The sequence below is a fragment of the Nerophis ophidion genome, linkage group LG21 (assembly GCF_033978795.1).
Source record: "Nerophis ophidion isolate RoL-2023_Sa linkage group LG21, RoL_Noph_v1.0, whole genome shotgun sequence".
Lineage (NCBI taxonomy): Eukaryota > Metazoa > Chordata > Actinopteri > Syngnathiformes > Syngnathidae > Nerophis > Nerophis ophidion.
This window is the reverse complement of record NC_084631.1, coordinates 43,391,137-43,461,533: the sequence shown is the minus strand read 5'-3', so window position 1 is coordinate 43,461,533 and position 70,397 is coordinate 43,391,137. Positions and strand designations below refer to the sequence as shown.

Genomic DNA, 70,397 nt, shown 5'->3' with positions numbered 1-70,397 from the left:
TGTTTCATCAAGACCCAGGATAGCCCAGTGGTTGAGACTGCTGACTCAGGTTGAAGAGTGTGGGGTTCGACTCCTGCCTGGGTCGATGTGTAATTTAAAAGATCAGCTGGAGGCTGCAAGTTGACAAATATTGTAACTGTGTCATTTCTCCCATGTAATGTTAAAATAATAATTTAATTTACTTTTTTTTTTATCCAATTACAATTAACCTATTTTATTTTATTTGTACCCAGGAGAGCTCATTGGTCAACGCTCTTTATTTATCCTATTCCCACCCACCTCAGGAGTTACACTCACTCGCACACACTCCTACACACACACACACACACGCACTCATTCTCACACACACACACACACAGGTAACCCCTGAGGTGTCATCATTGACTATTTGACAATTTATTTTGGATTATTATTAGCTTTAGTGTTGACTTAATTTTTCAACTATATGTTAGTCAAAGAAGTAGCACATAACATTAGTCTGTGTGGGGGAGAAGAAGCAGCCCACAATGTATGTCGTCTTGACGCCATACTGCCAAATTACTGACTCCATGTATGGGATTTGAACTCACTACTCCTGTATTAGGAGCCCACAGTGTTGACCATTGAGCTATCCTGGGTCCCAACAAAGATTGGTTTTCGCTCATATACAAATGTTATCAGTGAACTATGATCAAGGCAAAACAAAGAACAAGAACTTCCCAGATGTGGATTTGAACCCAGTAGTACTGCGTGTGAGGCAGCAGTGTTAACCATTGAGCTATCACAGGTCGCACGAAGTATTGTTTTTCACTCATATACAAATGTAATCAGTGAACTATGATCAAGGCAAAACAAAAAACTAACGCCTCCTAACAATGGATTTGCACCCAGTAGTTCTGCATGAGAGGCAGCAGTGTTAACCATTGAGCTATCCTGAGTCTTGTTGGAAGTGTAGTCTGGCTCCTTCATTAATGGAATCGTGACATCTGTCCCAGTAAACTACGATTGAGGTGGAGCTCAATTTTGAACTGAAGTTACATATCAAACCAATTGGGATTCAAACCCAGTACCCCCATATTTGAAGATCACAGTGTTGACCATTGAGGTATCCTGGGTTCCATCAAGACATGATTTTCACTAATATACAAATGCAATCATTTAACAATGATAGAGATGAAACAAAAAATAAGATCTTGTGGATTTGAACCCAGTAGTACCGTGTGAGAGGCAGCAGTCTTAACCATTGTGCATTTTGGGTTCTACCACTTCCTGATCTGGATCAATATACCAATGTTACATACCTGTTGTTGAGTAGTTGGTGTGTGCCATGTCTCTCAGGTGTGACATACCTGTTGTTGGTTTGTGCCATGTCTCTCAGGTGTGACATACCTGTTGTTGGTGTGTGCCATGTCTCTCAGGTGTGACATACCTGTTGTTGGTGTGTGCCATGTCTCTCAGGTGTGACATACCTGTTGTTGGTGTGCGCCATGTCTCTCAGGTGTGACATACCTGTTGTTGAGTAGTTGGTGTGTGCCATGTCTCTCAGGTGTGACATACCTAATGTTGGTGTGTGCCATGTCTCTCAGGTGTGACATACCTGTTGTTGGTGTGTGCCATGTCTCTCAGGTGTGACATACCTGTTGTTGTCATACCTGCCAGCTTGTCTGCAGCAATAAACAAGTCATCAATTGAGTCCACAACATGTTTGATGTTTATTCCTCTCATGTTGAAGTAGTTCCCATCTGCAGTTCGCCCACTGCACTCTATCGCCACCATGTGGTCATACCTGCAACAACTTTATAGTTCTTTGAAACTATCGCCACCATGTGGTCATACATGATATATGATGTGTGATACATGATGTGTGATACATGATGTGTGATATATGATGTGTGATACATGATGTGTGATACATGATGTGTGATACATGACGTGTGATACATGATGTGTGATATATGATGTGTGACACATGACGTGTGATACATGATGTGTGATACATGATGTGTGATACATGACGTGTGATACATGATGTGTGATATATGATGTGTGATACATGATGTGTGATACATGATGTGTGATACATGATGTGTGATATATGATGTGTGATACATGATGTGTGATACATGATGTGTGATACATGACGTGTGATACATGATGTGTGATATATGATGTGTGACACATGACGTGTGATACATGATGTGTGATACATGATGTGTGATACATGACGTGTGATACATGATGTGTGATACATGATGTGTGATACATGATGTGTGATATATGATGTGTGATACATGACGTGTGATACATGATGTGTGATACATTATGTGTGATACATGACGTGTGATACATGATGTGTGATATATGATGTGTGATACATGATGTGTGATACATGACGTGTGATACATGATGTGTGATACATGATGTGTGATATATGATGTGTGATACATGATGTGTGATACATGATGTGTGATATATGATGTGTGATACATGATGTGTGACACATGATGTGTGATACATGATGTGTGATACATGATGTGTGATACATGATGTGTGATACATGATGTGTGATATATGATGTGTGATACATGACGTGTGATACATGATGTGTGATACATGACGTGTGATACATGATGTGTGATACATGATGTGTGATACATGATGTGTGATACATGACGTGTGATACATGATGTGTGATACATGATGTTTGATACATGATGTTTGATACATGATGTGTGATACATGATGTGTGATACATGATGTGTGATACATGATGTGTGATACATGATGTGTGATACATGACGTGTGATACATGACGTGTGATACATGATGTGTGATACATGATGTGTGATACATGATGTGTGATACATGACGTGTGATACATGATGTGTGATACATGATGTTTGATACATGATGTTTGATAAATGACGTGTGATATATGATGTGTGATACATGACGTGTGATACATGATGTGTGATACATGATGTGTGATACATGATGTGTGATACATGATGTGTGATACATGATGTGTGATACATGATGTGTGATACATGATGTGTGACACATGATGTGTGATACATGATGTGTGATACATGATGTGTGACACATGATGTGTGATACATGATGTGTGATACATGATGTGTGATATATGATGTGTGATACATGACGTGTGATACATGATGTGTGATACATGATGTGTGATACATGATGTGTGACACATGATGTGTGATACATGATGTGTGATATATGATGTGTGATACATGATGTGTGATACATGATGTGTGATACATGATGTGTGATACATGATGTGTGATATATGATGTGTGATACATGATGTGTGATACATGATGTGTGATACATGATGTGTGATACATGATGTGTGATACATGACGTGTGATACATGATGTGTGATACATGATGTGTGATACATGATGTGTGATACATGACGTGTGAATTATGATGTGTGATACATGATGTGTGATACATGATGTTTGATACATGATGTGTCATACATGATGTGTGATACATGATTTGTGATACATGATGTGTCATACATGATGTGTGATACATGATGTGTGACACATGATGTGTGACACATGATGTGTGATACGTGATGTGTGATACATGATGTGTGATACATGATTTGTGATACATGATGTGTCATACATGATGTGTAATACATGATGTGTCATACATGATGTGTCATACATGATGTGTGATACATGATGTGTGATACATGATGTTTGATACATGATGTGTGATACATGATGTGTGATATATGATGTGTGATACATGACGTGTGATACATGATGTGTGATACGTGATGTGTGATACATGATGTTTGATACATGACGTGTGATACATGATGTGTGATACATGATGTGTGATACATGACGTGTGATACGTGATGTGTGATACGTGATGTGTGATACATGATGTTTGATACATGACGTGTGATACATGATGTGTGATACATGATTTGTGATATATGATGTGTGATATATGATGTGTGATACATGATGTGTGATACATGATGTTTGATACATGATGTGTGATACATGATGTGTGATACATGACGTGTGATACATGATGTCTGATACGTGATGTGTGATACATGATGTTTGATACATGATGTGTGATACATGATGTGTGATACATGATGTGTGATATATGATGTGTGATACATGATGTGTGATATATGATGTGTGATACATGATGTGTGATACATGATGTGTGATACATGATGTGTGATACATGACGTGTGATACATGATGTGTGATACATGATGTGTGATACATGATGTGTGATATATGATGTGTGATACATGATGTGTGATACATGATGTGTGATACATGATGTGTGATACATGACGTGTGATACATGATGTGTGATACATGATGTGTGATACATGATGTGTGATACATGATGTGTGACACATGATGTGTGATACATGATGTGTGATACGTGATGTGTGATACATGATGTTTGATACATTATGTGTGATACATGATGTGTGATACATGACGTGTGATACATGATGTGTGATACGTGATGTGTGATACATGATGTTTGATACATGATGTGTGATACATGATGTGTGATACATGATGTGTGATACATGATGTGTGATAAATGATGTGTGACATATGATGTGTAATGTATGATGTGTGATACATGATGTGTGATACATGATGTGTGATACATGATGTGTGATACATGATGTGTGATACATGATTCGTGATACATGATGTGTGATACATGATGTGTGACACATGATGTGTGATACATGATGTGTGATACATGATTCGTGATACATGATGTGTGATACATGATGTGTGATACATGATGTGTGATACATGATGTGTGATACATGATGTGTGACACATGATGTGTGACACATGATGTGTGATACGTGATGTGTGATACATGATGTGTGATACATGATTTGTGATACATGATGTGTCATACATGATGTGTAATACATGATGTGTCATACATGATGTGTTATACATGATGTTTGATACATGATGTGTGATACATGATGTGTGATATATGATGTGTGATACATGATGTGTGATACATGATGTGTGATACATGATGTGTGATACATGATGTGTGATACATGACGTGTGATACATGATGTGTGATACGTGATGTGTGATACATGATGTTTGATACATGACGTGTGATACATGATGTGTGATACATGATGTGTGATACATGACGTGTGATACGTGATGTGTGATACGTGATGTGTGATACATGATGTTTGATACATGACGTGTGATACATGATGTGTGATACATGATTTGTGATATATGATGTGTGATATATGATGTGTGATACATGATGTGTGATACATGATGTTTGATACATGATGTGTGATACATGATGTGTGATACATGACGTGTGATACATGATGTCTGATACGTGATGTGTGATACATGATGTTTGATACATGATGTGTGATACATGATGTGTGATACATGATGTCTGATATATGATGTGTGATACATGATGTGTGATATATGATGTGTGATACATGATGTGTGATACATGATGTGTGATACATGATGTGTGATACATGACGTGTGATACATGATGTGTGATACATGATGTGTGATACATGATGTGTGATATATGATGTGTGATACATGATGTGTGATACATGATGTGTGATACATGATGTGTGATACATGACGTGTGATACATGATGTGTGATACATGATGTGTGATACATGATGTGTGATACATGATGTGTGACACATGATGTGTGATACATGATGTGTGATACGTGATGTGTGATACATGATGTTTGATACATGATGTGTGATACATGATGTGTGATACATGACGTGTGATACATGATGTGTGATACGTGATGTGTGATACATGATGTTTGATACATGATGTGTGATACATGATGTGTGATACATGATGTGTGATACATGATGTGTGATAAATGATGTGTGATATATGATGTGTAATGTATGATGTGTGATACATGATGTGTGATACATGATGTGTGATACATGATGTGTGATACATAATGTGTGATACATGATGTGTGACACATGATGTGTGATACATGATGTGTGATACATGATTCGTGATACATGATGTGTGATACATGATCTGTGATACATGATGTGTGATACATGATGTGTGATACATGATGTGTGACACATGATGTGTGATACATGATGTGTGATACGTGATGTGTGATACATGATGTGTGACACATGATGTGTGATACATGATGTGTGATACGTGATGTGTGATACATGATGTTTGATACATGATGTGTGATACATGATGTGTGATACATGACGTGTGATACATGATGTGTGATACGTGATGTGTGATACATGATGTTTGATACATGATGTGTGATACATGATGTGTGATACATGATGTGTGATACATGATGTGTGATAAATGATGTGTGATATATGATGTGTAATGTATGATGTGTGATACATGATGTGTGATACATGATGTGTGATACATGATGTGTGATACATAATGTGTGATACATGATGTGTGACACATGATGTGTGATACATGATTCGTGATACATGATGTGTGATACATGATCTGTGATACATGATGTGTGATACATGATGTGTGATACATGATGTGTGACACATGATGTGTGATACATGATGTGTGATACGTGATGTGTGATACATGATGTGTGATACATGATTTGTGATAAATGATGTGTCATACATGATGTGTGATACATGATGTGTGACACATGACGTGTGATACATGATGTGTGATACATGATGTGTGATACATGATGTGTGATACATGATGTGTGATACATGATTTGTGATACATGATGTGTCATACATGATGTGTGATACATGATGTGTGACACATGATGTGTGATACATGATGTGTGATACGTGATGTGTGATACATGATGTGTGATACATGATTTGTGATACATGATGTGTCATACATGATGTGTGATACATGATGTGTGACACATGATGTGTGATACATGATGTGTGATACGTGATGTGTGATACATGATGTTTGATACATGATGTGTGATACATGATGTGTGATACATGATGTGTGATACATGACGTGTGATACATGATGTGTGATACGTGATGTGTGATACATGATGTTTGATACATGACGTGTGATACATGATGTGTGATACATGATGTGTGATACATGACGTGTGATACATGATGTGTGATACGTGATGTGTGATTCATGATGTTTGATACATGACGTGTGATACATGATGTGTGATACATGATGTGTGATATATGATGTGTGATACATGATGTGTGATACATGACGTGTGATACATGATGTCTGATACGTGATGTGTGATACATGATGTTTGATACATGACGTGTGATACATGATGTGTGATACATGATGTGTGATATATGATGTGTGATACATGATGTGTGATATATGATGTGTGATACATGATGTGTGATACATGATGTGTGATACATGATGTGTGATACATGACGTGTGATACATGATGTGTGATACATGATGTGTGATATATGATGTGTGATACATGATGTGTGATACATGATGTGTGATACATGATGTGTGATACATGATGTGTGATACATGATGTGTGATACATGATGTGTGATACATGATGTGTGATACATGATGTGTGACACATGATGTGTGATACATGATGTGTGACACATGATGTGTGATTCATGACGTGTGATATATGATGTGTGATACATGATGTTTGATACATGATGTGTAATACATGACGTGTGATACATGATGTGTGATAAATGATGTGTGATACATGATGTGTGATATATGATGTGTGATACATGATGTTTGATACATGATGTGTGATACATGATGTGTGATATATGATGTGTGACACATGATGTGTGATACATGATGTGTGATACATGATGTGTGACACATGATGTGTGATACATGATGTTTGATACATGATGTGTGATACATGATGTGTGATATATGATGTGTGACACATGATGTGTGATACATGATGTGTGATACATGATGTGTGACACATGATGTGTGATACATGATGTGTGATACATGATGTGTGATACATGATGTGTGACACATGATGTGTGATACATGATGTGTGATACATGACGTGTGATACATGATGTGTGATATATGATGTGTGATACATGACGTGTGATACATGACGTGTGATACATGATGTGTGATACATGACGTGTGATACATGATGTGTGATACATGATGTGTGATACATGATGTGTGATACATGACATGTGATACATGATGTGTGATACATGATGTTTGATACATGACGTGTGATACATGATGTGTGATACATGATGTGTGATACATGATGTGTGATACATGATGTGTGATACATGACGTGTGATACATGATGTGTGATACATGATGTGTGATACATGATGTGTGATACATGATGTGTGATACATGACGTGTGATACATGATGTGTGATACATGATGTGTGATACATGATGTGTGATACATGATGTGTGATACATGACGTGTGATACATGATGTGTGATACATGATGTGTGATACATGATGTGTGATACATGACGTGTGATACATGATGTGTGATACATGACGTGTGATACATGATGTGTGATACATGATGTGTGATACATGACGTGTGATACATGATGTGTGATACATGATGTGTGATACATGATGTGTGATACATGACGTGTGATACATGATGTGTGATACATGATGTGTGATACATGATGTGTGATACATGACGTGTGATACATGATGTGTGATACATGATGTTTGATACATGATGTTTGATAAATGACGTGTGATATATGATGTGTGATACATGACGTGTGATACATGATGTGTGATACATGATGTGTGATATATGATGTGTGACACATGATGTGTGATACATGATGTGTGATACATGATGTGTGATATATGATGTGTGATACATGACGTGTGATACATGATGTGTGATACATGATGTGTGATACATGATGTGTGACACATGATGTGTGATACATGATGTGTGATATATGATGTGTGATACATGATGTGTGATACATGTGTGATACATGATGTGTGATACATGATGTGTGATACATGATGTGTGATATATGATGTGTGATACATGATGTGTGATACATGATGTGTGATACATGACGTGTGATACATGATGTGTGATACATGATGTGTGATACATGATGTGTGATACATGACGTGTGAATTAATGTCTTTCATGTCCTTTGTCTTCTTTGATGTTTAACTCTTACACACATGTGAGAGGGATGTGTACTATGGCTATGAGTTGTTGTTGTTTTTCCCCTTGGCCTCAGTCTGGACCCCTTCTCCAGGGCCCAGGTTTAGACCATTTTTTTTTTAGTATATTTTATTTTATATTAATCTTCTATTTTTTTCACCCATTCCCAACCTCATTATACTTTACAGAGCCAGGAGTCCTCGATTACATGTATGTATGGAACACAATCTTATTGTCACAAGACCCAGGGTAGACTAGGGGTTGAGTCTGCTGACTTTGAATGAAAAGTACCGAGTTCAAACCTCACTCTGGTTGATAGTATTTTTTTTTTACCTCATCATACTTTACTAAGGCCGGGAGTCGTCGATTACATTTGTGTATGGACTAAAATCCTAACTTTACAAGACTGAAAGTAGCCCAGTGGTTAAGACTGTTGCATGAGAACAAACTGTACAGAGTCCAAACCCCACTCCGGTCAGCAGTATTTTTTCCACCTCATCTTACTCCAGTGAGTCAGGGGTCGTAGATAACATTTGTGTATGGAAAGAAATCCTCTCTTCACAGGACCAGGGATAGCCCAGTGTTTAAGACTGCTGACTCTGAATGACAGGTACTGGGTTCGAATCCCACTCATGTTGACAAATTATTGTTTAAGCTTGTCATACTTTACTGAGCCAGGAGTCCTCGATTACATTTGTGTATAGAACACAATCTTCTCGTCACAAGACCCAGGATAGACCAGGGGTTAAGACATCTGACTCGGAATGAAATGTACTGGGTTCAAGTACCACTCAGGCTGACTGTATTTTGTTCTACCTCATCAAACTTTACTAGGCCACAGTCCTCGATTACATTTGTGTATGAAAATAAATTGTCTCATCAAGACCCAGGATAGCCCAGTGGTTAAGACTGCTGACTCTGAATGACAGGTACTGGGTTCGAATCCCACTCATGTTGACAAAATTTTGTTTAAGCTTGTCATACTTTACTGAGCCAGGAGTCCTCGATTACATTTGTGTATAGAACACAATCTCCTCTCCACAAGACCCAGGATAGACCATGGGTTAAGACATCTGACTCGGAATGAAAAGTACTGGGTTCAAGTCCCACTCAGTTTGACTGCATTTTGTTGTACCTCATCAAACTTTACTGGGCCACAGTCCTCGATTACATTTGTGTATGAAAATAAATTGTCTCATCAAGACCCAGGATAGCCCAGTGGTTAAGACTGCTGACTCTGAATGACAGGTACTGGGTTCGAATCCCACTCATGTTAACAAAATTTAGTTTAAGCTTGTCATACTTTACTGAGCCAGGAGTCCTCGATTACATTTGTGTATAGAACACAATCTTCTCTTAAAAAGACCCAGGATAGACCAGGGGTTAAGACGTCTGACTCGGAATGAAAAGTACTGGGTTCAAATCCCACTCAGGTTGAGTGTATTTTGTTCTACCTCATCAAACTTTACTGGGCCACAGTCCTCGATTACATTTGTGTATGAAAAAAATTTGTCTCATCAAGACCCAGGATAGCCCAGTGGTTGAGACTGCTGACTCTGGGTGAAGAGTGTGGGGTTCGACTCCTGCCTGGGTCGATGTGTAATTTAAAAGATCAGCTGGAGGCTGCAAGTTGACAAATATTGTAACTGTGTCATTTCTCCCATGTAATGTTACAATAATAATTTAATTTACTTTTTTTTTTATCCAATTACAATTAACCTATTTTATTTTATTTGTACCCAGGAGAGTTCATTGGTCAACGCTCTTTATTTATCCTATTCCCACCCACCTCAGGAGTTACACTCACTCGCACACACTCCTACACACACACACACACGCACTCATTCTCACACGCACACACACACTCACAGGTAACCCCTGAGGTGTCATCATTGACTATTTGACATTTTATTTTGGATTATTATTAGCTTTAGTGTTGACTTAATTTTTCAACTATATGTTAGTCAAAGAAGTAGCACATAACATTAGTCTGTGTGGGGGAGAAGAAGCAGCCCACAATGTATGTCGTCTTGACGCCATACTGCCAAATTACTGACTCCATGTATGGGATTTGAACTCACTACTCCTGTATTAGGAGCCCACAGTGTTGACCATTGAGCTATCCTGGTTCCCAACAAAGTTTGGTTTTCGCTCATATACAAATGTTCTCAGTGAACTATGATCAAGGCAAAACAAAGAACAAGAACTTCCCGGATGTGGATTTGAACCCAGTAGTACTGCGTGTGAGGCAGCAGTGTTAACCATTGAGCTATCACAGGTCCCACTAAGTATTGTTTTTCACTCATATACAAATGTAATCAGTGAACTATGATCAAGGCAAAACAAAAAACTAACGCCTCCTAACAATGGATTTGCACCCAGTAGTTCTGCATGAGAGGCAGCAGTGTTAACCATTGAGCTATCCTGAGTCTTGTTGGAAGTGTAGTCTGGCTCCTTCATTAATGGAATCGTGACATCTGTCCCAGTAAACTACGATTGAGGTGGAGCTCAATTTTGAACTGAAGTTACATATCAAACCAATTGGGATTCAAACCCAGTACCCCCATATTTGAAGCTCACAGTGTTGACCATTGAGGTATCCTGGGTTCCATCAAGACATGATTTTCACTCATATACAAATGCAATCATTTAATAATGATAGAGATGAAACAAAAAATAAGATCTTGTGGATTTGAACCCAGTAGTACCGTGTGAGAGGCAGCAGCCTTAACCATTGAGCATTTTGGGTTCTACTACTTCCTGATCTGGATCAATATACCAATGTTACATACCTGTTGTTGAGTAGTTGGTGTGTGCCATGTCTCTCAGGTGTGACATACCTGTTGTTGGTGTGTGCCACGTCTCTCAGGTGTGACATACCTGTTGTTGGTTTGTGCCATGTCTCTCAGGTGTGACATACCTGTTGTTGGTGTGTGCCATGTCTCTCAGGTGTGACATACCTGTTGTTGGTTTGTGCCATGTCTCTCAGGTGTGACATACCTGTTGTTGGTGTGTGCCATGTCTCTCAGGTGTGACATACCTGTTGTTGGTGTGTGCCATGTCTCTCAGGTGTGACATACCTGTTGTTGGTGTGTGCCATGTCTCTCAGGTGTGACATACCTGTTGTTGGTGTGTGCCATGTCTCTCAGGTGTGACATACCTGTTGTTGGTGTGTGCCATGTCTCTCAGGTGTGACATACCTGTTGTTGGTGTGTGCCATGTCTCTCAGGTGTGACATACCTGTTGTTGGTGTGTGCCATGTCTCTCAGGTGTGACATACCTGTTGTTGGTGTGTGCCATGTCTCTCAGGTGTGACATACCTGTTGTTGTCATACCTGCCAGCTTGTCTGCAGCAATAAACAAGTCATCAATTGAGTCCACAACATGTTTGATGTTTATTCCTCTCATGTTGAAGTAGTTCCCATCTGCAGTTCGCCCACTGCACTCTATCGCCACCATGTGGTCATACCTGCAACAACTTCATAGTTCTTTGAAACTATCGCCACCATGTGGTCATACCTGCATCAATTTCATAGTTCTTTGAAACTATCGCCACCATGTGGTCATACCTGCAACAACTTCATAGTTCTTTGAAACTATCGCCACCATGTGGTCATACCTGCAACAACTTCATAGTTCTTTGAAACTATCGCCACCATGTGGTCATACCTGCAACAACTTCATAGTTCTTTGAAACTATCGCCACCATGTGGTCGTACCTGCAACAACTTCATAGTTCTTTGAAACTATCGCCACCATGTGGTCATACCTGCAACAACTTCATAGTTCTTTGAACCTAAAATCTATTGAGATATATATCGTATATATGGAGCGGAAAACACAACCCAAAATTCAAAGTTTCTTCAAGCGACGTAGCCGGCCTACTTCACCACAGTCTGTGGTCTATTGCCCCCCCCCCCCCCCCCCCCCAGGCAAAGATGAGATGGAGATGTGATGGTGACGACTAACACATTTTCTGGGGTGGAAATCACTGCATAGATAACATTTGTGTATGGAAAGAAATCTTTTCTTTACAAGACCAAGGATAGCTCAGTGGTTAAGACTGCGGACTCTGAATGAGAGGTACTGGTTTCGAATGCCAATCTAGTTGACATCATTTTGTTCAAACTCATCATACTTTACTGAGCCAGGAGTCCTCAATTACATTTGTGTATGGAACACAATCATAGCTTCACAAGACCCAGGACAGTCCAGTGGTTAAGACTTCTCACTTGGAATTAAGCGCACTGGGTTCAAATCCAGCTCTAATTGATTTTTTTTTTTTTTTTCCCCCAAGATGGCGCTGCTGTAGTGGCTGCTGTTGGCAGGAGCTCCGTGCTCTTGTGTCATCATTTTGTGTTTCCCTCTTGTTTTCATGTCTTATTATATTTTTTTGCCTTTTGGTCCGGGACCCTTTGGGACTGTGTGACAAGGGGTGGCACTTTCGTGACCTCTGTGGTGCTTTTTGTGGACTTCTGGATCTTCCTCCCGGGAGCCTTTTGACCATGGAGACCAGCTGCTGGGTGTCTGCCACACCGGAGTCGCTTTGGAGGGACTGGAGGAGATGCGGATGAAGGGACAGGTCTGCGGAGCAAGCTCTGAGCGCTGGGACGGAGAGGCTTGGCGGTGTCTTGGCTGGGTGAGCAGGTGTCGTACACCTCAGTCTCCTTGGACGTATCCTCGCTCATACATGCGGACTGGACACTGGCCGAGAGTTGGTTGGCGGCTTAGAGTGGAGTCAGTTCTCTTGGTTGCTTTGTTGGGTCTGCTCCTGTTTCTGGCCACGCTCCCTCCACCCCAGTGGACGATGGCGTGGAACAGCGCAGAGACCACCACAGTGTCTATGTTTCTTTTAGTTGTTATTCATAGCTGGATGTAGAAGTGTCTGCTTGTATCCGCTGCTTTAATGTCTTTCATGTCCTTTGTCTTCTTTGATGTTTACCTCTTACACACATGTGAGAGGGATGTGTACTATGGCTATGAGTTGTTGTTGTTTTTTCCCTTGGCCTCAGTCTGGACCCCTTCTCCAGGGCCCAGGTTTAGACCATTTTTATTTTAGTATATTTTATTTTATTTTATTTTAATCTTCTATTTTTTTCACCCATTCCCAACCTCATTATACTTTACAGAGCCAGGAGTCCTCGATTACATTTATGTATGGAACACAATCTTATTGTCACAAGACCCAGGGTAGACTAGGGGTTGAGTCTGCTGACTTTGAATGAAAAGTGCTGAGTTCAAACCTCACTCTGGTTGATAGTATTTTTTTTTTACCTCATCATACTTTACGAAGGCCGGGAGTCATCGATTACATTTGTGTATGGACTAAAATCCCACCTTTACAAGACTGAAAGTAGCCCAGTGGTTAAGACTGTTGCATGAGAACAAACTGTACACAGTTCAAACCCCACTCCGGTCAGCAGTATTTTTTCCACCTCATCTTACTCCAGTGAGTCAGGGGTCTTAGATAACATTTGTGTATGGAAAGAAATCCATTCTTCACAGGACCAGGGATAGCTCGGTGGTTAAGACTGCTGACTCTGAATGACAGGTACTGGGTTCGAATCCCACTCATGTTGACAAAATTTAGTTTAAGCTTGTCATACTTTACTGAGCCAGGAGTCCTCGATTACATTTGTGTATAGAACACAATCTACACTTCACAAGACCCAGGATAGACCAGGGGTTAAGACATCTGACTCGGAATGAAAAGTACTGGGTTCAAGTCACACTCAGGTTGACTGTATTTTGTTCTACCTCATCAAACTTTACTGGGCCATCAGTCCTCGATTACATTTGTGTATGAAAAAAAATATAGCTCATCAAGACCCAGGATAGCTCAGTGGTTAAGACTGCTGACTCTGAATGACAGGTACTGGGTTCAAATCCCACTCATGTTGACAAAATTTTGTTTAAGCTTGTCATACTTTACTGAGCCAGGAGTCCTCGATTACATTTGTGTATAGAACACAATCTTCTCTTCACAAGACCCAGGATAGACCAGGGGTTAAGACATCTGACTCGGAATGAAAAGTACTGGGCTCAAGTCCCACTCAGGTTAACTGTATTTTGTTCTACCTCATCAAACTTTACTGGGCCATCAGTCCTCGATTACATTTGTGTATGAAAAAAAAAAATATCTCATCAAGACCCAGGATAGCCCAGTGGTTAAGACTGCTGACTCTGAATGACAGGTACTGGGTTCGAATCCCACTCATGTTGACAACATTTTGTTTAAGCTTGTCATACTTTACTGAGCCAGGAGTCATCGATTACATTTGTGTATAGAACACAATCTTCTCTTCACAAGACCCAGGATAGACCAGGGGTTAAGACATCTGACTTGGAATTAAAAGTACTGGGTTCAAATCTCACTCAGGTTGTGTGTCTTTTGTTCTACCTCATCAAACTTTACTGGGCCACAGTCCTCGATTACATTTGTGTATGAAAAAAAATTGTGTCATCAAGACCCAGGATAGCCCAGTGGTTAAGACTGTTGACTCAGGTTGAAGAGTGTGGGGTTCGACTCCTGCTTGGGTCGATGTGTAATTTACAAGATCAGCTGGAGGCTGCAAGTTGACAAATATTGTAACTGTGTCATTTCTCCCATGTAATGTTAAAATAATAATTTAATTTACTTTTTTTTTATCCAATTACAATTAACCTATTTTATTTTATTTGTACCCAGGAGAGCTCATTGGTCAACGCTCTTTATTTATCCTATTCCCACCCACCTCAGGAGTTACACTCACTCGCACACACTCCTACACACACACACACACACGCACTCATTCTCACACACACACACACACACACACACACACACACACACACACACAGGTAACCCCTGAGGTGTCATCATTGACTATTTGACATTTTATTTTGGATTATTATTAGCTTTAGTGTTGACTTAATTTTTCAACTATATGTTAGTCAAAGAAGTAGCACATAACATTACTCTGTGTGGGGGAGAAGAAGCAGCCCACAATGTATGTCGTCTTGACGCCATACTGCCAAATTACTGACTCCATGTATGGGATTTGAACTCACTACTCCTGTATTAGGAGCCCACAGTGTTGACCATTGAGCTATCCTGGGTCCCAACAAAGTTTGGTTCTCGCTCATATACAAATGTTATCAGTGAACTATGATCAAGGCAAAACAAAAAACTAACGCCTCCTAACAATGGATTTGAACCCAGTAGTTCTGCATGAGAGGCAGCAGTCTTAACCATTGAGCTATCCTGAGTCTTGTTGGAAATGTAGTCTGGCTCATTCATTAATGGAATCGTGACATCTGTCCCAGTAAACTACGATTGAGGTGGAGCTCAATTTTGAACTGAAGTTACATATCAAACCAATTGGGATTCAAACCCAGTACCCCCATATTTGAAGATCACAGTGTTGACCATTGAGGTATCCTGGGTTCCATCAAGACAGGATTTTCACTAATATACAAATGCAATCATTTAACAATGATAGAGATGAAACAAAAAACAAGATCTTGTGGATTTGAACCCAGTAGTACCGTGTGAGAGGCAGCAGCCTTAACCATTGAGCATTTTGGGTTATGTTGCTACATGATCTGGATCAATATACCAATGTTACATACCTGTTGTTGAGTAGTTGGTGTGTGCCATGTCTCTCAGGTGTGACATACCTGTTGTTGGTGTGTGCCATGTCTCTCAGGTGTGACATACCTGTTGTTGGTGTACCAAAAAGTTCTATCTTGGTTTCATCTGACCACATGCCATTCTCCCAATCCTCTGCTGTATCATCCATGTATCCATTTTGTTATAAACTCAACTCGTCGTATTTGGAGAATACTAAGTTGCATACCAAGAACACCATACCTACTGTGAAGCATGGGGGTGGAAACATCATGCTTTGGGGCTGTTTTTCTGCTAAGGGGACAGGACGATTGATCCGTGTTAAGGAAAGAATGAATGGGGCCATGTATCGTGAGATTTGGAGCCAAAACCTCCTTCCATCAGTGAGAGCTTTGAATGGTTGACCAAATACTTATTTTCTACCGTAATTTACAAATAAATTATTTAAAATTCCTACAATGTGAATTCCTGGATTTTTTTTTCACATTCCGTCTCTCACAGTTGAAGTGTACCTATGATGAAAATGACAGACCTCTGTCATCATTTGAAGTGGGAGAACTTGCTGACTAAATACTTTTTTGCCCCACTGTATGTATACATTTTACAGGACTCTCATCGTCTGCCTCAGAGACCCAAGTAGTTTTTAGTGTATTATGCAAATGAGCCATGTTAGTCATTGTAGGAGCCAGATCATGTGTGTATGTCACGTGGTGTTTGTGGATGTGTACACAAGGAACAGAAGCATGTGTCACGTGACATAGGTGGCCGTCACCATAAAGAAGGTTTTTTTACCTGTACTCAAGAGGGAGAGAGGAAAGAGTAGAGCTCGGTAGCCATCATTTCTGCTCGGTTGGTAGAGTGGCCGTGCCAGCAACCTGAGGGTTCCAGGTTCGATCCCCGCTTCTGCCAACCTAGTCACTGCTGTTGTGTCCTCGGGCAAGACACTTTACCCACCTGCTCCCAGTGCCACCCACACTGGTTTCAAAATGTAACTTAGATATCGGGCTACACAATGTAAAGCGCTTCGAGTCACAAGAGAAAAGCGCTATATAAATATAATTAACTTCACATTAAATCAAATAATTTACTGTATTGTGAATTGTGATTGAAAAGTATGCCAAGAATAAACGTGTGGAATGTTTATTAAAAATATGTATCATGGAATAAAAACAGTATTTTCCAATAGATGTCCTTTACTTGACATTCTGTCTTGTCAGTCTCCCGCTACGTGTCTTGAAGCCTGCAACAAAAAGTAAGTTTACCACACTTACAGTATAGTCTACAAAAGGTTTATGTGTATCAAAACACATGCAAACTTGTTAGCACACGCAAAGCTGATCTAAATATTTGTCGATTAATGAGCAAAATAAGGAGTGCAATCCATCCCATCCATCCATTTTCTATCGCTTATTCCCTCCATTTAACATATTTGTCTTAATGATGTATGCAGAATATATGTTGATTATCAGAATGCCCACAATACTGGGAGGAGAAAATGCAAATACAAATCACTCAACATGAACAGTGAGATTTATCAATGCTGAAAGTGTCCTGCAGGCAGTATCGTGCCTCTTAAAAAGTCTGAAATCTGCGTGCAAACTGGCATAGTTGCACACAGGGCTGTGAGAAAGGAGGCCATCACGCTGCAAAGACAACTGACATAGTTGCACACAGGGCTGTGAGAAAGGAGGCCATCACGCTGCAAAGACAACTGACATAGTTGCACACAGGGCTGTGAGAAAGGAGGCCATCACGCTGCAAAGACAACTGACATAGTTGCACACAGGGCTGTGAGAAAGGAGGCCATCACGCTGCAAAGACAACTGACATAGTTGCACACAGGGCTGTGAGAAAGGAGGCCATCACGCTGCAAAGACAACTGACATAGTTGCACACAGGGCTGTGAGAAAGGAGGCCATCACGCTGCAAAGACAACTGACATAGTTGCACACAGGGCTGTGAGAAAGGAGGCCATCACGCTGCAAAGACAACTGACATAGTTGCACACAGGGCTGTGAGAAAGGAGGCCATCACGCTGCAAAGACAACTGACATAGTTGCACACAGGGCTGTGAGAAAGGAGGCCATCACGCTGCAAAGACAACTGACATAGTTGCACACAGGGCTGTGAGAAAGGAGGCCATCACGTTGCAAAGACAACTGACATAGTTGCACACAGGGCTGTGAGAAAGGAGGCCATCACGCTGCAAATACAACTGACATAGTTGCACACAGGGCTGTGAGAAAGGAGGCCATCACGCTGCAAAGACAACTGACATAGTTGCACACAGGGCTGTGAGAAAGGAGGCCATCACGCTGCAAAGACAACTGACATAGTTGCACACAGGGCTGTGAGAAAGGAGGCCATCACGCTGCAAAGACAACTGACATAGTTGCACACAGGGCTGTGAGAAAGGAGGCCATCACGCTGCAAAGACAACTGACATAGTTGCACACAGGGCTGTGAGAAAGGAGGCCATCACGCTGCAAAGACAACTGACATAGTTGCACACAGGGCTGTGAGAAAGGAGGCCATCACGCTGCAAAGACAACTGACATAGTTGCACACAGGGCTGTGAGAAAGGAGGCCATCACGCTGCAAAGACAACTGACATAGTTGCACACAGGGCTGTGAGAAAGGAGGCCATCACGCTGCAAAGACAACTGACATAGTTGCACACAGGGCTGTGAGAAAGGAGGCCATCACGCTGCAAAGACAACTGACATAGTTGCACACAGGGCTGTGAGAAAGGAGGCCATCACGCTGCAAAGACAACTGACATAGTTGCACACAGGGCTGTGAGAAAGGAGGCCATCACGTTGCAAAGACAACTGACATAGTTGCACACAGGGCTGTGAGAAAGGAGGCCATCACGCTGCAAAGACAACTGACATAGTTGCACACAGGGCTGTGAGAAAGGAGGCCATCACGCTGCAAAGACAACTGACATAGTTGCACACAGGGCTGTGAGAAAGGAGGCCATCACGCTGCAAAGACAACTGACATAGTTGCACACAGGGCTGTGAGAAAGGAGGCCATCACGCTGCAAAGACAACTGACATAGTTGCACACAGGGCTGTGAGAAAGGAGGCCATCACGCTGCAAAGACAACTGACATAGTTGCACACAGGGCTGTGAGAAAGGAGGCCATCACGCTGCAAAGACAACTGACATAGTTGCACACAGGGCTGTGAGAAAGGAGGCCATCACGCTGCAAAGACAACTGACATAGTTGCACACAGGGCTGTGAGAAAGGAGGCCATCACGCTGCAAAGACAACTGACATAGTTGCACACAGGGCTGTGAGAAAGGAGGCCATCACGTTGCAAAGACAACTGACATAGTTGCACACAGGGCTGTGAGAAAGGAGGCCATCACGCTGCAAAGACAACTGACATAGTTGCACACAGGGCTGTGAGAAAGGAGGCCATCACGCTGCAAAGACAACTGACATAGTTGCACACAGGGCTGTGAGAAAGGAGGCCATCACGCTGCAAAGACAACTGACATAGTTGCACACAGGGCTGTGAGAAAGGAGGCCATCACGCTGCAAAGACAACTGACATAGTTGCACACAGGGCTGTGAGAAAGGAGGCCATCACGCTGCAAAGACAACTGACATAGTTGCACACAGGGCTGTGAGAAAGGAGGCCATCACGCTGCAAAGACAACTGACATAGTTGCACACAGGGCTGTGAGAAAGGAGGCCATCACGCTGCAAAGACAACTGACATAGTTGCACACAGGGCTGTGAGAAAGGAGGCCATCACGCTGCAAAGACAACTGACATAGTTGCACACAGGGCTGTGAGAAAGGAGGCCATCACGCTGCAAAGACAACTGACATAGTTGCACACAGGGCTGTGAGAAAGGAGGCCATCACGCTGCAAAGACAACTGAACAGAGAAGCCTTTGTTCTACGTGTGCATGTCATATTTGGACTGTTAGAAATAAAAAGAAGAAGATATATATTCAGCAATATCATTTTATAGCTGCTGGACAATTTAAAGGGCCGATTAAACCAAAGTCTATTAATTTATGTTGTTTTTTAATGGTATTCCTTTTTTGATTTAGAAAATATGCACCGTATTTTTCGGACTATAAGTAGCAGTTTTTTTTTCATAGTTTGGCCGGGGGTGCGACTTATATTCAGGAGCGACTTATGTGTGAAATTATTAACACATTACCGTAAAATATCAATATTATTTATCTCATTGACGTAAGAGACTAGACGTATAAGATTTCATGGGATTTATGGATTAGGAGTGAGAGATAGTTTGTTAAAGGTATATCATGTTCTATATGTTCTAGTTATTTGAATGACTCTTACCATAATATGTTAGCTTAACATAGCAGTTGCTTATTTATGCCTCATATAACCTACACTTATTCAGCCTGTTCTTCACTATTCTTGATTTATTTTATATTGCCTTTCAAATGTCTATTCTCGGTGTTGGCTTTTATCAAATAAATTTCCCCCCAAAAATGCGACTTATACTCCAGTGCGACTTGTATGTTTTTTTTTCCTTCTTTATTATGCATTTTCGGCAGGTGCGACTTATACTCCGAAAAATATGGTATTGAACAAATATATAAACGCAACACTTTTGTTTTGCTCCCATTTATCATGAATTGAACTTAAAGATCTGAAACTTTTACTATACAGAAAATATATATTCCTCTCAAAAATTACTTACTGGGTGACATGTCCGGTGAGTATGCTGGTCATGCAAGAACTGGGATGTTTTTAGCTTCCAGATCCTTGCAACATGAGTTAGTAAATGTTATTTATAAAGGTGATGGCCTCGGGTGATTAGTACAACAATGGGGCTCAGGGTCTCGTGACGGTATCTCTGCGCATGGAAAATGCCATCAATAAAATGCACGTGGTTTCGCTGTCAATAATAACATACCAAAACCTCTGTATTGTGCCAGACGCCATTGAGTGTGAGCATTTGCCCACTCAAGTTGGTTAAGAAGACAAACTGCAGTTAGGTCGAGACCCCGATGAGGACCACGAGCATGCAGATGAGCTTTCTTGAGACAGATTGATTGATTGATACTTTTATTAGTAGATTGCACAGTTCAGTACATATTCCGTACAATTGACCACTAATTGGTAACACCCCAATATGTTTTTCAACTTGTTTAAGTCGGGGTCCACGTTAATCAATTCATGGTAGTTTCTTACAGTTTGTGCAGAAATGCTATGGTTAAGCAAACCAATTGTTGTAGCAGCTGTCCGGGTGGCAGGTCTCAGCCAATCAATATGGTCTGCGGCTGTGAGGCCAGTTGGATGTATTGCCAAATTCTCTGAAACACCTTTGGAGGCGGCTTATACTAAACGGCCTGGGCTACTGGGTGTGAAGTTGGAGAAGATGCAGGTGGAGGCCCCCTTGGTGTCCTGGGTTGTAGATTACCTGACTGACAGACCACAGTATATGCGACTGCAGGACTGTGTGTCTGACAGGCTGGTCAGCAACACCGGGGCCCCGGAGGCTACAGTACTCTTCCCCCTTCCTCTACACCATTTACACCACCCATTTCCACTATCAGTCAGAGTCCTGCCACCTTCAGAAGTTTTCTGATGACTCTGCGATAGTGGGGTGTATTGAGGAAGGTGATGACGAGGAATACAGGACACTGGTGGAGGACTTTGTCACATGGTGTGGAAAGAACCACCTCCAGCTCAATGTTACGGAGACCAAGGAGCTGGTTGTGGACCTGGGAAGGAGGAGGAGTACTCTGGCGACCCCTCTTTCCATCAAGGGGGTGGATGTGGACATGGTAGAGGATTATAAATACCTCGGAGTACACATGGACAACAAGCTGAATGGGTCAAAACACGCTGAGGCCCTCTACAAGAAGGGACAGAGCCGAATCTATATTTCCTTTGGAGGCTAGGATCCTTCAACGTCTGTACAAAGATGTTGAAGATGTTCTACGAGTCGCTGGTGGCAGGCGCCCTCTTGTACGCCGTGGCCTGCTGGGGCAGTGGGCTGAGAGTGAGGGACACATACAGACTGGACAAGTTGGTAGAGAAGGCCAGTAACAAGATGGGAGTGGAGCTGGACTCTCTGGCGGTGGTGTCAGAGAGAAGTCTAGCAAAACTCCTAGCCATTATGGACAACACCTCCCACCCACTACACTCGGACCTTGCAGAGAGAATGAGCACCTTCAGTGGAAGGCTCAGACTCCCAAAATGCAACACGGAACGACACAGGAGGTCCTTCACACCGACAGCCATCAGACTGTATAATGCATATGTTCCTTGACTGCACTTAAATGTAGAATATATTTATATTATTCATATATATTATATTATTTATTATTATCATTGTTTATTGTGAGCGAACTGTGGTGCTGAATTTCCCCCAGGGATCAATAAAGTACTTTCTATTCTATTCTATTCTTAAGGCGGAGAAATAAACATTTAATTGACGGGCAACAGCTCTGGTGGACATTGCTGCAGTCAGCATGCCTACTGCACGCTCCCTCAAAACTTGCGACATCTGAAGCATTGTGTTGTGTGATAAAACTGCACATTTCACAGTGGCCTTTTATTTTGGACAGCTCAAGGCACACCTGTCAGGTGGGATGGATTATCTTGGCAAAGAAAAAATGCTCACTAACAAATGTATACAGATTTGTGAACAATATTTGAGAGGAACAGGTATTTTGTGTTTATAGTCAAAGTTTTCGATCTTTGAGTTCATTTAAATTGGGAACAAGAACAAAAGCGTTGCGTTTTTTTTTTTTGTATTTAGTATAACTCCTAAAAAAAATGTCTTGCAATATGCAGTTTGATCATTCCTGCTGCAAATAGTATACATACTGTGATTCTATATTGTAGAAAAGGTGTTAGATGATCGATATGTGCTATAATCTAATATAAGCCCCCCTCCAGTGTGGAGAGCATAATAACATGAATGTAGAGGGAAAGAAGTGTTTCCAAGGGCACATAATGCTTCTAGTACACAAAAATAGGGTGATCTGTGCCACTTTTGCTGCTATCAATTGCACAAAGTAGATCACATACAACACGTCCACCAACAGTACATGCAATTTTATAGTTTGCGCACACAGATAAGTGTGTGGGAATTGGATCCTCAAAGATCAGGCTCTTAATATTTTCAGAAAATGGGAGTATTATTAGAATCAGACCTGCAGCTGGCTCTGTATTGTTCTTTTTCCTCCTGCCTGACGTGGATTTCGGTTCTTGCTGAGGTGTGTTTGCTGATCTTCTTCTGGGTGTGGCTTCTTCTTGAGGTCCATTTTCTTCTTCCTTTGCTGCTTTTGTGGGCTTTTTGGCTGCTTTTTTCTTCACTGTGCTGTCAGAGTTGTGTTTCCTGGACACCTGAAGTACAGCCACAATGGGGTTAGATTTCTATGTGCTGGTGGTGATTACCTACTGAATATACCTTTTTCTTGCGGGGGTAATCATGGTCTGCATCTGTATCTTTTCTCTTTTTGGCCTTTGGAGACTTTGATTCTGGTGTGTGAGAAAAGATAAAGACACACTAAGCTTTCTCTTATGTGTAATGGTATCTCAACTATTTTTTCTGGCGTTTACCTTTAGGAGCCATAGGACCTGGATCGCCCTGAAATGACACCATTTTATATTAGTCAATACATGCTACAAATATAGTTGTTACGTATGAAAATGTGTTTGCATACTTTGAACCACATAGTCCTGCCATTGTGGTCGCGTACAGACTTCATTCCATCCACATAGTAACACTGCAACCAGGCCTCAAAACCTGAGTAGTCTTTCTTCTCTGGATCGTAACCTTTCCCACCTCCATAAACAAAAAGTCTAAATAAGAGGAGCACCTCTGTGTCGTTGTCTTCCCCCCACCCCGATCAACCTTGAAACATGGATTCTTACCTAAGTTCACCACCTCCAGCGGTACTGTGTGGCAAAGTCTGAGCAGGTCTGTATTCTCCTCTTCCATTTTGTCCTTTTTGGCTCCCTTAACATTTTTGGGCAAAATAAACTGTTAATAATCGAGGTAAAATACTTGTTTGTACTTATTTGACCTTTTTGCTATGGATCTCCTTTTTTACAGCTTTCTTGTCTTCACACGCATCCTCTGACTCGAGGCCTTCCAGCACAGTCCGGGCAGGCACAAAGGGTGGAATGTTCAACCTGGAAGACACACATGGGCATCTTTTCAAAAACAGAAGGTATTTTGTGTGGAAACAGTGCTACACTTTTATAGTAAACACATTTCCAAGTGAAATTAGGAATTGCTTGTTTATTCATCCAAGATGATTAGAATCTGGGGAATACAAAAACATTCTTCACTCTCCTTTTCAGATCACGGTGACCTGAGTATGTATCTTCATTCAATGGTCATTTCTTTTACAGCAGGCTCTTTGGTGAAGTGTAATATTATTGCTAGGAGTCTTGCAAAAGTACTTCACACAGTGGGCACGGCTGTAACAAAATAACACTGCAATGTACTGTCAACATGTACAAAACCCCAAACCAGTGAAGTAGCACGTTGTGTAAATGGTAAATAAAAACAGAATACAATGATTTGTAAATCCTTTTTAACTTATATTCAATTGAATAGACTGCAAAGACAAGATATTTGATGTTGGATCTGAGAAACTTTTTTTTTGCAAATATTAGCTCATTTTGGAATTTGATGCCTGCGACATGCTTAAAAAAAGCTGGCACGAGTGTCAAAAAAGACCGAAAAAGTTGAGGAATGCTCATCAAACACTTGTTTCCCATAGCAAAGCAAAATTGAAGATGAGATCTCATGTATGTCTTATATATATCTCCTAGACATAAAAGAGCACTAATGGAGACCAAAGTAGTTTTCTCCTTCTTCTCAAATGTATCTCCTGAGAAATAAGGCTCACAGTGAGCACTATGAGAGATCTCATAGTTGTCTAATAGTTATCTCTTTTCCCCATTTCAACTAAGACCAAAATGAGAGATGAATGAGCTGGTCTCCAATATGTCTCAATTATGACTCAGTGAGAGAAACACCTGGTTTTGTTTCTCACTACTCACTGTTTGAGTTCTCAGATGTCTCTTTTCTATTTCGGCAAAAAGACAATTGATGAGTATTGGTTTCAATATGTCTCAGTGAGAGATATACTTGGTTTTGTCTCTCACTGCTCACTATTTGAGTTGTTAGATATACCCGTTTTCTAAAAAAATGCATTTTAATGGGCTCAATTTAGTTATACCTCAATCATATTCCAGTTGATCTCATGCCAACATTGGGAGAAAATAATGAATTCAGACCATATGGATATATGGTCTGTAATCTAAATGGTTTATTTAAATAAAGTTGGACTTAATTTGTTGATTTCTTATCCACACGTCATGTACAGTAACTCAGTGACTACAATTGTGAGATTTAAAACTGAACCCAAACAATACTGATATGATCACAAGACACTTTGTAAGAGCTTTTAACATTTGTGAACTTTCTAGAGCAGTGGTTCTCAAACTCTTTTAACAAAGTACCACTTCAGAAGATATTTGGCTCTCCAACCACCATCATAAGGACTAATATTAAAATGCAGTAGCATAGTAGGCCTATGTATTCATTAAAAAAGACAGTGGCTTTATTAAACAAGTAAATGTAATATATTTGCCACTGAAATATTACACACAATGCAAAAACATCATCAACAATGATACTCCATATACAGTACATATTTACAGAATCCACGGCAACATCACATCAGTGTGTATTTTCAGAGCATTTATAACAATGATTAAAGATTTGATTTGTGGCTTCTTAGGCCAGTTCAGTTCTTCATTATTTCAAACTTTTCAAGTGTGTTGGGGAAATGAACTGCAATCACTATGCCAGGCATAGATGTGAAGTCAAAGAAAACAACTTTACCCAATATGTCATCCAAGAATACTACTGTACTGCAGAGGTTTCCAATAGGGGAATAACATGACTGCATGTCTCATATGTTACACTATCTTGCAGCAAAGAAAAACCTGCATGTTTATATTCACCAACGAGGGCCCATTTGGCACATGAATGTGCTGTGGTAAACAAGAAATCAATCTGTACATACTTTAAAAAAAGGATGAGAACCTTTCTTCTGACACACTGGTCCCACAAAGCAGGCATTTTATTTGTTTACTTTCTATTGGCCCAAAACAATTCTTGGAGGATTTATGTAATATAGTAGGCGATGATGCAGAGTGGGATAAAAAAAAGTTTTGGAACTTCTGCACACTGTTTAAGCAGTCTGTGTTCAGACTATCGGGATAAAGCAACTTGAACATTTTGAGCATATGGCTTAGGGCCTTACCTGTGACTTTAGGACAGTTTACATAACCCATGCTGATCAGAAGGCACTCTGCCATGGTTTCTGATGCATTGTCATGTATTGGTTTGTCTGTTGTGTCCTTGAAATTGGACTCTTCTGCACACTCCTCACTCAAACCATCTTCAAATCCTTCATTAAACGTATATCCGTCATTGTACATCCAATCCCCTATATCAGGGAGAGCTTCCTCAAATGATTGAAATGGATCATACTCAGCATCGACATGTCATTCAGTTGTTAGGCCATCAGGAGGATGTATGAGGGCTGATCTGGAAAATGGTTTTCCATTCTCTTCAATGGTCAGAAGTAGAAATATTTTCATGTGCTGAAATTAAAATAGAATACAAATCACTAAAGGTTTTTTGATAACATTTTGTCACAAGGCAAAACGTATAACATCTCAGCATATCGCTCACATTCTTACACTCCAAAGTTTGTCACATTTGAGCAGGATTTGCTTTGTGACAAAATTCACAGCAAAACATTATTCAGCCACAGAAGACGGTGGGTGTACCTGGCAGGTGGGGACAGGCTTGATGTTCCAGAGTGGTACATCCTGCACGGTCACCTGAAGGTTGGATGTGTTCCATTTGAAGAGCAGTGTTTTGGGCTCCTTCAGGGGGCACCGCCTCATGCAGTGTTACCCTGCTGCTACCCCCTGACACAAAGAAGAGGAACCAAAAAACTCTAAAGATTCAAATCATTGAAAAAAAAAACAGACAAAAACATGCAAAACAAGAAGGAAGTTGACATAAATTGAACACATTATACAAATCCAGCTAATGGAATGCATTTCCTTTTTCCCCACATCTTGAGCGCATTGTAGTTCATGTTTACGTATCTTCTGTGTTTGTGGTAACACATCATCCACAGTGTTAAATGTAACTCATCACAATACAACACACACTATAAAAAGAAAGTTGTGGATGCTAATGCCAATCATTAGTAAATACACAACAGCAAACCAAACCTATGAGAAAGGATCTTGACGAGGGATGCAACATTATTCTAAATATAACCTTATTTTGATTTCAAAATTGTCACAATAATGCCGTGATGTGTGACGCTATCAAACGAGAACACCAGTCGCTGTGTTTTTTTCTGACAATATTAAGTGGGCTCATCTGAGAAGTAAACTGGTTCTCCCATGAAAACCCGCCGTGTGGGAAAACAACGTTCAAACGGGACATTATAGAAGGGCGAAAAAGTGGAAGTGTGCAGGAGTGATGGGAACGTTTGTGCTTAGGTTAGCCGAGGAATTGTTGCTGTGAAATATTTCTGTGCCTATAACTGTCGTGTTAGTTGAACCTTAAACAAAGTCTGCATACTGCAAGGTAAAGCATGCCACGTTCATCCAGACCATTTCCAAATCGACCCAGAGCCCTTGCAGCTCACCAGAGGAAATGTGGACATGCACAAAATAAGACATTTGCTGACACTACACACCACAATGTCTACAATAAGTTAGGGAATAGGAGTAATATATTAGAATGAGTTATATGTTAGAACCGTTATTTGGAAAATATCGTTCATGTGAAACCAAGATGTCAGCAAGGGAAAAGATGCATTTGTGAGGTATTTACATGATTAAAAGTCAAATTATTAGTTAACTCTTAAGAATCAGTATTCTACAAACTAATACAATTTGGACTGCAAAGGGCAGTTTCTTAGGAAGTTCAAAGTTTAAAAACACTCAACTAAACAGCAGTGATGTAACAATATCAAAATGTCATATCACCGTTACTGTGACCAAAATGATCACTGTTTGCATTATAATGGCAGTATTGTTGAATGTGCTAAAAAGGTCATCAAACCCACAATAATACCAAGTTGTATTGAAAAAAAAACATACCGGACACACAGTATAGTTTCTTGGCAAAAGAAACATTATTGTTCTACATTAGTTACACTGGATGTTTACTGTTTATGTCAGTTTAAAGACACTTATTTGAAAATGTTGGTTTTTGTGTGTTACTTGAAATTCTGCACCATTCCTTTGCACCTAAAATACCTGTTTTTAATGATAAATATGATTACAACATATGAAAATGATGTTTGTGTTCAATTACAGTAAGTGTGTTTATCCTAAACATTCCTCCCACGTCATTTAACACACTTTGACATGTTTGTAACAATATCTTCTTACCCTGGCTTTAACACTATGACGGTATCATACCGTGAAATGTTGATATTGTTACATCCTTAGTCATGACCTGATGTTACCTACCAGCTTTAACTTGGAGGTGAAAGGTTCCAAAAACATGAATTACACATGCTGAGATAACTCCTATTTGAAGTTTCATTCTTCATATGTGCTAATGTAATCAGGGTCAAAGAAAGCAATATTTTCATGTTTGTTCCTGACAAACTGTGGACAGCTTTTTATCTGTAAATCTCAATCAGAACTAATTGACTTCAAGAAAGAACAGGCATATACATATAACTTACTTGGACATTGCTGGTCATTCTCCACATTCACATAGGTGCATGCTGCAGGACGGGATGACTGCAGGAAGAAAAAGAAAGTATCACATATTATATCTGCTGCCAGTTTAATGCACCACCACTATACCAGTCTACTCAGCAACTTTACAGTCCTTCTTGATCTTTTATTTGATTCCACTTCTTTACCAGTTCTTCTTCATCGTTTTCCAGCTTTTCCTTTTGTCATTTCGACACTCCAATACTATATAAATCAATCAATCAATCAATGTTTATTTATATAGCCCCAAATCACAAATGTCTCAAAGGACTGTACAAATCATTACGACTACAACATCCTCGGAAGAACCCACAAAAGGGCAAGGAAAACTCACACCCAGTGGGCAGGGAGAATTCACATCCAGTGGGACGCTAGTGACAATGCTGACTATGAGAAACCTTGGAGAGGACCTCAGATGTGGGCAACCCCCCCCCCTCTAGGGGACCGAAAGCAATGGATGTGGAGCGGGTCTAACATGATACTGTGAAAGTTCAATCCATAGTGGCTCCAACACAGCCGCGAGAGTTCAGTTCAAGCGGATCCAAGACAGCAGCGAGAGTCCCGTCCACAGGAAACCATCTCAAGCGGAGGCGGAAACCATCTCAAGCGGAGGCGGATCAGCAGCGTAGAGATGTCCCCAACCAATACAGGCGAGCGGTCCATCCTGGGTCCCGACGAGCGGTCCATCCTGGGTCTCGACTCTGGACAGCCAGTACTTCATCCATGGTCATCGGACCGGACCCCCTCCACAAGGGAGGGGGGGACATAGGAGAAAGAAAAGAAGCGGCAGATCAACTGGTCTAAAAAGGAGGTCTATTTAAAGGCTAGAGTATACAGATGAGTTTTAAGGTGAGACTTAAATGCTTCTACTGAGGTGGCATCTCCAACTGTTACCGGAAGGGCATTCCAGAGTACTGGAGCCCGAACGGAAAACGCTCTATAGCCCGCAGACTTTTTTTGGGCTCTAGGAATCACTAATAAGCCGGAGTCTTTTGAACGCAGATTTCTTGCCGGGACATATGGTACAATACAATCGGCAAGATAGGATGGAGCTAGACCGTGTAGTATTTTATACGTAAGTAGTAAAACCTTAAAGTCACATCTTAAGTGCACAGGAAGCCAGTGCAGGTGAGCCAGTATAGGTATATATGTATGTATATATGTATATAAAGGTATATACAGTATAGGTATATATGTATGTATATATGTATATAAAGGTATATACAGTATATATGTATGTATATACGTATATAAAGGTATATACAGTATATATGTATGTATATATGTATATAAAGGTATATACAGTATATATGTATGTATATATGTATATAAAGGTATATACAGTATATATGTATGTATATATGTATATAAAGGTATATACAGTATATATGTATGTATATATGTATATAAAGGTATATACAGTATATATGTATGTATATATGTATATAAAGGTATATACAGTATATATGTATGTATATATGCATATAAAGGTATATACAGTATATATGTATGTATATATGTATATAAAGGTATATACAGTATATATGTATGTATATATGTATATAAAGGTATATACAGTACAGGCGTAATGTGATCAAACTTTCTTGTTCTTGTCAAAAGTCTAGCAGCCGCATTTTGTACCAACTGTAATCTTTTAATGCTAGACATGGGGAGACCCCAAAATAATACGTTACAGTAATCGAGACGAGACGTAACAAACGCATGGATAATGATCTCGGCGTCTTTAGTGGACAAAATGGAGCGAATTTGAGCGATATTACGGAGATGAAAGAAGGCCGTTTTAGTAACGCTTTTAATGTGTGCCTCAAAGGAGAGAGTTGGGTGGAAGATAAATACAGACAAAGGTTGCTGGAATATAGGTGGAACTTCTTGTAAATGTAAAACTCTATATTATGTGTTCAGTAATGTATATTGTTCCACTTCAAATGTTCTCTGAACATTTATTTCTCTCATTGTTATTTCACTTCTTGTTATTATACTTACCTCGGTGGAGGTAACTATCACAACTTCTAGCAAGGTGCTTGCGGCATTTATAGCTCTATTTCCGTAACTAGGTGACGTTCCAGTAGTTTAAAACAAATAACTGGTGTGTGTTAAAGTCATATAAATACCAAAAGAGAAACAATAAATGGTATTACTTACTTTCAGTTGTTATTCCTTCGATGCTGAATATTATTTCTTCCCATCGAAATCATTACATCCGCCCACTTAATGCGCATGCGTGTTTTTCAGGAAAAGCCAATCTGATTGGACAGATTCATGGAGTGCCGTGCCAAATCTCGCGATCTCAGGATTTACATCAAGTTCATTTTCTCCTTATATGTCCATCTGAAAATAGCCCTTTTTGGCTAGGACATCATTTTCAAATGATTTGAAAATGTATGCTTTCTATCAGACGGCGGCGGACATGACGCGTTATTTGCCATCAGTTAACGTCAGAAGAAGAAGAAGCGGGGAAACAGTAGGTGGCGTAACATTTGAAGGTTGTCAGTGCGCCTACCTTCAACTAAAACAAGGAAGAAGAAGAAAGCCAACACTTAGTTTTTTTTTTTAAAGGTTTATTTATAAATGTCAACAATTACAAACAGTAAGACAAACAACAATATACAACATTATAAAACATTATGAAAACAGTACAAAACAGCGGCAGGGGGTTGTAAGCTCAAAATAATAAAAAAAAAAAGAATACAAACATATATATATAAATAATAAACAAAATGCAAAGCCGTAGGCTTATTCAGATTCATCAAACAACTTAAATGTGGAACACAGCATCATCGTTTTCACAGCTTTTTTGTTGTTAGAGGTAGAGAGCGTTTTAATGTAAAGTTCCAGATCTTTTTTAAAGGCACAAAAGATAGGACGGGTATTAAGAAACTTACATTTATGAATATAAAACTTAGCCAATAAAATAATGAGCTTGCAAAGGTAGGATTCCTTTTCAATTTTTTGTTCATACAGTGTAAAACCAAAAATCACATCTTTAAAGTAAAGCACAAATTTGTCATAAATATTGTCCAGGATGAAGCGACAGATGCCTGCCATAGTGATGGAGTGTTTTCACAAGTATAAAACAAGTGGTTAACAGTCTCTGGGTGCATGTTACAAAAGGTGCAGGTGACATCAATGTCCTTTTTGTATCTAACCATCACAGTCTTTACAGGGTAATAGCGATGGATGATTTTAAATGATATCTCTTTGACTTTGTTGCTAAGTAAATACCTGTTAGGAAGGGACCACGTTTTGGTCCAACAGATGTCATTTACAACATTATTCCATAAGGAAATGACATAGGAGACAGACACACAATCATTTTGGAATAAGCTGCGGATTTTTCTGTTATTTTTTTGATCAAAGCAAAGTTTCCCCACGGGAGTGTCAAGTGGATCATTCACAATGTTTACAGCAGAAAGAGGAGGTGTGTAAGCCATGTACAACATAATAACACCTGTTGGAATGCACAACATAATAACACCTGTTGGAATGTACAACATAATAACACCTGTTGGAATGCACAACATAATAACACCTGTTGGAATGTACAACATAATAACACCTGTTGGAATGCACAACATAATAACACCTGTTGGAATGTACAACATAATAACACCTGTTGGAATGCACAACATAATAACACCTGTTGGAATGTACAACATAACAACACCTGTTGGAATGTACAACATAATAACACCTGTTGGAATGTACAACATAATAACACCTGTTGGAATGCACAACATAATAACACCTGTTGGAATGTACAACATAATAACACCTGTTGGAATGTACAACATAATAACACCTGTTGGAATGTACAACATAATAACACCTGTTGGTCAGCTTGGTCAGCTGTGCTGATTGATTTAGTTTCAGTTAAGGTATCCATAAACTTAAGTTGAAAAACTTATTGGGGTGTTACCATTTAGTGGTCAATTGTACAGAATATGTACTGAACTGTGCAATCTACTAATAAAAGTTTCAATCAATCAATCAATAGTGCGTAATCAGAGCGCATGTGTAAAAAAAAAAAAAATTCCCAGTCCACAACTATCCTCATTCACAACACGTTCTCTTAGATTTCCATGTTATGATACATGTTCACATTATTTATTGACTGTATCTAAAAAGTATTTAAAAAAATATGGAATTATTTAAATGAAGATATGAAATAATCCTAAATGAAATTCAATGACTTGGTTTATATTATTGGATACACTCGGTCATAAAATCAGTGTCAGTTGAGTTGGTCCATAGATTTCCTGTAGGGAATTTTAATGTCCAGCAGATGTCAGTATTTAGTGACACAGGATCAATACAGTCTATAATCACGGTTTCAATCGTAGTCCATGTTAACTACCAAACCGTAACTTAAAAGGGTTGGTTGAACAAGTATAAGGACTAGCAGGTCATTGCTAATGTTGCTAATAGGCACAGTACTCATGGACTAAGTTTTGGGGAAATTCCTAATGAAATCAATGGGACATCTTTCAAAGTTCCACTTATTCCATCTGATTCCAACTGTTCCAATTTCAGGAGTTGTGTGCTTGATTTCAACAATGCTAAAATAATTCCGAGATTTCAGTTCATCATCAGCATTGGAGCAATCACACGCAATTCCTTCAGGAATTGCCTCATCTAGTTTTTAATGTTTAATAAAAAATAAAATAACGACAAAAAAAGATACAACATTTCGAAGTTTTAACCTACTCAAACCATTCCACCTTCGACTCATTGCACCATTCTGGAAATTGAAACTTCCCCTTTTCCTTGTCAAAAAAAGTTGAGGATTTTCCAGAATTCCTGCTTTTCCGAAGCCCTATTTCCAGCCTTTTTCTGGCGACTACACCTTCCACATTTTTCAACGCGTTTTAACTGTTCCACCGTCAAAGCTTTCTTCTGCATAGGAAGTTGAAGAATTCTCTGTTTTCCCGAAATTCCGTATTACCATTTGTCATTTCAACATGTTATTACTTCAACAATTCTCCACCGATTGAAAAATTGTCCAAGACATCAATAAATTTAGATTAGATACTACTTTATTTATTCCTTCAGGAGAGTAAATGCCTTGGCAGAAGACACCTCCTGCCAAAGATGCCTATACCGCAGGATTTTTAATTTTTCAAATGATCATCAAATGTTGCCGTTGACATCAGTGATGCTGTTTGGAACAGAAATGATATATTTAGTAAGTAGAAAGAAAATACAAGGAGCCCGGGCAACAGCAGCGAAGGTCTGCCCGGCCGCCGGGCAGCCCATGCATGCTGTGCCCTCCGGGCAACAGCAGCGAAGGTCTGCCCGGCCGCCGGGCAGCCCATGCATGCTGTGCCCTCCGGGCAACAGCAGCGAAGGTCTGCCCGGCCGCAGACTGGCTGCGTAGTCCTTATAGCTGTTCTACCAACCTTTTTAAGTAACGGTTGGTAAGTTAACATGGGTGCCAATTGCCTCGTACCTTAGTAGCTGTTTAGCCAACCCTTTTAAGTTACGGTTTTACGGTACTTACATCAGAATTATCAACCATTAGGCCAGGGGAGTCCAAACTTTTTCCACTGAGGGCCGCACAGGGAAAAATAGAAGTATGCGGGGGCCATTTTGATATTTGTCATTTTCAAACCATAACAAAATACCGTATTTCCTGGAATTGCCGCCGGGGCGATAATTCATTTAAAGCCTCTTCTCACTCCTGCGCTTACCAAAGGCATACGGTAAAAGTAAGCATGCGCTAATTATTTTAAAACCTCTTTCACTCCGGCACTTACCAAAGGCATGCAGTAAAAATATGACTGTGATGTAAGCTTGGACCTTAAATCCTACTGAATAGCTGTTCATCTTCTTCCCTTTATGCGATTTCAAATGACCGTTATTGAAATCAGCCTCCTCCATTTTGAAAATGATGACAGGGGAAGTGTCACCAGTTTGACCAGGCGGTAATACTAAGCATGCACTAATTATTTTGCGAAGGCAGTAATTCAAGGCAGGCGCATACTATATGTCCTGCGGCAATTCAAGGAAATACGGTATATAGATTTTTAAAAATTATTTTACCTTTATGGGTCCCGGGGACCATAAAGGGTCTCAGTTAATAACATGTTAAAAATAAGTCAAAGTTTTATATTTTATTTAATGCTTACAGTAAATCTTTATATCAACATTAAAAAAAAAAAAAGGTTTTATGGCATTTCTGTCAAAAACGTCTTTGTTTTTTTAATAGTAAAACAGAAATATGCAGTATTTAGTCATTAGAGCCCTAAAAGATCAATAATTCAGGACACCATTGATTTGAATTCTTTATTATTTTGGAGTCATCACAGTGAAAAGATAAATAAAATACCAGTAAATATATTTGGGATCAAAAAGGTGCCCCACTCAGAAAGTGATACATTTTTATTAGGTTTTTTTTTTATATAACTTAAGTTACGAGATCAACTTCAGATATATCTGTTGATTTTACATTTGAACTATTATTTTGTTTGTTTTATGCTCTTTTGTCAAAGAAAACTTGGTTTTTATATGGCAACTGCACAATATATGCAATATTAACCACATAAAACATTTTAAAGTGAATATTTTGAACTAATTGTAGCTTTGAAAATAATTAATTATAACATGGCTTTTTTTTTTGTCATTATTTTTTGTTTAGAGCAATAGCAAAAAATACTTTAAATTGTATTTATTTACTAGCAAGCTGGTCTCGCTTTGATCGACATTTTTAATTCTAAGAGAGACAAAACTCAAATAGAATTAAAAAATCCAAGAAAATATTTTAAAGATTTGGTCTTCACTTGTTTATAAATTCATTTATTTTTTTACTTTGCTTTTAAATAAATTCATTTATTTTTTTTACTTTGCTTCTTATAACTTGCTGAAAGACGATTTTAGAGAAAAAATACAACCTTAAAAATAATTTTAGGATTTTTAAACACATATACCTTTTAAATTCTTTCCTGAAAATTGAAATCAATGTTCAAATAAATGTATTATTTTTTATTGTAAATAATAATAAATACATTTTAATTTAATTCCCCATTTTAGCTTCTGTTTTTTACAAGGAAAAATATTTGTGAAATATTTCTTCAAACTTATTATGATTGAAATTCCCCAAAAATTATTCTGGCAAATCTAGAAAATCTGTAGAATCCAATTTAAATCTTATTTCAAAGTCTTGAATTTCTTTTTTAAAAATGTTGTTCTGGAAAATCTAGAAGAAATAATGATTTGTCTTTGTTAGAAATATAGCTTGACAGGGAAGGTTTTTTCCCATTTAAATTCATTAAAAGCAGATGTTGTATTCTTACAAGAAACACATCTCTGTAAAGACAACCAACACAAACTTCAAACAAGCTGGATATCTCAGGTTTATCACGCACCCTTTACTTCACAAGCTAGAGGTGGAGCTATTTTATTTCATAAAAATGTGCCTTTCATACTTACATCAAAAATAATTGACCCTAATGGAAGATTTATTTTATTGAATGGTCATATTACATCCTAGCCAGTAACTTTTTGGAATATCTATGGACCAAACACTGATGACTCCAACTTTTATCATGGAGTCTTTGGTCTACTTCCTGATGATAGCTCCTCTCATATCTACATTGGTGGTGATTTTAACTGCCTTTTGGACCCCACTTTAGATAGATTGTCAACTAAATCTCATGTCATTGCTAACTCAACTAAAACTATTAATAATCTTATGAGATCAAGAAATATCATAGACATATGGAGAGTAAAACACCCTAATAAAAGGGAGTATTCATTTTACTCCGCTGTACACAATTCCTACACGAGAATTGATTACTTTTTAGTGGAAGCCTCTGCCCTCTCCAATGTCAGTAATCCTGAGTACCATAGTAGAATCATCTCAGATCACAGTCCTGGGAGTTTGCAGATTCAAATTGATCTCCTTAAAATCAAACAAAAATGGAGATTTAATCCACAACTATTATTATCTGAAGATTTTAAAGAGTATATAAACAAGATTATCCAAGATTTTATTGAGGTGAATGATAACGGAGAGGTCTCAGACTCCACATTGTGGGAAGCTCTTAAAGCTACTGTGAGAGGATATATCATTTCATTTGAAATCTCAAAACAAAGAGAAACAAGAAAAAGGCAGAGAGAATTAGAAAAAGAAATGGAAAAAATTCATATAAATTCTCTTTTGCAGTCTGATTACAATAAGATGCTGGAACTGAAAAATGAATACAACTCTCTTCTTCTTCATGGGGAAGTATCTAAACTCCTGCTGAAAAATAAACAAAAACATTTTGAAATATCCGATAAACCACAAAAACTTCTATCTAGACAGCTCAAAGGAGATCAAGCCAAAGCTGCTATTCACAAAATATGCTCAAAAACAGGTGAAACATGTACAGATCTAAAGGATATCAATAATGTCTTCAAAGACTTTTATTCAGAATTATATCAATCTAATTCAGCTATATCGGTTAATGATTTCAATGATTTTTTTACCACATTAAACTTACCTCAACTGAGTCCAAATCATCAGAATTCTTTAGACAACACTATTTCAACTGAAGAACTGCAAAAAGCACTGAAATCTTTCTCCTTGAATAAAAGCCCTGGTCCAGATGGATTTGGTGCGGAGTTTTATCAAGCTTTCAGTGAAATACTATCCCCTATAATACTTAGAATGTTAAATGATTCTTTTGTGAACAACAAACTTCCAAGTTCTTTGTATGAAGCCCATATATGTATAATACCAAAAAAGGGAAAAAATCCACTTGATCCAGCCAATTATAGACCTATCTCCCTGCTCAATTTAGACCATAAGATTCTAACTAAGGTACTCGCAACCACATAACAGAAATGATTCATCCAGATCAGGTGGGTTTCATCCCGGACAGACCTTCTTTTGGCAATGTACGGAGATTACTGAACGTATTGTACTCTGACTGCACAGGAAACAAAAAGGCTGCCGTCCTGACTCTGGATGCTCATAAAGCTTTTGATTCAATTGAGTGGGCTTATCTTTTTCATGTTCCCAAATTATTTGGATTGGGAGAACATTTCATAAAATGGGTTCAAATCATTTATTCTGCACCAAAATCATATGTCATAACTAATAATGTAATATCGGATAGTTTTGAATTACACCGCGGAGTGAGACAGGGTGACTGCCTTTCGCCCTTACTCTTCAATTTGGCCCTCGAACCACTGGCTATTGGTTTAAGAATGAAGTCTAATATTAAAGGATTTTCAGTGGGCTCATCAGAGAGTCTCATCTCACTTTATGCAGATGATGTACTTGTTACACTTACTGAGCCAGAAGTTGCACTACCACTTCTTTTAGAATATGTAGACTCTTTTGGTAGAATATCTGGTTATAAAATAAACTGGTCCAAAAGTGAGCTTATGTTCCTAGGAGATCATGTTGAGATCAGTCAAAATCCAGTTAAAGTCGCAGAAAATTACATATCCTATCTTGGCTTAAAAATATCTCAAAATGATGAATCATTACTAAAGTTGAACTTTATTGAAGCCTTTGAGAGACTGAAAGTGTGTATTGAGTATTGGAAGACCCTACCTCTCTCTATGTTAGGCAAGGTGAATGCTATCAAAATGATCACCTTGCCAAAATGTATTTATATTTTTCAAAATTGACCAATTGTAATTCCTGTAGATTTTTTCCAAAAACTTGCATCTTTAGTTCTAGATTTTGTGTGGGGATGTAAAAAACGCAGAATATCCAAAAAGGACTTATTTAGATCTACAGAGGAAGGGGGACTGGATCTTCCAATGTTCAAAAATTATTATTGGGCATCAAATCTGAACGCATTGACCTATTGGAAGATGGGGTCCCCAAATAATGAATCTCTTATATGCATGTTCTCCCCGTGAATGCGTGGGTTCCCTCCGGGTACTCCGGCTTCCTCCCACTTCCAAAGACATGCACCTGGGGATAGGTTGATTGGCAACACTAAATTGACCCTAGTGTGTGAATGTGAGTGTGAATGTTGTCTGTCTATCTGTGTTGGCCCTGCGATGAGGTGGCGACTTGTCCAGGGTGTACCCTGCCTTCCGCCCGATTGTAGCTGAGATAGGCGCCAGCGCCCCCCGCGACCCCGAAAGGGAATAAGCGGTAGAAAATGGATGGATAATTCTGCTCCCTTATGGCTGAAATTGGAACTGCAGTCATTAGTGAAACCTTATACATCATTGCTATCGCTACTTTTTACTAAACCAGTCTCTTCAATTAAATCAATACGTCATAGTGTTGTAGTACGAAATTCTATCAAAATTCTTTCTCAAATTAAAAAACAATTGAATATTTCCAATGTAACTATGTATTCACCAATATATCACAATCATGCATTTATTCCATCGATAACAGATACAACATTTTTTGACTGGTACTCAAATGGAATTAAATGCATCAAAGACATTTATGTCGAGGAAAGTCTTGTGTCATTTGAGCAATTGCGAATCAAATTTAATTTGTCCCAATTCAGTTGGTTTTGCTATTTGCAGGTAAAAACATTTATCAAAGAAAACATTTCAAAGTCTCAGCTGGTAAATGAAAAACATCCTCTTTTAGAAGTATTAAATTTACCACCCACAAGTAAAAAGTCTATCGCTAAATTTGTCAGCTGCTTCATTATGTCCATGACATCAGCAGACAGTGTTAAAAGAGCATGGGAACAGGAACTAAGAACAACAATACCCAATCAGCAATGGGAACAGACACTCTCTCAAATTCACAAGTGCTCAATTAACAGCAGACATAGGCTCATACAGTTTAAAGTGATTCATCCTTTTTACTATTCGAAGGTTTTATTACACACATTTTATCCTGATACATCTCCACTTTGTGATAAATGTAAATCTGCTGAAGGATCATTGTCTCACTCCTTTTGGGGATGTCCAATTATTCAATCATTTTGGTCCAGCATTTTCTTTTTTTACTCGGGGGTATATCAGAGACAAATTGTCCCTGATAGGGATATGATCTTATTTGGGTGGTCTTCAGAAACACAAAAGCTTCCAAAACATATTAGAAGTGTGTTGCTGCTTGGGACGGTTTTGGCCAAAAGACTCATTCTCAGAGACTGGAATAGTCTATCTGCACCCAACTTCAGGAACTGCTTAAATGAACTTGTGAATGTAATGACTCTTGAAAAAATAAGATTTATAAACTCTACAAATATGAACAAATGGGAATTAACCTGGAAACCTTTACTGACATATATTGAAGCATAACTTATAGACATTTAAAGAAAAACTAAACTGCCATCTTTTTGTAGTTGTATTCCTTTTTTATCTTTATTGTTATTATCTTTTGTACTGATTCAACACTACACTTGTTTTTCTTGTGTCACTTCTGATATGGTTTTGTCATGGTTTACTTGCTTTTTTGTTCAGTTTTTTTTGTATTGATCAAGCCCTGTAACTTTTCCTTTTTTTCCCCTCTAAGTGTGTACGGTGGACAGGCCCTCGGGAGGTGATCTTGTGAACACTTGCTGAGGATCCTTGATGCCGAGGTATGTTCATCCATTTTGCTGTGATCTGGATAGCCTGCTGATCGTGAGCCGCAGCAGGATGGATGGATATATGTATATATATATGTATGGATATATATATGTGTGTGTGTATGTGTATATATATATATATACAATATTTGGGTATATTTTCTAATAATGTCTGTAATGTAAACCTTGAGTTGTTAAAGTTCATGTGCACCTCTCTCCTCAAGTGTGTATGTGTGTGTGTGTATGAGTGGATGTGACTGTTTGTCATTTTAACTGTAAAATCAAATCAAATATATTTGCACAAAAAAAAAAGTAAGATGAAATGTTTCAAATAAGGGTGATATTTGCTTCTTTTCTGTCTGATAAGATCATTCTTCTCACTAAGCAGATTTGATGTTAGTGTTTCACTTGTTTTAAGGGTTTTGCTCCTAAATGATCTCAGTAAGATATTACAGCTTGTTGCTGAGATGTTATAGAATAGAATAAAATACAATAGAATGGACTTTATTGTCATTATATTTGCATAGAACGAGATTAAGGACTCCAACTTAAGGTGCGGTAGTGGAAACAAATATGGGCACGAGAGGTAATAAAGGAAAAACTATCAATTGAAATAAACAGACTACAATCCAATAAAAATAAGAAGCAATCCTGTACAATATACAAAACACTATAGAAATACAAAATACTGTACAATATACAGAACAAGACAAGAGTACCAAAGTAATAAATAATAATCAGTGTCGGACGTATTGCACTTGAAGGGAATAAGCGGTAGAAAATGGATGGATGGGTAGTATTGCACAGTAGGGTATTAGGGTAGGATATTGTATAGGGGTGAATTATTATTATTATTATTATTATTATTTTTATTATTATTATTATTAAGTTAGAGTTCAACATGGTGACAGCTCTGGGAAAGAAGCTGTCTCTGAGTCTGTTTGTTCTGGCTCTGATGCACCTGAAGCGCCTGCCCGATGGTAGCAGGTGGAACAGGTGGAAGCCGGGGTGTGTGCTGTCCTTGGTGATGCTTTTTGCTTTGTTGAGGTACCGGGAGTTATGTCAATCCTTCAAGGAGGGCAGGGGGCAGCCGATGATTTTTTGTGGAGACTTTATGACCCTCTGAATCGCCTGTTTGTCTGCTTCGGTGCAGCTGGCGTACCACACTCTTATGACCTATATTGAGTAAAACATGCTTGAAACTAGAATATCAACTGTTGCAAATCTGTGTCATCAGCACAAGTAGAAAACTGCTTTTTTAAAGTAAAAAATGTCTTACTTCAAGCATGAAAAAAAAAATCATGATGCCGAACGCATATCGTTACGTCAAGATAATGGCCTTAGCGTTTACTTCATGTAAGAATACTCTTCAACATATTGAGGAAAAAGGTCTCTTTTTTTCTACCAAGAAAAGTGCACTTGTTATTAGTGAGAATATACTTATTTTAAGGTATTTTTTGGTCCATAGAGGTTTGCTAATTTGACCTGTTTTGGAAAGTCTTGACAAGATAAACCTTCTTCTTTTATTGGCAGATAATATTGCTAAATACCCCTAATTTTAGTTTGTTTTTTTCTCGTTTTTGAACACTGACTTTTTGCAGTGCAGGATGTTTCCTACCAGTTTGAAGCCATGTCTGAAGGGTTCCGAGGTGGAATGTTCTGCGCTGGCCGATGGCGGCGTCGGGGGGGGGGGGGCACTGCACCGCATGCCCATGGTGACGAGGAAACAGCTGACGCAGGCAACAACGGCATAGACCAACATCTGAAGGATGACAGGTGAACATTTATTTTTACCTTGAGATCCTTTAATCAGCTATTCAGTAATTCTATATAACTCACCAAAAGTGGGAGTTGTGCCGTGCGAGCGATCTTTGGAGACGCCATGTTGGCGATGAGGATGCCCAGCGGGTTGGCTGTGGAGGAACAGCGGGCTAAAGATGATCACCTCCATGTCAAGTGTCTCCCATAAAATTGCTCATAGACACCTTGTAACTCACTTGGTCTGCCAGAGCATAAGACCATGTAGCAGGAAGGGATCAGTGTTGCCAACGTAACCACTTTCTTGCTATATTGCGTAATCAGACCTCTTTTTCCAAAAAGTGACTCATCCATTGGAAAGACTTTTGTAGACCATGAATGCATGTGACCAGCGAGTGCATCTGTGGGCCCCTCCCACATCTAAAATCACTCTAGGGATGTAACCATGAATGGTATTAATGATAACCGCGGTAAAACACCCCACAGTTAGTATTACCATTTTAAAGGGCGGTACAGCTTGGTTGGTAGAGCGGCCGTGCCAGCAACTTGAGGGTTCCAGGTTCGATCCCCGCTTGCGCCATCCTGGTCCAGTGGTTCTCAAATAATAGGACCTCTTTAAATACTTGACAGTTTGAAGCAGTTTTCAATAGAAGTAGTGAATTCAATAATTAATTAATGTTTTACAATATATATTTACATATGTAATAATATTGACCAATATTCTTGTAAATTTATAGTGAATTTAAAAGTACATTGGTTAATTGTGGAACTGTGACAACACTCATTCTAAACATGAATGTTTTGCATTTCATGTTTTTTTACAGCCATTTATGCAAAATAGTGGATTATTCCAAGGCAAACCACCGCCGCCAACAAATACACTATATTGCCAAAAGTATCTGGCCACCTGCCTTGACTCACATATGAACTTGAAGGGCCATATCATTCCTAACCCATAGCGTTCAATATGATGTGGGTCCACCTTTTGCAGCTATTACAGCTTCAACTTTTCTGGGAAGGCTGTCCACAAGGTTGCCGAGTGTCTTTATAGGAATTTTCCACCATTCTTCCAAAAGCGCATTGGGGAGGTCACACACTGATGTTGGTGGAGAAGGCCTGGCTCTCAGTCTCCATTCTAATTCATCCCAAAGGTGTTCTATTGGGTTCAGGTCAGGACTCTGTGCAGGCCAGTCAAGTTCAGCTGCATCAGACTCTGTCATCCATGCCTTTATGGCCCTTGCTTTGTGCAGTGGTGCACAATCATGTTAGGAGCGTGGAATTGTCCAAAAGGTTTTGGTATCCTGGAGTATTCAAAGTTCCTTTCACTGGAACTAAGGGGCCAAGCCCAACTCCTGAAAACCAACACCACACCGTCATTTCTCCGCTGACCCCTCTCTGTCAGTTTACATGGTCTACTAATTGGTGGCTGAGTTGATGTTGTTCCCAAACTCTTCCATTTTCTTATAATAAAGCCGACAGTTGACTTTGGAATATTTAGGAGCGAGGAAATTTCGCCACTGGATTTGTTGCAAAGGTGGCGTCCAATGACAGTTCCACGCTGGAAATCACTGAGAGCGGCCCATTCTTTCACAAATGTTTGTAAAAACAGTCTCCATGCCTAAGTGCTTGATTCTATACACCTGCGGCCGGGCCAAGTGATTAGGACACCTGATTCTCATCATTTGGATGGCTGGCCAAATACTTTTGGCAATATAGTGTAGATTGCAGTCCTGTGGGGGAAACACTTCCACATTTCTCACTCACCCATGGAGGCCATCATGTTGGCCGTGGCTCGCTGGTGATCGGGGAACCACAACGCCGCCATCTTGGTGGGCGTGAAGATGATGAGCGGCTGCGCCACCGCTGCCAGCGTCTGACCGAAAAACACCACCGTCGAAGCTTTCTTCTGCATAAGAAGTGGAAAAATTCTCTGTTTTCCCGAAATTCCGTATTACCATTTGTCATTTCAACATGTTATTACTTCAACAATTCTCCACCGATTGAGAAATTGTCCAAGACATCAATAAATTTAGATTAGATACTATATTTATTCCTCCAGGAGAGTAAATGCCTTGGCAGAAGACACCTCCTGATTAAATGTAAAACTACAAAGAGCAGACTGCCAAAGATGCCTATACCGCAGGATTTCTTATTTTTCAAATAATCATCAAATGTCGCCGTTGACATCAGTGATGCTATTCGGACCAGAAATTATATATTTAGTAAGTAGAGAGAATAAAGAAGGAGACCGGGCAACAGCTGCCCTGCCCTGCCCTGCCCTTTCCTGTAGGGAATTTTAATGTCCAGCAGATGTCAGTATTTAGTGACACAGGATCAATACAGTTTATAAATGTGTCAAAAGGCTGTGCAACGCCTCATCAACCCATCACTAACAATCACACAGGTCAGGTAATGTCAAGACTTTAATCTACACTGGACATAGGCAGTCTTCTTTACTGTCAAAGACTTCTCGACAAATCAATCAAACAGAGCCCCCAGTCAAATGACAAATTCAGTATTACTTTTCAACAGACATTTATTTAATCTTGTTGTTTGTGGTCTGGACATTTGACACAGGAATTTAACTTTTCCACACACCATCCTGAATCACGGTTTCAATCGTAGTCCATGTTAACTACCAAACCGTAACTTAAAAGGGTTGGTTGAACAAGTATAAGGACTCGCAGGTCATTGCTAATGTTGCTAATAGGCACAGTACTCATGGACTAAGTTTTGGGGAAATTCCTATTGAAATCAATGGGACATCCTTCAAAGTTCCACTTATTCCATCTTATTCCAACTGTTCCAACTTCAAAATTTTCAGACTCTTCAGGAATCGTGTGCTTGATTTCAACAATGCTAAAATAATTCCGGGATTCCAGTTCATCATCAGCATTGGGGCAATCACACGCAATTCCTTCAGGAATTGCCTCATCTAGTTTTTAATGTTTAATAAAAAATAAAAATAATGATAAAAAAAGATACAATACAACATTTCGAAGTTTTAACCTATTCAAACCATTCCACCTTCGACTCATTGCACCATTCTGGAAATTCAAACTCCCCCTTTTCCTTGTCAAAAAAAGTTGAGGATTTTCCAGAATTCCTGCTTTTCCGAAGCCCTATTTCCACCCTTTTTCTGGCGACTACTCCTTCCACATTTTTCAACGTGTTTTAACTGTTCCACCGTCGAAGCTTTTTTCTGCATAAGAAGTGGAAAAATTCTCTGTTTTCCCGAAATTCCGTATTACCATTTGTCATTTCAACATGTTATTACTTCAACAATTCTCCACCGATTGAAAAATTGTCCAAGACATCAATAAATTTAGATTAGATACTACTTTATTTATTCCTTCAGGAGAGTAAATGCCTTGGCAGAAGACACCTCCTGCCAAAGATGCCTATACCGCAGGATTTTTAATTTTTCAAATGTTGCCGTTGACATCAGTGATGCTGTTTGGAACAGAAATGATATATTTAGTAAGTAGAAAGAAAACACAAGGAGCCCGGGCAACAGCAGCGAAGGTCTGCCCATGCATGCTGTGCCCTCCGGGCAACAGCAGCGAAGGTCTGCCCGGCCGCCGGGCAGCCCATGCATGCTGTGCCCTCCGGGCAACAGCAGCGAAGGTCTGCCCGGCCGCAGACTGGCTGCGTAGTCCTTATAGCTGTTCTACCAACCTTTTTAAGTAACGGTTGGGTAGTTAACATGGGTGCCAATTGCCTCGTACCTTAGTAGCTGTTTAGCCAACCCTTTTAAGTTACGGTTTTAAGAAGTACCAAGTGTTGAAACCGTGGGTCAGAATGGTGTGTGTAAAAGCAAAATGCCTGTGTCAGTCTCCAAGCATTGGAGCGTTCGTATACAATTCCTTCAGGAATGGCCTCATTTACTTTTAAATGTTTAATAAAAAAGGAAAATAACTATAAATAAAGATACAACAATACAATGGTTCCACATTTTTTAACCTATTACACCATTTTGGAAAGTCCAGGATTTTCCAAAATTCTTGCTTCTACAAAGTCTTTGCAGCGATTACTCTTTTCAGTTTTCAACATGTTACAACTTTCAGAGTCCAAGGGTTTTGCTATTAACAGAACATTGACGGTCTACTTCACTGTTTGGGCAGCACATCAAAATCACCAGTCGATGGTAAAACCAATATCGAATGTCGCATTTTAATAGAGCATTCATCAAAAAGTTTGCTTTCACAATTTTACTATCAGGGAGACTGACAAGGGCATTTAGCTTTTCCACACACCATCTTGACTCACGGTTTCAACGATTGGTACTTGTTAAAACTGTAACTTAAAATGGTTTGCTGAACAGCTATCAAGGTTCGATGCAATAGGCGCCCATGTTAACTACCCAACCGTAACTTAAAAAGGTTGGTTGAGCAGGTATAACGACTATGCGGCCAGATTCTCAGGTGACTGGGCATTTCATTGCTACTGTTGCCCAGAGGGCACAGTATGCATGGGCTGCCTGTGCAATATCTCTATTCCTGGTTATTCTGAACGATAATTAGTGGGAGACCCGACAACACTGATGCATCGACATCTGCGTCGAGCTCAATGAACCAAACACTGTGTCGGTGTGCAGTAACAGCTAATCCTTTCGATAGCTCAGTTGATAAAGTGGAAAGCTGTATTAGCTTATGCTGAGTTCTTTAGGGCACTGGTTCAAATCCAGCTCGATGGATCACTCATTACGTTTTTACCATGAATTGATTAACGTGGAATCCGACCCCGACTTAATATAGTTGAAAAACTTATTCGGGTGTTACCATTTAGTGGTCAATTGTACAGAATATGTACTGAACTGTGCAATCTACTAATAAAAGTTTCAATCAATCAATCAATAGTGCGTAATCAGAGCGCATGTGTAAAAAAAAAAAAGAATTCCCAGTCCACAACTATCCTCATTCACAACACGTTCTCTTAGATTTCCATGTTATGATACATGTTCACATTATTTATTGACTGTATCTAAAAAGTATTTAAAAAAATATAGTATTATTTAAATGAAGATATGAAATAATCCTAAATGAATTTCAATGACTTGGTTTATATTATTGGATATACTAGGTCATAAAATCAGTGTCAGTTGAGTTGGTCCATAGATTTCCTGTAGGGAATTTTAATGTCTAGCAGATGTCAGTATTTAGTGACACAGGATCAATACAGTTTATAAATGTGTCAAAAGGCTGTGCAACGCCTCATCAACCCATCACTAACAATCACACAGGTCAGGTAATGTCAAGACTTTAATCTACACTGGACATAGGCAGTCTTCTTTACTGTCAAAGACTTTTTGACAAATCAATCAAACAGAACCCCCAGTCGAATGACAAATTCAGTATTACTTTTCAACAGACATTTATTTAATCTTGTTGTTTGTGGTCTGGACATTTGACACAGGAATTTAACTTTTCCACACACCATCCTGAATCACGGTTTCAATCGTAGTCCATGTTAACTACCAAACCGTAACTTAAAAGGGTTGGTTGAACAAGTATAAGGACTAGCAGGTCATTGCTAATATTGCTAATAGGCACAGTACCCATGGACTAAGTTTTGGGGAAATTCCTAATGAAATCAATGGGACATCCTTCAAAGTTCCACTTATTCCATCTGATTCCAACTGTTCCAATTTCAGGAGTTGTGTGCTTGATTTCAACAATGCTAAAATAATTCCGAGATTCCAGTTCATCATCAGCATTGGAGCAATCACACGCAATTCCATCAGGAATTGCCTCATCTAGTTTTTAATGTTTAATAAAAAATAAAATAACGACAAAAGATACAACATTTCGAAGTTTTAACCTATTCAAACCATTCCACCTTCGACTCATTGCACCATTCTGGAAATTCAAACTTCCCCTTTTCCTTGTCAAAAAAAGTTGAGGATTTTCCAGAATTCCTGCTTTTCCGAAGCCCTATTTCCACCCTTTTTCTGGCGACTACACCTTCCACATTTTTCAACGCGTTTTAACTTTTCCACCGTCGAAGCTTTCTTCTGCATAAGAAGTGGAAAAATTCTCTGTTTTCCCGAAATTCCGTATTACCATTTGTCATTTCAACATGTTATTACTTCAACAATTCTCCACCGATTGAAAAATTGTCCAAGACATCAATAAATTTAGATTAGATACTACTTTATTTATTCCTTCAGGAGAGTAAATGCCTTGGCAGAAGACACCTCCTGCCAAAGATGCCTATACCGCAGGATTTTTAATTTTTCAAATGATCATCAAATGTTGCCGTTGACATCATTTTTATGCACTGAAATTTTTTACACTGAATTTTTTTCAAGCTGAATTTTTTTACATTGAATTTTTTTACACAGAATTTTTTTTATGCTGAATTTTTATACCCTAAAACTTTATACACAACACTTTTATACGCCGAAATTGTTTTCACTGAATTTTTATGCACTGAAATTTTTTACACTCAATTTCTACACAGAATTTTTTTTGCACTGAATTTTTTTCACATTCGTTTTTTCACACTGATTTTTTTTTACGCTGAATTTTTATACACCAAATTTTTATACACAGAATTTTTTACGCTGAAATTTTTCACACCTAATTTTCTTTACGCTGAAATCATACACTAAATTTTTATATACTGATTTTTTTTTACATTAAATATTTATACACTGAATTTATTTACAAATACTTTTTTTACACTTAATTTTTATACATTGAATTTTTTTACACTGAATTTTTACACACTGACTTTTTATTCACTAAAATTTTTTACACTAAATTTTTATCAAGCTGAATTTTTTTACACTGAATTTTTTTTATGCTGAATTTTTACACCCTGAATTTTTATAACACAACACTTTTATACGCTGACATTTTTTTCACTGAATTTTTATGCACTGAAATTATTTACAGTCAATTTTTACACACAGAATTTTTTTTTGCACTGAATTTTTTTCACATTTATTTTTTTACACTGATTTTTTTTACGCTGAATTTTTATACACCAAAATTTTATACGCTGAAATTTTTACTATGAGTATTTATAGACAAAGCATTTTTTACGCTGAAATTTTTCACACCTAATTTTCTTTACGCAGAAATCATACACTAAATTTTTATATACTGATATTTTTTACATCAAATATTTATACACTGAATTTCTTTACAAATACTTTTTTTTTACATTGCATTTTTTTACCCTGATTTTTTACACACTGAATTTTTGTGCACTGACATTTTTACCACTGAATTGTTTTACGCTGAATTTTTTGCACTGATTTTTTTTTATGTTGAATATTTTTACACTGAATTTTTTTGACGCTACATTTTTATACTCTGAATTTTAATACACTGAATTTTTTTACACCAATTTTTTGTACTGAATTTTTTTACACTGAATTTTTATACATTGCATTTTTTTACACTGAATATATAATTCTTTGTTGATTGAGTACAAAAAAATGCAGATGATTGTGTGTGTGTTGATGTCATTACATCATGTGTCCACAGGGGGCAGTGTAGTGTTGGTCACACACGCACAGGTGTGGGGGATTACAGGTATTAGCTGGGAGTTCATGTGTTTGCTTTTGTGTTTGCTTTACAAGGGAAGAAAAAAGCTCCATCCCCCTGGAAAAGAAGGAAAGAAGGGAAGAATAATGTGGATTTATTGAGGAGAAAGAGAAGTAAATATTTGGTGGCGTTTAAGAAGTGTTTGTGTTCCACCTGCATGACAAGATGAGGACTTTTTTTAAGGCAGCACTTCCAACAAGAAGAAGATAAGGACATGTTTGAGGCAGCACTTCCAACAAGAAGAAGATGAGGACATGTTTGAGGCAGCACTTCCAACAAGAAGAAGATGAGGACATGTTTGAGGCAGCACTTCCAACAAGAAGAAGATGAGGACATGTTTGAGGCAGCACTTCCAACAAGAAGAAGATGAGGACATGTTTGAGGCAGCACTTCCAACAAGAAGAAGATGAGGACATGTTTGAGGCAGCACTTCCAACAAGAAGAAGATGAGGACTTTTTTTTAAGGCAGCACTTCCAACAAGAAGAAGATGAGGACATGTTTGAGGCAGCACTTCCAACAAGAAGAAGATGAGGACTTTTTTTAAGGCAGCACTTCCAACAAGAAGAAGATGAGGACATGTTTGAGGCAGCACTTCCAACAAGAAGAAGATGAGGACATGTTTGAGGCAGCACTTCCTACAAGAAGAAGATGAGGACTTTTTTTTAAGGCAGCACTTCCAACAAGAAGAAGATGAGGACATGTTTGAGGCAGCACTTCCAACAAGAAGAAGATGAGGACATGTTTGAGGCAGCACTTCCAACAAGAAGAAGATGAGGACATGTTTGAGGCAGCACTTCCAACAAGAAGAAGATGAGGACATGTTTGAGGCAGCACTTCCAACAAGAAGAAGATGAGGACATGTTTGAGGCAGCACTTCCAACAAGAAGAAGATGAGGACATATTTGAGGCAGCACTTCCAACAAGAAGAAGATGAGGACTTTTTTTTAAGGCAGCACTTCCAACAAGAAGAAGATGAGGACATGTTTGAGGCAGCACTTCCAACAAGAAGAAGATGAGGACTTTTTTTAAGGCAGCACTTCCAACAAGAAGAAGATGAGGACATGTTTGAGGCAGCACTTCCAACAAGAAGAAGATGAGGACATGTTTGAGGCAGCACTTCCAACAAGAAGAAGATGAGGACTTTTTTTTAAGGCAGCACTTCCAACAAGAAGAAGATGAGGACATGTTTGAGGCAGCACTTCCAACAAGAAGAAGAAGATGAGGACATGTTTGAGGCAGCACTTCCAACAAGAAGAAGATGAGGACTTTTTTTTAAGGCAGCACTTCCAACAAGAAGAAGATGAGGACTTTTTTTTAAGGCAGCACTTCCAACAAGAAGAAGATGAGGACATGTTTGAGGCAGCACTTCCAACAAGAAGAAGATGAGGACATGTTTGAGGCAGCACTTCCAACAAGAAGAAGATGAGGACATGTTTGAGGCAGCACTTCCAACAAGAAGAAGAAGATGAGGACATGTTTGAGGCAGCACTTCCAACAAGAAGAAGATGAGGACATGTTTGAGGCAGCACTTCCAACAAGAAGAAGATGAGGACATGTTTGAGGCAGCACTTCCAACAAGAAGAAGATGAGGACATGTTTGAGGCAGCACTTCCAACAAGAAGAAGATGAGGACATGTTTGAGGCAGCACTTCCAACAAGAAGAAGATGAGGACATGTTTGAGGCAGCACTTCCAACAAGAAGAAGAAGATGAGGACATGTTTGAGGCAGCACTTCCAACAAGAAGAAGGACTAGAAGTGACGTCATACCTGAGGTGAGTGCAAACTGTGAAAGAGGTGACTTGTCTTAAAGCGACAGTACACCCGTTTAAATGAGTGACATGCAATGAAAGATGTCTCGGAGACAAGAAGAAGGACAACTAGTCTTAAAGGAATAATATTCATGGCTGAAAAACTGCAAAAGAAGAGACAAAATAATCTAAATGTTGAATAAATCTGAACACATTTAAATAATGAGTTAAATGTGTCATTAATTATTGTTATTAAATAAATTGTATCATAGGAAACATTAATTTATTTAATTATGAATTACAATTTAATGATTTATTTATGTAATGATTTAAGAAATTATTGATTTAATTATTTAATGGTTGAAGTAATGATTAAATTATGGTTTTAATATTTAATGATACAAATAATGATTAATTTAATGTGATATGTATTTTCACAATTTAATTAATTATTTAATGATTTAATGGTGTAATATTTAATTTAATGATTCAAATTGTTTAATTTAATTATTTATTGATCAAATTAAGTATTGATTCAATGATGTCATATTTAATTTAATGAGTCAAATTATTTAATGATTCAAACATGCTTTAACTCTTTGATTAAATTAAAAATTGAAGCATATATCACGATTTCATTTATTTATTATGATTTGGATAATTAATCATTTAATGATTCAAGTAATGATTACATTACATTTTTACATTTAATTTAATGATCAAATAATGATTATTTTAATGCGTTATGTATTTAATTTAATTTCACAATTTAATCACTTATTTTAATGATTTAAGTAAGTATTAAATATTATTAATATTAATTATTTAAGTATCAATATTTAATTATTTAAGTATTAATATTTAATTTATGATTCAAATACTTGTTTAATGAATACTTTGATTATTTATTGATTCATTTAAGTATTGATTCAATGATCTAATATTTAATTTAGTGAATCAAATGATTTAATGATTCAAATAATTATTTATGATTGATTTAACTATTTGATTAATTTAATATAATCTAAGCTTATTTCAATGGTTCCATTATATAATTATTTTTTTAAATAATTAATAATAATTTCGCCACACCTCCTGTGTGTGTGTGTGTGTGTGTGTGTGTGTGTGTGTGTGTGTGTGTGTGTGTGTGCGTGTGTGTGTGTGACAATCATTGGTACTTTAATTTTTTTTGTGTGTTTTTTTTTTTTTCCATATAATGTGAAAGCTGTGTAATGGTTTGTGTGTTTTTGTGTGTTTTTGTGTGTGTTGCTGCATACAGATAATGAACTGTTATTATCCCAGGAGAAGGAATTAGACAAATGTGTACAATTTGTCACGATATTGTCTTCTCACAACATGAAATGCAATCATCCTAAATGTGAGGCAAAATCTGCCCAATTGGTTTCTTTTCTCTTTTTTTTAACAAATCTTTGTTTACATGCCAATAATATGCAAGATGTAATTATTTATTATATTAAAATAAATCAATTCCCCAAAATGCATAAAAAACAAAAGTAACTTAATCAAACAATATTACAAATTATATATATATATTATATTGATAAATGCATTCCTCCTATGCAAGTTTATGGATTGTCAATATTTGCAACCTGAAAATGATTATTTTTCTCATCAATCTTGCAAACTTTTCTCTTCAGAGATGCTAGTGTGTGTGTGTGTGTGTGTGTGTGTGTGTGTGTGTGTGTGTGTGTGTGTGTGTGTGTGTGTGTGTGTGTGTGTGTGTGTGTGTGTGTGTGTGTGTGTGTGTGTGTGCAGCACAAGTCAATTGGTTGTTGTGGCTGTGAGTTTATTTGTTGCTAATCAGACTAATGATCCCGCGGGTGTCTGCTTAAGTGTAAAACAACATTTAGAGTGCGAGCAGGAAGTGTGCACACATGATGCTACAGTTTGTGTGCAAGGAAGGGAGAAAAGAATGAAATAGATCATGATAATAATATTAATAATGATGCTAATAACAGCAGTAGTCATGTGTTGTTTATGCCAGGAAGTCAAATGTTGGCTCATAGAAACAGGAACTTAAACTAGGGCTCTCTAAACCTTTTTAGAAATCAAAGCATCTCAAACTTTTTCATTTTCAAAACCAATGTTTTTTATTTATTATTATTATTTTTTTTTGTAAGCTTCAAGGCTTCCCTCAAGTTTTGCCCCGAGGACCCAAAGGTGTCTCAGTCATTAAAGTGTTTTTTTAATGCTTAAATTCTTATCTAACGTTGGCTCCGTCAATATAAGGTTTTAATATTTTTGCTTTATGCCTTTTATGTTTTGTTCATGGAAGAAATATGCAATATATATATCACCTTGAGGGGAATATTTAATTAGTAATTCCTTTTACAGGAAACACACAAAAATATGCAAAATGTTCCTCCAATATATTCAAAATGGAATATTTCATTTGAATCCCAAATCATTTTAGTGAACCAGCTACAGATCATCTTCATATATATATATATATATATATATATATATATATGTGTGTATGTATGTATGTATATGTATATATATATATATATATATATATACATGTATATATATATATATATACATATACATATATATATATATATATATATGTGTGTATATATACATGTGTATATATATGCATACATATACATATACAGTATATACATATATGCATCCATATATACATATGTATGTATATATATATAGATGTATGGCTTCCACCTGCTACCATGGGGCAGGTGCATCAGAGGCAGAAGAAACAGCTTATTTCCCAGAGCTGTCACCATGTTGAACTCTAACTTATAATAATAATAATAATAAATCAGCCCTATCCAATATCCTACAATACTACCTTTCCAGTGCAATATGTCCGACAATGATTGTTATTTATTACTTGGGTACTCTTGTCTTGTTCTGTGTATTGTACAGTATTTTGTATTCCTATAAAATGTTGTATATTGTACAGGATTGCTCATTATTTTGATTGGATAGTAGTCTGTTTATTTCAATTGTTAGTTCCTCCTTTATTACCTCTTCTGCCCATATTTGTTCTCACTACTGTACCTTATGTTGGAGTCCTTCATCTCTTTATATGCAAATAAAATGACAAAGTCCATTCTATTTTATATATATATAAAATACACACATCTAAATCAACTTCAGATGTAATTATAGTTAGTTAATTATAGATTTTCATTCGATTGTATTTTTTGTCATTAAAACAACTTTTTGTTCAAGGGAAAACACACAAAATATTCCAAATGTTCCTCCATAAATATTTCTGAGTGGAATATCTGATGTTAAATAATTGTAGTCTAATATAATCAGAGGTGGGTAGTAACGCGCTACATTTACTCCGTTACATCTACTTGAGTAACTTTTGGGATCCATTGTACTTCTACCAGTAGTTTTTATGCAACATACTTTTACTTTTACTTGAGTATATTTATAGAGAAGAAAGGCTACTTTTACTCCAATCCATTTATCTACATTCAGCTCGCTACTCGCTACTTTTTTTGAATGGATCTGTTAATGTTTGTTTTGGTTTTTCCAAGTAGAATCTACACATGCCAGCGTTTCACCAATCACATGCAGTCACTGGTGACCTTGGACCAATCAAACAGAGCCAGGCGGTCACATGACCCGACTTAAACACCTTGAAAAACTTATTGGGGTGTTACCATTTAGTGCTCAATTGTACAAAATATGTACTGTACTGTGCTATCTAATAATAAAAGTCTCAATCAATGTTAATTTATTGTGGCTCATTGTGCCTTATTTTAATGTACTATTATTTAATATATATCATTGTTTTAGTTGCTTAAGAGATATTCCTGGCTCTGAATTTGCTTATTGCTATTTTTATGTTTTTGTGCATTACTTGTTGCCGTAATCATTAAACAAACAGGTTACTCATCAGTTACTCAGTACTTGAGTAGTTTTTTCACAACATACTTTTTACTTTTACTCAAGTAAATATTTGGGTGACTACTCCTTACTTTTACTTGAGTAATACATCTGTAAAGTAACAGTACTCTTACTTGAGTACAATTTCTGGCTCCTCTACCCACCTCTGGTTATTAACTACTATAGCTTTATGTTATTAATTGCAATAGCTTTTATGTTAACTACTATAGTTTTTTGTTATTAACTACTATAGTTTTTATGTTATTAACTACTATAGTTTTTATGTTAACTACTATAGATTTATGTTTACTACTATAGTTTTTATGTTAATAACTACTGTAGTTTTATGTTAACTACTATAGTTTTTATGTGATTAACTACTATAGTTTTTGTTATTAACTACTATAGTTTTTATGTTAACTACTATAGATTTATGTTTACTACTATAGTTTTTATGTTAATAACTACTGTAGTTTTATGTTAACTACTACAGTTTTGTTATTAACTACTCTAGTTGTATTAATTGTTATAGTTTTTATGTTAACTGCTATAGTTTTAACTACTAAAATTTTGTTTTCAACTACTATTGTTTTTATGTTAACTACTATAGTTTTTGTTAACTACTATAGTTTTATGTGAAATAATATAGTTTTATGTTAACTACTACAGTTTTGTTATTAACTAAAATATTTTTTGAGTTAACTCCTACAAGTTTTTATGTTTACTATAGTTTTATGTTAACTACTATCGTTTTTTGTGTTAATTACTATCGTTTTTATGTTAACTACAACAATTTTATGTTATTAACTACTATAGTTTTTATGTTAAGTACTATAGGTTTGTTATTAACTACTAGACTTTTTAAGTTAACTCCTATAGTTTTTATGTTAACTATTACATTCTTTATGTTAACTACTATCGTTTTTATGTTAACTACTATCGTTTTTATATCAACTACTATTGTATAGTTTTGTTTTGAACTACTATAGTTTTATGTTAACTATTTTACATTTTATATTAACTACTATAGTTTTTATGTTAGCTACTATAGTTTTGTTATTAACTACTAGACTTTTTAAGTTAACTCCTACAGTTTTTATGTTAACTATTACATTTTTTTTATTTTAACTACTATTGTTTTTGTTAACTACTATCGTTTTTATATCAACTACTATTGTATAGTTTTGTTTTTAACTACTATAGTTTTATGTTAACTATTATACATTTTATGTTATTAACTACTATAGCTTGACAGTATGTTATTATTTACTATAGTTTTGTTATTAACTATTAGTTTTGCTAACTATGATAGTTTTTGTTAACTACTATAGTTTTGTGTGAAATAATATAGTTTTATGTTAACTACTATAGTTTTGTTATTAACTACTAGACATTTGAAGTTAACTCCTATAGTTTTTATGTTTACTATAGTTTTATGTTAACTACTATCGTTTTTATGTTAATTACTATCGTTTCTATGTTAACTACAACAATTTTATGTTATTAACTACTATAGTTTTTATGTTAACTACTATAGTTTTGTTATTAACTACTAGACTTTTTAAGTTAACTCCTATAGTTTTTATGTTAACTATTACATTTTTTATGTTAACTACTATCGTTTTTATGTTAACTACAACAATTTTATGTTATTAACTACTATAGTTTTTATGTTAACTACTATAGTTTTTATGTTAACTACTATAGTTTTGTTATTAACTACTAGACTTTTTAAGTTAACTCCTATAGTTTTTATGTTAACAATTACATTTTTTATGTTAACTACTATCGTTTTTATGTTAACTACTATCGTTTTATATCAACTAATATTGTATAGTTTTGTTTTTAACTACTATAGTTTTATGTTAACTATTGTACATTTTATGTTATTAACTACTATAGCTTGACAGTATGTTATTAATTACTATAGTTTTGTTATTAACTATTAGTTATGCTAACTATGATAGTTTTTGTTAACTACTATAGTTTTGTGTGAAATAATAGTTTTATGTTAACTACTATAGTTTTGTTATTAACTACTAGACTTTTGAAGTTAACTCCTATAGTTTTTATGTTTACTATAGTTTTATGTTAACTACTATCGTTTCTTATGTTAATTACTATCGTTTTTATGTTAATTACAACAATTTTATGTTATTAACTACTATAGTTTTTATGTTAACTACTACAGTTTTGTTATGAAATAATCCTAAATGAAATTCAATGACTTGGTTTATATTATTGTATATACTAGGTCATAAAATCAGTGTCAGTTGAGTTGGTCCATAGATTTCCTGTAGGGAATTTTAATGTCCAGCAGATGTCAGTATTTAGTGACACAGGATCAATACAGTCTATAAATGTGTCAAAAGGCTGTGCAACGCCTCATCAACCCATCACTAACAATCACACAGGTCAGGTAATGTCAAGACTTTAATCTACACTGGACATAGGCAGTCTTCTTTACTGTCAAAGACTTTTTGACAAATCAATCAAACAGAACCCCCAGTCAAATGACAAATTCAGTATTACTTTTCAACAGACATTTATTTAATCTTGTTGTTTGTGGTCTGGACATTTGACACAGGAATTTAACTTTTCCACACACCATCCTGAATCACGGTTTCAATCGTAGTCCATGTTAACTACCAAACCGTAACTTAAAAGGGTTGGACTAAGGTTTGGGGGAAATTCCTATTGAAATCAATGGGACATCCTTCAAAGTTCCACTTATTCCATCTGATTCCAACTGTTCCAACTTCAAAATTTTCAGACTCTTCAGGAATTGTGTGCTTGATTTCAACAATGCTAAAATAATTTCGGGATTTCAGTTCATCATCAGCATTGGAGCAATCACACGCAATTCCTTCAGGAATTGCCTCATCTAGTTTTTAATGTTTAATAAAAAATAAAAAAAATAAATAATGACAATTAAAGATACAACAATACAACTTTTCGAAGTTTTAACCTATTCAAACCATTCCACCTTCGAACTTTCTTCAGCCGCACAATACTTGTGCTATAGTTGTAGGAAATGTCTCAAAACCTCTTCAGAAGTGCCGACAAAATCCAAAAAGGGCAGAAAATGCATATTTTTGGAAAACTTTTTTTCTCGAAAATGTCGTAAGGGGGGGGGGGGGCCTTACGCAAAAATTCACAAAAACGAACTTTCTTCAGTCGCACAATACTTGTGCTATAGTTGTAGGAAATGTCTCAAAACCTCTTCAGAAGTGCCGACAAAATCCAAAAAGGGCAGAAAATGCATATTTTTGGAAAACTTTTTTTCTCGAAAATGTCGTAAAGGGGCCTTACACAAAAATTCCCAAAAACGAACTTTCTTCAGCAGCACAATACTTGTTCTATAGTTGTAGGAAATGTCTCAAAACTTCTTCAGAAGTGCCGACAAAACCCAAAAAGGGCAGAAAATGCATATTTTTGGAAAACTTTATTTCACGAAAATGTCGTAAGGGGGGGGGGCCTTACGCAAAAATCCCCAAAAACGAACTTGCTTCAGTCGCACAATACTTGTGCTATAGTTGTAGGAAATGTCTCAAAACCTCTTCAGAAGTGCCGATAAAACCCAAAAAGGGCAGAAAATGCATAATTTTGGAAAAAAGAAATTCTCGAGAATGTCGTAAGGGGGGGGCCTTACGCAAAAATTCCCAAAAACGAACTTGATTCAGCCGCACAATACTTGTGCTATAGCTTTTTCTGGCGACTACTCCTTCCACATTTTTCAACGCGTTTTAACTGTTCCACCGTCGAAGCTTTCTTCTGCATAAGAAGTGGAAAAATTCTCTGTTTTCCCCGAAATTCCGTATTACAATTTGTCATTTCAACATGTTATTATTTCAATAATTCTCCACCGATTGAAAAATTGTCCAAGACATCAATAAATTTAGATTAGATACTACTTTATTTATTCTTTCAGGAGAGTAAATGCCTTGGCAGAAGACACCTCCTGCCAAAGATGCCTATACCGCAGGATTATTAATTTTTCAAATGATCATCAAATGTTGCCGTTGACATCAGTGATGCTGTTTGGAACAGAAATATTATATTTAGTAAGTAGAAAGAAAACACAAGGAGCCCGGGCAGCCCATGCATGCTGTGCCCTCCGGGCAACAGCAGCGAAGGTCTGCCCGGCCGCAGACTGGCTGCGTAGTCCTTATAGCTGTTCAACCAACCTTTTTAAGTTACGGTTGGGTAGTTAACATGGGCGCCAATTGCCTCGTACCTTAGTAGCTGTTTAGCCAACCCTTTTAAGTTGCGGTTTTAAGAAGTACCAAATGTTGAAACCGTGGGTCAGAATGGTGTGTGTAAAAGCAAAATGCCTGTGTCAGTCTCCCAGCATTGGAGCATTCGTACACAATTCCTTCAGGAATGGCCTCATTTACTTTTAAATGTTTAATAAAAAAGGAAAAGGCCTCATTTACTTTTAAATGTTTAATAAAAAAGGAAAATAACTACAAATAGCGGTACAACAATACAATGTTTCCACATTTTTTAACCTATTACACCATTTTGGAAAGTCCAGGATTTTCCAAAATTCTTGCTTCTACAAAGCCTTCTTTGCAGCGACTACTCTTTTCACAGTTTTCAACATGTTACAACTTTCAGAGTCCAAGGGTTTTGCTATCAATAGAACATTGACGGTCTACTTAGCTGTCTGGGCAGCATATTAAAATCACCAGTCGATGGTAAAACCAATATCGAATGTCACATTTTAATAGAGCATTCGTCATAAAGTTTGCTTTCACAATTTTATTATCAGGGAGACTGACACGGGCATTTAGCTTTTCCACACACCATCCTGACTCACGGTTTCAACGTTTGGTACTTGTTAAAACTGTAACTTAAAATGGTTTGCTGAACTGCTATCAAGGTTCGATGCAATCGGCGCCCATGTTAACTACCCAACCGTAACTTAAAAAGGTTGGTTGAACATCTATAACGACTATGCGGCCAGACTCCCAGGTGACTGGGCATTCCATTGCTACTGTTGCCCAGAGGGCACAGTATGCATGGGCTGCCTGTGCAATATCTCAATTCCTGGTTATTCTGAATGATAATTAGGGGGAGACCCGACAACACTGATGCATCGACAGTAAACAGTAAAAAAATGTATGATTTATTTTTTAACACTTTAATGAGTAGGACACTTTTCGATCCCCAATTATTTTAGTGTGATTTGTTTTGAAGTGTCGTTGCTCCAAAAATAATAATGAATCAAAATCCAAAATGAAGGCTTCAATTATTATATCATCTCAAATATTCCACCTCAAAAAGTTATTGAATGAAAATATTGCATATTTTCTGTTTTTTCCATTTTTTCCCTAATGTTGATCTAGAGATTTAAAACATGAATAATAATGAAAACAATACTAATAATACTGAATAATGACACATTTTTAATATATTTTTTGGACCAAAACCCTAACTGAGTGGAGGCCTAAATGTATATTTTTGATACATATATTGTATTGGTTTTTCAAATCAAAAATATGAAAATGGCCCCCGCTTGCTTTGATTTTTCAGTGGAAAAAGTTTGGACACCCCTGCCATATGGTCTCCACATCAAAGGTCCATTTCCCTACGAAGACCATGCATCCTGCCCATCAACCAATGGCCTCAGCAGCCAAGTTTGATCACTCTATGGAGGCTGTACACCCCTCCCATCCCCACACCGCTGGCCCATCACCAAATGTCCACACCTATGGTCCTTCACCCGGCGTACACAATAGCTTGCTACCTGAATCCACCTGAGAATAAAAAGGCAGCTTTCCTGGCACCAGACAGGAGAGATGCAGGCAACCCATCTATTGAGGACACTATCTGTTATCAACCACAGGCAGAAAAATCATGGACGCCATGTGATGGATGTAGGGAGGAGTTGGAAAAAATGTGGGCAGAAAAAGAAGGAATTGAAGAAGTCCTCTTGAAAATAGGTAAGTAGCATTCATGATGTCATTGTTTTGTTGACTTCAACTTGTGATTGGGCTTTGAACACATTTTCTCCTTCTGCTATTGTTTGTGCTCTTTTTTCCCTTTCAGATCCGGTCCAAGTCAGAGTACTTCAAACTCTCTGCGACTTGGTTGGAGACAAATACAGCGACGGCCCTCCTCAACAATCGGGCCAGCAAGAGCTCTTTCCTGAGAGCGGCGTATTCATATCATTGTTCCGCCTTGCTGCCATGAGACATGCTGCAGAGCCCAAATGTATGCCTTTATTTGGACCTCTTTTTTCTACAGTAGAGGAGTGTCAAAATGCTGTCCCTTTTTGACGCCCTGGAAACAAACCTGCAGGAACACCAAAGCGCATCCTTAAGCGGAAAAAAGTGGAAGGAATCCTTAGTAAGTTTTCCCAAACAGAGGGTGTTTTCAGGCCAAAATTGGGTCACAATAATGAAATAGAAGTTCAATATGAGAAATGTTGATCCCTTTTCGATTACAGCAGACTGGAAGCATAACTGAATGTTACATCATTACAATTTGTTATCCACTCAAAACTAGCGTTATGATGAGCAATATAGTCTGATGTCCATCAACTTGAAGTGTGGTTGTGTGTATTAATGGTTTTGCGTAAATGAAGGCTTTAAAGGGCAATAAAAAAGCATTAAATGAGGCATTTAAAAAAGGGAATATGATTGTAGGACATGGCGGACAGTCAATATGTCAAACGGTAAAGGAAAATGAACTTAAGAAGGTTACAGTCGTTTCTTTTTTGAACTGCATACAAGAGGTATTGTAAGGTGGGAACACGACAAAAGCACTGCTTCAATCAAGCAAAATGAAACATAAACTTTTCCATTCTTTGGTCACTGTAGGCGTGTAGTCCTTAACTGTGACACCATGTCAGGATAATGGAGAAGCTGAGCCGACACGGAGTCGTTTATTTCAATCATCTCCACTTCAACACATATGAGCTAACTTGCCTAACATTAGCAACTGTTGTGACGCAATTCCCTCAAGTGATCTACGCTAGCCTAGGATGGACAAAAGAGGCCATTTTCACAGCAGACCACAACTATTTCATTCTCTGACATTCCCACAATAAATGAATACAAGTTCCTTCAGCTGCCGGACACTTGATACATACTTGCTGTTTACTGTAAACATTTGAAACAACAGAGAGGGTGTAAATACAAGAAATGCAATATGTTTCATTGCTATAGCTTTTTTCAAATGCATTTGATTGGCATTTTTACCAATATTATTCTGTATTTTTCTCAAATGTTTAAATCCATCATCCATTTCCAAACACATGCATCATTTGCAATCCTAGTATGATGTTCATTTATTTTTCCATAAAACCTTTGAACTATTTGAAAACAAATTGTATCCTGATTAAAAATGCTTTGTGGCTGTTATAAGTCATCATTTCAGAGAATATATATATATATATATATATATATATATATATATATACTTACAGCATGTTTCAAACAGACACAACTAAATAAATGGCTAATGGGTATATTATATTGATCATCTGATGCAGAATGGGATGTTTGTTTAGAGGCTTTAAGTGCAGTTCTCCTTTAATATTTTGGATAGTCGAACCTTTTAATGAGCGATTGTCTACGGCCACGCACACAGTCAAAACACCAGATGCTACTCCACAAAAATAAATCAATAAAAATGCATTCTCCAATGAAACAGCTTTGTAATCCAATTCTAATACACTAGATAGTAACAGTTCATGTCAACTTTTCAACTCATTTACTTGTCTAATGCTTGCAACTGTGTGTATACAGATCATTGGAAGCTTTTGATGATGTAAGAAAAACAACTAAATGCAGTCGCACATGGGCATTACATTTTTTGAAGTAGCAACAAAATGGCATTAAAAAGCATTACATTTGATTTGCATTATTATTGTTATTGCATTGCATAGATTTGATACAGTAGAAGCATTTAAGTCTCACCTTAAAACTCATCTGTATACTCTAGCCTTTAAATAGACCTCCTTTTTAGACCAGTTGATCTGCCGCTTCTTTTCTTTCTCCTATGTCCCCCCCTCCACAGGGGGTCCGGTCCGATGACCATGGATGAAGTACTGGCTGTCCAGAGTCGAGACCCAGGATGGACCGCTCGCCTGTGTATCGGTTGGGGACATCTCTACGCTGCTGATCCGCTTGAGATGGTTTCCTGTGGACGGGACTCTCGCTGCTGTCTTGGATCCGCTTGAACTGAACTCTCGCGGCTGTGTTGGAGCCACTATGGATTGAACTTTCACAGTATCATGTTAGACCCGCTCCACATCCATTGCTTTCGGTCCTCTCCAAGGTTTCTCATAGTCAGCATTGTCACTGGCGTCCCACTGGATGTGAATTCTCCCTGCCCACTGGGTGTGAGTTTTCCTTGCCCTTTTGTGGGTTCTTCCGAGGATGTTGTAGTCGTAATGATTTGTGCAGTCCTTTGAGACATTTGTGATTTGGGGCTATATAAATAAACATTGATTGATTGATAGCTGTAGAAACTGATGTGGCAAAATGACGAATGGCTGATGATTATGTTCTTGCCTTGCAGCGTATGTCCTGACATGCAGTACCCTTCCTGATTGGGACGATATTGAGGAGGTCAAGCTCAAGAAAGCTTTGGTAAACAAAAGTCAGGCCAGAGAGGGTTTGAAGTAGGCCCTTGTACCTGTCAAGTTCATTCTATGGTAGGATGTTCAATATTTTGGTCTAGGTTTGCGCAGTATATGTTGTCAAAAATGGCCCTATGATGTAGCTTTTAGTACCAGGTTATACTGTGATAATGCATATTGAGCTGTGCTGTGCCAAGCAAATTTGGCAGTGATGCAACCTCACTAACAAGCTAGCGGCTAATATCCTTTTACAGTTCAAAGTTGTTTCCAAATCCAAAAAAAATGACGCAGTACGTTACTGCTTACATAATCAGGTATATTAGTAGCTTTTGTAACCAATTTCAACATGTTTCAATGATCATTTGTGTACCAAATGTTATATTGTTATGGCAGGAGGCTGTTCTATTGTTTACAACAGTGTTTCTTAATCCTAGGGCTGGGGCCCACTGTTTGGCTGCGAGTACCCCTTGGAAGCCGCCAATAAATATCTGTTTCTTAGCTGTGGTCCGTCCATATGGGCCGCAATGGTACTCGCTTGTAATCCACTTTAGTGTAGAAGGACTCATTCAGTGTTTATATTTCATTTGGCCCCAGACCCCTCTGTAGTGGAACATTCTGAGACCCCTCTGTGGTGGAAAAGTTGGTCGTGCCCCAAGGTTAAAAATGTTAAGAATCCCTGCTTTTCAATGTGTGATTATTTTTTGGTATGTAGACCAGTTCCAGACAGCACGGTTACAATTTTATAAATGTATTTCAGTTTTTGCTTGGAATATTTCAAAAATGGAAATGTTGTCATTTACTCACCTTCTTACTGAGATGAAGTCAAGTGTTTTTTGAACTAAGGTACCTGCTTTGCTCAACAAGGAGTTCAAAAAACTACACCTGACTTTTTCACAATAACAAAGTGAGTACTTCAGGTCAAATTCATTTATTTTTGTATTTGTTTTATTTTCTGTATATTGTTTTCTATGTTGTCTTAAGTATTGTAAATGACAATATGTACATGATGTATGTACTAATTTACTACATTTACATTTTGTTATTTCATCTATTTTTAAATTATATTTTAAAATAAAGTGATACACCTTTCAATATTTGAGTATTTGTTTAGTGTTATTTCTAATGAAGTCAGATGAATATTTAAATTGCACTCTCAATTTGTTCTCATGATTCTCAAATTTGAGATATGATAATAAATTGAAGAGAAATAATCAAGACATGAAAAAGACATACATAAGATCTCTTTTATTGCTCACACATCTCATTTCTTTCTCTTTTGATCATCCTTCCAAATAAATGAGACATGATTGAGAACAATGGAGCTCTCGTCAGTGTATCCCACTTCTCAAATATTGCTCAAAGGGTTGTCTCAAATCAACCTCCTTTGTCTCAGTGACGTCTTGTCTCTTTTTAGCTTCTTTATTGCTCCTAAGGGTCCCTTAGGAGCAATAAAGGAGAAGCAATTGATCACAAAATGAGACAGATATGAGAAGCTCAAAATGTTCTCAAGATACGAGATTAAGCAACAGATGAGCAAGCACATTTTTGCTGTGGCCACGCTCCCTCCACCCCAGTGGACGATGGTGTGGAACAGCGCAGAGACCACCACAGTGTCTATGTTTCTTTTAGTTGTTATTCATAGCTGGATGTAGAAGTGTCTGCTTGTATCCGCTGCTTTAATGTCTTTCATGTCCTTTGTCTTCTTTGATGTTTAACTCTTACACACATGTGAGAGGGATGTGTACTATGGCTATGAGTTGTTGTTGTTTTTCCCCTTGGCCTCAGTCTGGACCCCTTCTCCAGGGCCCAGGTTTGGACCATTTTTTTTTTAGTATATTTTATTTTATATTAATCTTCTATTTTTTTCACCCATTCCCAACCTCATTATACTTTACAGAGCCAGGAGTCCTCGATTACATGTATGTATGGAACACAATCTTATTGTCACAAGACCCAGGGTAGACTAGGGGTTGAGTCTGCTGACTTTGAATGAAAAGTACCGAGTTCAAACCTCACTCTGGTTCATAGTATTTTTTTTTTTACCTCATCATACTTTACTAAGGCCGGGAGTCGTCGATTACATTTGAGTATGGACTAAAATCCTACCTTTACAAGACTGAAAGTAGCCCAGTGGTTAAGACTGTTGCATGAGAACAAACTGTACAGAGTCCAAACCCCACTCCGGTCAGCAGTATTTTTTCCACCTCATCTTACTCCAGTGAGTCAGGGGTCGTAGATAACATTTGTGTATGGAAAGAAATCCTCTCTTCACAGGACCAGGGATAGCCCAGTGTTTAAGACTGCTGACTCTGAATGACAGGTACTGGGTTCGAATCCCACTCATGTTGACAAAATTTAGTTTAAGCTTGTCATACTTTACTGAGCCAGGAGTCCTCGATGACATTTGTGTATAGAACACAATCTCCTCTTCACGAGACCCAGGATAGACCAGGTGTTAAGACATCTGACTCGGAATGAAAAGTACTGGGTTCAAGTCCCACTCAGGTTGACTGCATTTTGTTCTACCTCATCAAACTTTACTGGGCCATCAGTCCTCGATTACATTTGTGTATGAAAAAAAAAATATCTCATCAAGACCCAGGATATCCCAGTGGTTAAGACTGCTGACTCTGATTGACAGGTACTGGGTTCGAATCCCACTCATGTTGACAAAATATTGTTTAAGCTTGTCATACTTTACTGAGCCAGGAGTCCTCGATTACATTTGTGTATAGAACACAATCTTCTCGTCACAAGACCCAGGATAGACCAGGGGTTAAGACATCTGACTCGGAATGAAACGTACTGGGTTCAAGTCCCACTCAGGTTGACTGTATTTTGTTCTACCTCATCAAACTTTACTAGGCCACAGTCCTCGATTACATTTGTGTATGAAAATAAATTGTCTCATCAAGACCCAGGATAGCCCAGTGGTTAAGACTGCTGACTCTGAATGACAGGTACTGGGTTCGAATCCCACTCATGTTGACAAAATTTAGTTTAAGCTTGTCATACTTTACTGAGCCAGGAGTCCTCGATTACATTTGTGTATAGAACACAATCTTCTCTCCACAAGACCCAGGATAGACCATGGGTTAAGACATCTGACTCGGAATGAAAAGTACTGGGTTCAAGTCCCACTCAGGTTGACTGCATTTTGTTCTACCTCATCAAACTTTACTGGGCCACAGTCCTCGATTACATTTGTGTATGAAAATAAATTGTCTCATCAAGACCCAGGATAGCCCAGTGGTTAAGACTGCTGACTCTGAATGACAGGTACTGGGTTCGAATCCCACTCATGTTGACAAAATTTAGTTTAAGATTGTCATACTTTACTGAGCCAGGAGTCCTCGATTACATTTGTGTATAGAACACAATCTTCTCTTCACAAGACCCAGGATAGACCAGGGGTTAAGACGTCTGACTTGGAATGAAAAGTACTGGGTTCAAATCCCACTCAGGTTGAGTGTATTTTGTTCTACCTCATCAAACTTTACTTGGCCACAGTCCTCGATTACATTTGTGTATGAAAAAAAATTGTCTCATCAAGACCCAGGATAGCCCAGTGGTTGAGACTGCTGACTCAGGTTGAAGAGTGTGGGGTTTGACTCCTGCCTGGGTCGATGTGTAATTTAAAAGATCAGCTGGAGGCTGCAAGTTGACAAATATTGTAACTGTGTCATTTCTCCCATGTAATGTTAAAATAATAATTTAATTTACTTTTTTTTTTATCCAATTACAATTAACCTATTTTATTTTATTTGTACCCAGGAGAGCTCATTGGTCAACGCTCTTTATTTATCCTATTCCCACCCACCTCAGGAGTTACACTCACTCGCACACATTCCTACACGCACACACACACACACGCACTCATTCTCACACACACACACAGGTAACCCCTGAGGTGTCATCATTGACTATTTGACATTTTATTTTGGATTATTATTAGCTTTAGTGATGACTTAATTTTTCAACTATATGTTAGTCAAAGAAGTAGCACATAACATTAGTCTGTGTGGGGGAGAAGAAGCAGCCCACAATGTATGTCGTCTTGACGCCATACTGCCAAATTACTGACTCCATGTATGGGATTTGAACTCACTACCCCTGTATTAGGAGCCCACAGTGTTGACCATTGAGCTATCCTGGGTCCCAACAAAGTTTGGTTTTCGCTCATATACAAATGTTCTCAGTGAACTATGATCAAGGCAAAACAAAGAACAAGAACTTCCCGGATGTGGATTTGAACCCAGTAGTACTGCGTGTGAGGCAGCAGTGTTAACCATTGAGCTATCACAGGTCCCACTAAGTATTGTTTTTCACTCATATACAAATGTAATCAGTGAACTATGATCAAGGCAAAACAAAAAACTAACGCCTCCTAACAACGGATTTGCACCCAGTAGTTCTGCATGAGAGGCAGCAGTGTTAACCATTGAGCTATCCTGAGTCTTGTTGGAAGTGTAGTCTGGCTCCTTCATTAATGGAATCGTGACATCTGTCCCAGTAAACTACGATTGAGGTGGAGCTCAATTTTGAACTGAAGTTACATATCAAACCAATTGGGATTCAAACCCAGTAACCCCATATTTGAAGCTCACAGTGTTGACCATTGAGGTATCCTGGGTTCCATCAAGACATGATTTTCACTCATATACAAATGCAATCATTTAACAATGATAGAGATGAAACAAAAAATAAGATATTGTGGATTTGAACCCAGTAGTACCGTGTGAGAGGCAGCAGCCTTAACCATTGAGCATTTTGGGTTCTACTACTTCCTGATCTGGATCAATATACCAATGTTACATACCTGTTGTTGAGTAGTTGGTGTGTGCCATGTCTCTCAGATGTGACATACCTGTTGTTGGTGTGTGCCATGTCTCTCAGGTGTGACATACCTGTTGTTGGTGTGTGCCATGTCTCTCAGGTGTGACATACCTGTTGTTGGTGTGTGCCATGTCTCTCAAGTGTGACATACCTGTTGTTGGTGTGTGCCATGTCTCTCAGGTGTGACATACCTGTTGTTGTCATACCTGCCAGCTTGTCTGCAGCAATAAACAAGTCATCAATTGAGTCCACAACATGTTTGATGTTTATTCCTCTCATGTTGAAGTAGTTCCCATCTGCAGTTCGCCCACTGCACTCTATCGCCACCATGTGGTCATACATGATATATGATGTGTGATACATGATGTGTGATACATGATGTGTGATACATGATGTGTGATACATGATGTGTGATACATGACGTGTGATACATGTGTGATATATGATGTTTGATACATGATGTGTGATACATGATGTGTGATACATGACGTGTGATACATGATGTGTGATACATGATGTGTGATACATGATGTGTGATACATGATGTTTGATACATGATGTGTGATACGTGATGTGTGATTCATGATGTGTGATACATGACGTGTGATACATGATGTGTGATACATGATGTGTGATACATGATGTGTGATACATGATGTTTGATACATGATGTGTGATACATGATGTGTGATACATGATGTGTGATACATGATGTTTGATACATGATGTGTGATACATGATGTGTGATATATGATGTGTGATACATGATGTGTGATACATGATGTGTGATACATGATGTGTGATACATGACGTGTGATTCATGATGTTTGATACATGATGTGTGATACATGATGTGTGATACA

The 70,397-nt window shown here is 37.9% G+C and overlaps 2 protein-coding genes and 1 long non-coding RNA gene across 6 annotated transcripts; 2 read left to right on the top strand and 1 right to left on the bottom strand.

Moving 5' to 3' along the window:
• Positions 1 to 21,898: 21,898 nt before the first annotated feature.
• LOC133540154 (endonuclease 8-like 1) lies at positions 21,899 to 31,903 on the bottom strand. Of its 3 annotated transcripts, XM_061882699.1 has the most exons (10): positions 31,813 to 31,903; positions 29,616 to 29,673; positions 27,682 to 27,825; positions 27,380 to 27,492; positions 24,891 to 24,999; positions 24,739 to 24,823; positions 24,528 to 24,649; positions 24,424 to 24,451; positions 24,272 to 24,342; positions 21,899 to 24,207 (listed from the first exon to the last, which is right to left on the bottom strand). In XM_061882699.1, the coding sequence occupies exons 6-10, from the start codon at positions 24,803 to 24,805 to the stop codon at positions 23,821 to 23,823; spliced, it is 675 nt and encodes a 224-aa protein (XP_061738683.1). In that variant the 5' UTR covers positions 24,806 to 24,823; positions 24,891 to 24,999; positions 27,380 to 27,492; positions 27,682 to 27,825; positions 29,616 to 29,673; positions 31,813 to 31,903; the 3' UTR covers positions 21,899 to 23,820. The 3 variants fall into 3 exon arrangements, with proteins under 3 accessions (XP_061738683.1, XP_061738682.1, XP_061738681.1); XM_061882698.1 differs by having other exon boundaries at positions 24,739 to 24,999; positions 31,813 to 31,902; XM_061882697.1 differs by lacking the exons at positions 27,380 to 27,492; positions 27,682 to 27,825; positions 29,616 to 29,673; positions 31,813 to 31,903 and having other exon boundaries at positions 24,891 to 25,495.
• Positions 31,904 to 40,977: 9,074 nt separating this feature from the next.
• Positions 40,978 to 44,894, top strand: LOC133540156 (uncharacterized). Of its 2 annotated transcripts, XR_009803569.1 has the most exons (3): positions 41,049 to 41,165; positions 42,755 to 42,929; positions 42,999 to 44,894. It is a non-coding gene; the product is annotated as an uncharacterized LOC133540156 (long non-coding RNA). The 2 variants fall into 2 exon arrangements; XR_009803568.1 differs by lacking the exon at positions 42,999 to 44,894 and having other exon boundaries at positions 40,978 to 41,165; positions 42,755 to 42,914.
• A 6,887-nt stretch (positions 44,895 to 51,781) lies between these two features.
• LOC133540153 (uncharacterized) lies at positions 51,782 to 63,478 on the top strand. Its single transcript, XM_061882696.1, has 3 exons — positions 51,782 to 52,241; positions 61,644 to 62,053; positions 62,160 to 63,478. The coding sequence occupies exons 1-3, from the start codon at positions 52,177 to 52,179 to the stop codon at positions 62,387 to 62,389; spliced, it is 705 nt and encodes a 234-aa protein (XP_061738680.1). The 5' UTR covers positions 51,782 to 52,176; the 3' UTR covers positions 62,390 to 63,478.
• The last annotated feature ends 6,919 nt before the right edge of the window (positions 63,479 to 70,397 follow it).

Coding starts and splice junctions, on each gene's coding strand:
- LOC133540154 (XM_061882699.1), bottom strand. CDS start 24,805: ATGGAAGAGGAGAATACAGACCTGCTCAGACTTTGCCACACAGTACCG. Junction 24,650..24,738: donor GCTGGAGGTGGTGAACTTAG/GTAAGAATCCAT, acceptor TTGTTTATGGAG/GTGGGAAAGGTTACGATCCA. Junction 24,208..24,271: donor ATTACCCCCGCAAGAAAAAG/GTATATTCAGTA, acceptor GCTGTACTTCAG/GTGTCCAGGAAACACAACTC.
- LOC133540153 (XM_061882696.1), top strand. CDS start 52,177: ATGAGGACATGTTTGAGGCAGCACTTCCAACAAGAAGAAGGACTAGAA. Junction 52,242..61,643: donor GAAGTGACGTCATACCTGAG/GTGAGTGCAAAC, acceptor TTGATTTTTCAG/TGGAAAAAGTTTGGACACCC. Junction 62,054..62,159: donor AGAAGTCCTCTTGAAAATAG/GTAAGTAGCATT, acceptor TTTCCCTTTCAG/ATCCGGTCCAAGTCAGAGTA.